The following is a 53,039-nucleotide window of genomic DNA, read 5'->3' as shown; positions in this document are numbered from 1 at the left end:
GGTTTTACACGATGCATTCAGTGGCTCCACACAGACTTTATAAATTATGTTATTTAACCTTTTGAAAGATTGCTAGTGAAACGTTATTGAGGCCTTTGATAACATCTTATCTTACTGCATGTTCATGCCTTTCATCTCATTGGCATCCTCTGCTTCATTTCTCTTTTTTCCTGTGACAACAAAATAAATAAAAATAAATAATTAAAGATTCAGCTTGGTTAAAAATCAGTGGTGCCATGTAATTAAGTGCATTTACTAAAGTTCTGTACTTAACTACAAATCTGAGGTACTTGTACTTTACTTGAATATTAATAATATATAGAGCAATATATATAAAAAGGACTGTTTTTCTGCATAACAAATACTTTTACTTTTGATACTTGAAGTTCATTTTGCTGATAATACTTCTGCCTTGTTGTATTGATATTTTTACTTAAGTAAAATAATTGAAATTAACTCTTTAACCACGTATGATACTTGCATCAGCCTAACTTGCATATATTGGACTTTTTTCAGTGTATTTGTTGGCTGAAACTATATATTTTTAGGTTAAAACTAACATCTACAAGAGCATTATAACACTATATGTTGAGTTAAGTGATCAATATGTAATCTGATTTATTTTGATAAGAGCAGCTTGATGGTGTATATATGTTAAATAATAGCTCCTGTAGCTCTGATAAATGTTTTCACTAATGAGAGGGGGTCTGTGCATCTGTCATCCTATCCAATAAACCACATTTTCTGTTGACAAAATGAAGTGACGGGCACAGAATTAAAAGGTAAATACTCCTCGGAGGGGTACGCCCAGTCCAAAAAACATAACACAAACATGTCACGATCCCAACCGAGTGGAGAAAAACAGATCATTCCTTACCTGTAAGATGAATCCCGAGGCTCAGAAAACTACCAGGCATGTAGAAACAAGAGGGGAAACCAGGGAAAACACATATTTGACATTGTTTGTATCCCTTTTTGAAGCTGCAGGAGAAATGCTGCTGTCTGGGAAAGTGCATAAAGCAAATGTAACTGCAGTTAACGGCCCATTATTTTGAGATCATGAAGTGTCCATTGTGTTTTATGGGAACCTTAAAGCCTTTGTGAATGCAGGCCTTCGGGGTAAAATGATACAGGGTCAGTGAACAACAGAGGACGGCTTTGGGCACTTTTGTATTGATTTCCATCTTCTTTCCTGTCTCTGTTGTCACAGGATACACGCCACATGCCATCCACCTATTGCTCATTATTTTCACTCTCACATTGTAGAAAAAAACTCTGGTTCTTTCATAAATTGTGACTGACAATCTAACACACTCCCTGGAAACACCCAAATGGATCACATATAGTATTATCCAGACATCTAATTTTCCTAATGAGATAACAGAAAAAAAAAACGTCTGATCTCTGAGTAGACAGTAATTTACTTTACTGTTCCCACTTCACTCTGATCCACTTTCCTGCACCTCCAATCCGCCCTGGAGACCAATGTAGGCTGATATGTCGGCCCCTTGGGGTTAAAAAGCTGACTGTGTGTGTCTTTGTGTGCCTAAGTGACCATTTTCATTACTTAAAATATAGCATTCAATGTTTTACCCAGATTGTTCTTCACAGGGTGGAAAAGGTATTTAAAACATAAAGGGATTTTCCACTGAAGTAAAGATTCATTTGTTTTTTTAGGTTGTTTAGCTGCTTAGTAATGCAAGCTGACTCACATCCACTGTTTGAGACTAGATTAAAACTGCCTTTAAATCATTATTAAATCTAACAAGAATCACCACCAAATTACTGGAGAAAATGTACAAAGAAAGTAACATATTATTTCTCTGTATTAAACAAGTAAAATCAAACTTGATCTGCCTGAAATCACAATCATGTTGCCAGGAAGTACATACATGACAGAAACCAGCTGTCTAGGTGTAATAATGTTGGAGAAGCACAAAAAATGTTTAGCAAACACGATTATCTTTGTGTATATTTCAATAGAGTATTTGCCGTGTTAGTAATCAGTCTTTTATTGACTTCAGGATGTGAGAGTTGAGGACCATTTATGTGTCAGAGCAGTAATTAAATTATTACTGTCTGCACACCTTATTATTGTGTAATTAAAGATATACATATTATTATATTATTATCTTACAGAGTAAGAACAAAAGAACAGTGTAAAATTCATAATCCAGCCCGCCCCCTGTAAATGCAGAGTGAGTACATCTACAGTTATAGTACAGATATCACCACATGTCAATGAAATCAATAAATATATATATAAACAAAAACAGGCAGTGCAGTCTTCAATTAAATTAGTTTATTAAATTAATTTACTTTTCAATGTACAGATTGGATAACAAAATATAAATATCAAAATATATTCGCGCACCCTTTTGAGTTGAGATTATTTTGTTTCTGGTAATGGAATTCAGTTCAAATCAATTGTATTTATATAGGGCCGAATTGTAGCAGAAGTTATGTCAGGGCACGTTTCATAGAGAACCCAACAGTTCCCACCATGAGCCCGCTCTTGGTTGGGGCGGAAAAAACTGCCTTTTAACAGGCAGAAACCTTGAACAGAACTGGACTCCAGGTGGGCGGTCATCTGCCTTGACCAGTTGGGGTGGGGGGGGCTGGGGGGTGGGGGGGGGGGGCGCTGTGAAGGGGGGGGGGGTTAGGGGGGGGGGTGTCTCTCTGCTCTCTTTTCCTGTTTGTGTACTCGCAGCCTTCTGGATCCCCTGGAGAGTTTTCATGGACTTGTTGGGGCGACCTGACGAGCCTGATTTCTTGTGTCGGAGATTTGTTGACGTTTGTTAAAGGACGTGTCCTGATCAAAGATGACTCCACACGGTGAAGTTTCCGTACGGTGGCAGTGGACGCCAGGGCAACTATGTCTTAAGCCCCCCCCCACTTAATGTTTTTTTTTTGTATGTTTGTTTTTGTTTTCTTCTTTCTTCTTCTTTCCTCTTGAATGTTGGCCTGGCACGTTCTTCTCCATCTTCTTGAGACAGAATAGGTTTGTTGACGTTTGTTAAAGGACGTGTCCTGATCAAAGATGACTCCACACGGTGAAGTTTCCGTACGGTGGCAGTGGAGGACAGGGCAACTATATCTTAAGATCCCCCCCCCCCCCACCACCACTTAATGTTTGTTTTTGTTTGTTTTTGTTTTCTGTGTTTTTTTTTTTTTTTTTCTCCCCCCTCACTTAATGTTTTTTTATTTTCTTCTTTCCTCTTCTTTCCTCTTGTCACTATATGTTAAGACACCCCCCCCCCCCCGCCACCACTTAATGTTTTTTGTTTTTTTGTTTGTTTTTGTTTTCTTTGGTTTTGGTTTTTTTTCTCCCCCCTCACTTAATGTTTTTTGTTTGTTTGTTTTTGTTTTCTTCTTTCTTCTTCTCTCCTCTCCTCTTGACTTGTTGGGGTGACCTGGCACTATATCTTAAGAACCTCCCCCCCCCCAGAGAGCAAACCAGATTGTTTTCTTTTGTTTTGGTGTTTGTTTGTTCTTTCGTCTTTCTTCTTGACTTGTTGGGGTGACCCGACGACTTCTTCTTGAGAGAGACAGGATAGGTTTCTTGAAGTCTGTCAAAGGACGTGTCCTGATCAAAAGATTTCTTACAGTGGCATCGGAGCCCCCACCCCACTTAATGTTTTTGTTGTTGTTGTTTTTTAAATTGTTTTTTTTTGTTGTTGTTATTTTTTTCTTTGCTCTTGCCTCAGGACTCATCTACTGCTGAATGGCAAACAACACACACATGTATAAACATATATGTATGTATACGTATAAACGATACGACATACTTACTTACACAACCATCATCTTCTTCCCTCGTCTATGGGGAAGAAGATGTGTGGTGTGTCTACCTGCGTTTTTTTGGTCACAGATGGAGCTCCTTCCTGCCTCTCGTAGAACAGCAGGTATGCCGTTCGCTGCCGCAGGTGACAGACGGAAGAGCCGGTTGTCTCGCTCACTTTGTCGTCATTGTACGTGAGCCAGCGTTCTGTCACGTCCCCTGATGTCTGCTCTCTGTAAGCACCGTCACAGATGTAATGGCCTGAGAGGAGAGGACACATTTCTTTAAGGGTACACATCCAAAGGAAGCGGTCGATTCTTAAACCTTGAAAATCATTTTCAAACAGGTGAAGCTACCAAACGCCACCAAACACTTACCAGAGTGAGCTGTGGAGCCCAAATGGCTGACGATGCTGACTAACGAGTAGCGAGTTGATGCCTAGAAAAGAACAATTAAATTTGACAGCAGGTCCTGTATATTTGACAGATTTTCTGTAAATCGTTGTTCTAGGATCAGTTTCTATGCAACAAATAAAGCTGTTAGACAGGAAAAGTCATCTTTACCTCATCAGTGATGATGCCTTCAGGTTTCACCAGAAGCTCCCTTGTTAAAACGACGGGGATGGCAATTTTCTCCAGGTCGAAGGATGGAGTGAATCTGAATCTTTTGAGCTGGAGAATCAGTACACTGTGGACAGAAAAGAGGTACAGGAGTGAGAGATGGAGAGAAGAGGGCCAGATCACAAGTTGACAGAAAGAAGGAAAGTGTTCAGGCTGAACTGCGGATGATATTACATACTTTGGCAATGTCAAGAATGACCACTGCTGTGACGACTCCTTGGAATCACACTCGCATCTATACTCAAGCTGGCTCTCCTGCAAGCAGGGAACAGGAGTAAGAAGCAGGTTTTAGTTTTTCTTTTCATGGATGACGAATGACATTTTCAAACAAACACACAACATGTGGGTGGAGTGTTTGTGTGTGTAGTGTGTAATGAAATCACATTAAACTCAGAGTAAATGAGCAGATGTGCCACTTACTTTTATGTACTCCTGCAGACTCTGGCTCACAGAGCCCACAGGCACCAGGTCCAGGGATAGGTTGAGGAAATCCTCCACCCTCGGGGAATGCATACCACATCTGCAGAATAAAGGGACAACTCGTGTTACAACACGGCTACAGATTTCACAGTAAGTGTAAAAAAGTAAGTGGCTGTGCATTCATACCCTCTGCAGGTCCTGGTGCTCAACATCTGGAAGGCAATGTGAGCATCGATAGGGCAAGTGTATCTGATGCCCATGTCCACTGCTGCCGTCTGCAGGCCGGCGGACGGAGACCTCAGCATGTCCAGCACACAGCTGAGGAACTCATGGGCGTCCTGCACAGAAACATACAGAACAAAGATGTTCAGAAAAAGACGTTCGTAAAGATGTGTGTGGTGCTATGTTGTGTATTGTAAACATAAAGCATACTAACTTTCTGACTATTGTCCTTAAACTCTGAGTTATACTCAGCAACTGTGTTTTTAAAGGCAGCCAGGACACTTTTTTTCTCCTTCTTGTTGACAGAGAAGTGACAGACGCCAACCTCCACAAACCCTCTGGGAAGAGCAAAGATGAAGAGGAAAGGACAGAAGACAGTTTTTTTGTTTTTGTTACTTCTTGTTAATCTGCAAATTTAGCGGAGAAAGAGTGATCTGTGTGTGTGTGTGTGTGAGAGTGTGTGTGTGTGTGTGTGTGTGAGTTTGTGTGTGTGTGTGTGTGTGTGCGTGTGTGTGGAGGTGCTGTACCTGATGAGTCGACATTCGGAGTGAGAACTCCACACCTCCTGCTGGTTGTGGACCTCCTGAACGAAATGAGTCAGTGTCAGGAGGCCTTGCAGAGTGGAGTTCATGTAGCAGGTCTGCGCCAGGTTGGGGAACCTTAAACACAACAAAGACAGGGGACCAAACTCAGACTGGAGCTCGTTTTCTTCACAGTGTGCATGTTTCAGCTGTATTTCAGGGGTGAAGATTGATATATCTAAACCTGGAACAACGTTATATACAAGCAAGTATAAAAACAACACATGAGCGTTCAGTGTGTGTATATGAGTCTGTTTGCAGGTACATACCCGAGGCAGACTAGCTCCTCTCTGGAGAGGTGTTTTCTGGTGGCTGGTGTACGCGACTCTGAGACGTGGGCATATATATTCGCCCGCAGATCGATGTCGATGGATTCGACCTGACTCCCACCATGACCGATTGGGGTCGGCTGCCTTGGCCTTGGTTCATCAGTGGGGATCACACTTGAGCTGCCATCTGATTTGTCTTTGGACGGCTCGACCTCTACTGTCTCAAGTGGATGGCTTCTCTCGGCTCCTTGGTCTGTCACAACTGGAGACGCGACCTTGTGTTTCTGTTGAGTGTCAGTACAAAAAAAACACTTACAGCAAAATCATATTCACATAATATGCAGAATCCGCATGTTAGCATTTTAGCAGTTTAGTCAGCTGGTAACACTAGCAACATTCAGCTCTGTAGAACATACTTTGCGGCGAGAGAGAAGCCACCTACGCCACCACGGTTTCTTTTTCTTTTTAGTCTCAGTTGCAGCAGAGACAGGAGTAGAGACTGGGGTGGAGACTGTGGTGGAGACTGGGGTAGAGACTGGAGTGGAGACTGGGGTAGAGACTGGAGTGGAGACTGGGGTGGGTGAAGCCTCCTGGACACCGGCGTCTTTGTCAGATTCTTTGATGACGTTGACGCTGGAGATAAAGGGAAACACAGATGGTTATTCTACTGTACGGTCCCGAGGGGCGAACAATATAAAAGGAACACCAATATAATGTGTTCAGTCAGCCAAAATAGAAACAGACAGTAAAGAGATGTCATACCTCTTTTCTGTGGCAGAAGGTGGCTGGGTTGTGACTTCTGCCTCATCTTCTTTCACTGGCGTCTTTTTGGTTTTCTGTTGGGTATAAAATCATAAACCCAGAAAATACAGCTGAGACAGGCACGAATTATTGCACCATTTTGGTCAGTGGTTATTATATGTTATTGTAATTGTAATATTCAGCTCTGATAAACATACATTCTTACGGAGCCACCTACGCCACCAGGAAGCCTTCTTAGCTTTATTCCCTGGAGCCTCAGTTGGAGCTGTGAGGACTGTGATGGCTGAGGTAGACGTAGAGTCAGGGACCACAGTTTTTTCTTTTGGGTCTTCCTCTACATTGACACTGGAAATAAAGAGAAAATACAGATGATAATTCAACTGTGTACTCGAGTCAAAATGATTGCTAAAAGTCAATCAGAATTGGATTGACTCTCCTGGTGGTTTCAGGAAAGACATAATCACTGTCCTTTTACAAGTGACATATTTAGAAAAATATTAATACAATTATGACAGAGTGTGAGTGTGTATCTATGTTACCAAACAAATTGAATAAAACACCATACAAGATACCATAAAGAGCAGATTATATAATTATGAGACATCTTACTTCTTCTGTGGGCTGGAGCTTTTCGTGTCTCCAACTTCCACATCAGTTTGACTTTTATTCTGTTTAAAACATATAAAAGCATACGTGATTAAATACGACAGATTCATAATCGGCTGCTTCACACAGAAATATCAACAACAAAAAACATTGAGAAATTCAGAATTCACAATCCCAATTGTAGTTTTAGTTTAGTTTAAACGACAGAAAATCAAGTGTATACCTTAAGTCGTCTGCGAAGGTAGCGAAACATCTTTGTAGTGACTGTAATTTGCTCAGTAAGACGGAAACTTTGCAAAATTTTCAGTATCTGGCTGTGATATCGAAGGTCGGTTTGCAAATCTCAGTGCAAATTATGTTATGACCCTACAGACTTTAGAATGATATTTCATTGACATCATAGTCTTTGGAATTCTTTGGGAACACCGGAATTTGAATAAATTAGAATTGCAATAAATTAGAATCAGACCAGTTTGAATGGTTAATAACAATTAACCATTCAAACTTTGTACACAGACAGATATAGATATGATATTTAGGGCAATCAATGTGAATCAAGTTCATGAATTTGCTACCAACAGCAGATTTTGGTTGTTTTTGATGTTCCAAAAGCAGTTCTTAGATAATATCCAGACAATACAAAAAAAAAAAATAATGTGATGACTTGGCTACTAGATCAGTTAAATATGTTAGATCCACTCTGAACTTGAGAGCAGATTTCAAGGTTAATTTAAGCAGTGTAATACTACATGAACATGTGTGTGTGTGTGTGTGTGTGTGTGTGTGTGTGTGTGTGCGTACGTGTGATAGTTTTAAATGTAGTGCAGAACAAGAAAAATAAATATGGGTAAAGTTAATTGGTGGTTGGCACATGAGCTTGTTTAATCTTTTTAAGTGAAAATATGAGGTTACTCATGGAGAGACCAGAAGAGCCACTGATTTCTGCTGATGTACTTTCAGTTCACAAGCCCCAAAGCTACTGTAAAAGTAGTGCAGTTGTGTACTTCTACCTTCTGAGGGTTAAAATAGTACAAAACAGTAGGACTACTGCCCCATGTAAAAACAAGGGAAAAGTAATTGTCCAAGTTGTATAAAAGGTAAGTATGAACAGCTCAGAGGCCCTGTTTTGCGTGATAATGTGAATGTTCAATTAAAAGACATTTCCATTAATATAAAAATCAACCTGTTTTTAAAGCTTGTGCTCATGACGCAACAGTCCTTGAACAGGGTAAATGATAAAATCATGACTTGCACTTAATGGAACGACTGAGTGCAAAAATCAATCTCTTCCACTTGAACGTTCAACGATCTGATTGTACCTTAGTATTTGTGTACTACGGCAAGCAGCAAGGCAGACAGAGAGTACCACAATCTTCAATCCACATCCAGCCAGATCCAGTCCGGAGGTTTGGTTCATGGCTGTTAGCGTGTGGTTTTAGTCGGCTCCGGGTTCCCTCCAGCCTCCAAACGTCTTTTCCAAGTAGAGAGCCACCTCGAGGGTCAGGCGGTCCTGCAGCTTCCCAGCAACGACCTGCAGACCCAGGGGCAGACCTTCCTCACCCAGACCCAGAGGGCACTGGGTGACCGGCAGCCCGAGGATGTTGATTATACCTGGAGGCAGAGAAGAATGGACGTCACGGTTTCATATGTGGAAATAAAAATAAGACTGGAGCACCTTCTGACAACTTTACTGGAGGTTGGGAGATGTCCTGTAACTGGAAATATTACGTATAAAGTTTGATCATTTTAGTGGCGCATTCTCACAGAAGAAGAAAGAGACAGAACTGTGGACAGTTGAGGAGGACTGACCTGTGTAGGCGAAGTCAAGGGGTCTGAAGAGCGGGTGGTGGTGTTTAGGAGCCACTCTGGTGTGCGAGGGGTAAAGAAAGACACCGTCAGTCCCCAGCAGCTCGTCCACTCCCTTCTGCAGCTTCTCCTTCTGATGGATGATGAAGGGTGAGGGTTTGGACACCTGGGTCATCTCCACCAGGGCCAGACCTGAACACGTCACGCACACTCATACTGTTCACAGCTGCAGCTTTAAGACGCCGTCGACCAGAATAACACAGGAAGACTTTAAGCAGCCACAATTACACAAAATGTATTTAATAACCAAAGTTTATTTTGTGTAACTGTGCATATGTTGTTGTTTGATTTCATGCTGGAGACGTCATAACTGCCAATATGAGTATGTACTCATTTTCTTTTATTTTCATTTTACATATCATAGATGATACCTATTTTACAACAAACAACAAATTGTTTTTCTCCAAATAATAAATGTATCTGTTTTTATGTAGTTTGTGATACTGTGCAGTATTGTATGGAGCCCCCAAAGTGTACAATATTGTTATGAAATAGATATTTATATGAATAAATTATGTCAAGTATTTAAAAGAAACAGTTAGTTGGTTGATTCAGAACTGCTTAGCGTTGTTGTTGCTCTAGCTAACAGGAGCTAACTGGCTACATTTGGTAGCAGTTGTTGGGCTTGTTAGAGGCAGGAGGCGTGTGATATTACAAATGGAATGAAAAAGGCAATTAGGAAATAAAATGCAATGAAGACAGTCTTGAAATAATGATGAGAGTAAACCTTAATAGCTTCATACAAATGAAAATAAATTATAATCAATATTTTTCCCTCTTACCAATAGCAGCCATGGTATGCTCGGATTTCCCCACCATCCATTTCAGCAGCTCCCACAGAGGCCACACGGGTCGTCCTGGTTCCCCAATCAGCTCAGCAAATGTCTGAGGAGGCTAAGGCAAGAAAACAATTATATTTATTATTTATTTCTAAACAATCACAAATTACACAAGAGTGAGTATATTATATTTGTGGTGACACTAACCTGTGTTAGTGCCTTTACTGTGAGTGTGTTACCTCAACGCCAGATTTTCATTTAAAACAAGTCACTAAGTGATTAATTTATGTCATAAAGTACCTCAAAATAGTAGCGCTCAGATAATACACACTGTACACAGCACACAAAATATCAGAGAAGCTTTTCATGATTTTTTTGCAACATTTGATGCCTGAAATATTGTTTTTAAAATCCACTTGAGTCAAAAGATTTGCTCCCGCTGAAGGACCTTTGCGTATTTTTGAGGCGAGATGAGACATGACTTCCAACATCAGAGAGGCCTGATGAAAACATGATGAATTATGATCAATTTAAACCTGCTGCTTTATCAGTCTGAAGGTTTTTTCATCAACATGTTAACAAACATCACCACTGGGTGGCGCCATAGTTGAAACTTTAGAAACTGTTATATAGCTTTTTATCCAGGCAATAGATTTGTTTTTATAATTTTCATAACCTTTGAAAGCGGTTCGCTACTGAACACAGTGTCTGGGTGCTTTACAGTCTAGTTTAAATCCGCGGTGGAAGAAGTACTCACATTGTTTACTGAAGTAAAAGTACCAACACAACAATGTAAAAATACTCTATGACAAGCAAAAGTCTTCATTCAAAATCCTACTTAATCCTTTCCTTATCCTAGTAAAAGTATTATAACAAAATGTACTTAGAAGAATCAAAAGTACAAGTTCTGCAGAGCAACACATTATTTACATTACATTATCATTGCAGTAACATTTTATACCAGGAAACCATGAATGGCATGACAGTAATAATAACTTATTCAACTAACCAAAGGACCCTGCAAACCCCATAGCACTGTGTGTGTGTGTGTGTGTGTGTGTGTGTGTGTGTGTGTGTGTGTGGTATGCTAAAGCTAAACAGATTAGTGAACCGTTTCTGGGCAGCAGACTACAATAGGCGCTGTGACTAAGACTCAACCTGCTTTCTTTCACATTCACGTCTTATTAGACAGATTCACGACTGTTTCCTGTTTCATGTCCAATAACTGTCCTGCACAGACAGGCAGGGACACGCTGCTCTGGATCAAGGTTGTCAGCTACCTTGCCCTTCTCGTCAGGAAGGCCCATGTAGGTGTCCCAGATCTGGAAGCCATAGCGGAGCTCTGGGAAACGAGCTTCTTGGACTTTCACCCCGAGGTCGGCCTCCAGACGCTCCACCACCTGAAGAACATCGCGTGAGGATTTTAATTAACCTTCCTGATACGCCCGGTTCTGCAGAAGTTATTTGACCAATGGATTCAACGCACCTTCCTCTGAATCTCCATGAGCTCTTTGCTGACGGGGTACGTCACAGTAGAGCCGCCATCGTGAGGGATGGTGAAGAACCGCAGCTTCTTTAAGTCAACCTTCGTGTTTAAAGACAACCTGTGTAAACATGTGGAAGCAAATACTGCAAATTAGACAAACATTAGCGGACAAAGGCCATTGTTTGGTTTTGATTTTTACAACAAGCATTGTAAGAAAACCTCCCAGAAAAAAGAACGCTTAGAAAGTATCTGAATGTTTATAAAGTAAGCTGATTTTGGAAAAAACACACTCATTCAGCTCTTACATGTGAGCTTTGGGTCCTGCCATGATACTGAGCATGGGCAGCAGGTCCTCAGCGTAGCGGCACATGGGACCATTGCTGATGTACTCCTCGTGTCTGCCGGAGCAAGGAGGGTACTGGTTCTCAAAGGACACAACACCTGCAGACACACATCACAGTAACTCATTTTTGTGGGCCCTTGCCGGCAGCAGAAACAATAAGAACACTGACATATTATCACCTTTTAAGTTGATGTGGCAAACTTGTTAGCAAACAGTGGCTTGTTTACACATCCAGCACTTAAGGAGAAACATTAGCATTCATTTGTAGTGATTTCCACCTGATATATTTAATCTCTTTTAGCTCTGTTTCTGGTCTCAGCTAGTCGCTAACTGTGTCTGTCTGCTGTTTGGTGCTGAACATATTGTGAACAGTGTGTTTTTAGAGCTTTCTCACTAAAAACAGCTGAAAAAGATGCCATGAGAGTGAACCACGCTAAACAATGACTTGAAACTCACTAAAAAAAAAAAGCTCTGTGAATGAGGGCTGCAGATTCAAGTGATAATTCGGGTTCATCACTACCAGCGACCCCTTTTACATTGTCATTTAATATAACGGATACTGCAGCAGCACACTGAATAAGGACGGGCTGCATTAATACATATTTAACATGTAGTTTCTCTTACCGGGGGTGGTTTTATGGCCGAATATACCGTTGAAGAAACAGGGCATACGGATGCTGCCGCCGATGTCTGAGCCCACGCCGATGACTGCGCCTGCTCCTCCCAGTATACTGCCCTCCCCACCTGAGGCCGGCAGGTAAGCAGAGAGAGAGAGGAGAGATAAGCTGGCAGTCCTGCTTTATCCACAGTCTTGTTTAATAATACTACACTACTACTACAACATTAACATTAACTGCAACAATTATTCAATATTCAATTTTCCAGAACACCTAATAAATAATGTTATATACTATAATATAGCTTTTCTTATCATGGCTCTTAGTAGTGGAGTCCTCGACAACAACAAGTCTTTATATTATGTCTTGTTAATGTTTTGTTTATCACCTCAGAGAACTTATACTTCTAAAATACACCGAGCTCTTGTTTCTTTAGGGTCTGAATGCACTTACAGTAAATCCCTATGGACAATAGCATTTGCCAAATAAAAGTACTGTAAGGTAATGAGAAAGCGAGGCCTATATTTTGAGGTATGATCAGTTGAGAAACACAAAGTTCCATCTATAACTCAAGAGTCTTCAACCATGTTTGCACATAATGAATTAAAAACAAATAACAGCTTTAAAAGAGTACTTTAGCATAGCACCCCTATAACGTTGTCAGACTCATAATGGACAGGATCATTGGTGCACTCATTCTTCTTCCTTCAGTTGGAGATTTGGGTGTGTCATGCTAGTAGCTGCTAATGTAGCCTCGAGCTGCTAGCCTCAAACAGAGGTGAGGAGCGGGCTGCAGAGGTCTGGTAAGCTCACTTCTTTCTAACTCCACACAAACAGATTTTTTTTAATTTTCAAACTTGTAGTCTTCAAGTGACATCATTTGAGGCAGTTTAACAAACTTTGTGCAGCTCTCTCTGGAGCCACAAAAGACTTTATACAACTTGTTTCCACATATGTAGTAGTACTCCCCTTCCCCTTTAAGAGTTTCCCTTCCAGGGACCAGGGCCAGAGCCTCTGTGTTTGTGCGTCTGCAGTGTAATATGATTATCGGGGCTATTCCAGGAGACAAAGAGACTGACTCCAACAATAAGCTGGTCTCAATAAATGCTTCTTGGCTCTGAACCTCAAGTCAACAACAGCGTCTGACTCCCTGCCTGAAAGAGAGGTCGACTCGAGGTTAAACCGAGAGCTGCTGACCTGAACTTCCTCCTGGTATCCTCTCCAGGTCGTACGGGTTGTTGGTGATGCCGTGGAGGTGGTTGTGGGACTCGGACCACATACACATCTCACTGGTGTTGGTGACGCCCAGCGGGATGGCCCCCGCTCTCTTCAACAGGGCCACCGCTGGAGCGTCGACGGTGGCCGTGACTCCTCGCCTGGACATCAAACCTACAGTGTAGGGCATGCCTGCAAGACGCAAATGTGTCAGATGCTCAACTGCAGCATGGAGTAAACCCCAAACAAAAACAATGACTAATTTCAAGAACATTATTTGCTGGAAATGCTTTTTTTTGTGTGTGTTTTCATCACACAACATGATGTATTCAGAAAAAAGTTAGACTAAACTGTGAATGGGTGAGTGGATATCTGTTACCAGTATCAAATGTTGACTCAAATTCTGGTTATTTGATGTATGTAGTCAAAGTAAAGTGCCTGGTTTCAAGTGACCGACAGGATATTCGATGTCTGGAATTTACCCTGGAGGGCATAGCACTCTTTGACAGAGAGCGGGACTCCCAGTAAAGGTAGTCGGTCCTCCAGCACCTCCTCTCCTCCCGTTTCCTCCTCAATCAGCTTGTCGACCTGGGCCGCCTCCTGGAGGGCAGCATCGAACCTGGATGGAGAGAGAGACAAATTGTTTAAATGTAAATATGGCAGAATTCAAGTGTTGCCATGACAGTTATAACACTTTATATAATTAATTTCATTTTTCTGTCATCTTTGATACGAGTACATTTTGTACAAGTTAAAAAGGAAAATGACAGCATTAAAAGAAACAATAACTTTGTTATCGTTAAAACGATTTTTTTGTCTATAAAATGTCAGAAAATTGTGAAAAATGCGTATTATAATTTCCAACAGCCCAATGTAACATCTTTAAATGTCTTGTTTTGTTTTACCAACAGCCCGAAACCCAAAAATATTAGGTTTGCTATCATGTACAACAAAGAAATGCATCAAATCCTCACATTTGAGAAGCCGGAGCCTGAAAATATTTGCTTTAAAATATGAGTAAAACGATTAATTGATTCAACATAAATATAAAAAGACAAAAGTAAAAGTATCAGGTAAGGAGGAATGATTCTTTCTTGCCGGTCTTTTACAACAGCGTTCAGAAGAGGGTTGACTTCCTGGATCCTGTCAATGTAAGCCTGCACCACCTCCACACTTGACACCTGCAGAAACACAACATTTAGACTATAAATATGAGTGTTAGGACTAGTTACACACAACAGAAAAAGTAAAACCGCCAGAAGTGGGAAAAAAAAGTACACTTCATTTCTCCAGGTGACATATTAAACAGGTTTGTCCTAAAGATGGAGGGAGAGGAGAAAAAATGCATTCTTTCATAAATGTGTAAATGTATTGATATCCTTTAACTTTTTATGTTCCACTGCTAACATAACAGTGGGCGTGGACATAAAGTAGAGCAGCAACTATTTAGAGCAGCAGTTATTTTCATTATAGATGAATGTGCTGTTTTCTCAGTTATCCTGTTAACCAATCTGTTTATAATAACATGTAAGAAATAGTAAAAGAAAACCTGAAGATATCCACATTTCGCAAGCTGAAACTTGACTAATAATCTCTTTTCAAAATTGTTCACTAATTGATTAATCGACCAGTTGTTTCAGCTCTACATAAAAGCAACACTTGCACAATATGCTGCAATCCAATAGCCCTACAATGAATACACGACTTGTGAAGCTTATGGTTATGAACTTGCAGTGTTTAATGGTGTTTCTCCCCCTCTCCAATATACTGTGGATTCTTTACAACATAATGCAGTCAAAACCGCACAAAGTCCAACCTGTCTCAATAAGATGAAGATCGCATGCCTCACAAAAAGGCTGCAGGGCTATAGCAGAGCAGCTGCTTCTCTACTTACTTACTTTATGTTGTGTATACTGATAAGAAGCCCGGGTGTGTGCTGTGTTGTTATTCCACAGGTGTTACTGTCTTATTTCTAAAGGTTTATAGACTTAATAAATAAAATAAAACTGCAGGGAAAAGTTCATTAGACAGTGGACCAGATATTGAGATGATATTGAGAAACATGCTACGTGGATGTAAGACTTCACACTTCACTGAAAAGCCAGATTTAAAGCCAAACAGCTTATGTAACTTTTGTGAGTCTAAACAACCATTAACCAACATTAGTTAAGTAGAAGTGACTATTTGTTGGTCTGAAGCCACTAAAACACGCTTGTCTGTCCAGCCGCAGTCCTCACTCGGTTTCCCCGGGTACACACCTCTTTCCGTCGGATCTTCTTGGCGAGCTGCGTCGCTGACACGAGCAGCAGAGGGTTGCGGACGGGCGGGAGCTTCTTCCCGGACATAACGGATCTCCGGGGCGAGAACAGCCGAAACAGCACAAAGAGGACTCCCATGACCGCTTTGAAGAGCCATACCTGGGCCTTTTCCAGACGGCTCAGTGCCATGTTTCCACCGCGGAGGGAGGAAGGACGGTCAACGATTGTTCGGCTGCGGTCACACCGACGCTGTCGCCAACACTACCGGACACCTCCTAGCATGCAGCGGCTGGAGGATATATATATATACCAGCTACTTAAGCTAGCACAGGTTAGTGAGCGTGAGGCTAGAACCGGAAATTTACCTTCAAAATAAAACCATTAAATGGGCTTCATATAGCAACATAGTAGATTAGTTTCAGCTTTATAGTTATTGCCTGTGGTGGAATATAACTGAGTACATTTACTCTTAGTACTGTACTTAAGTAGAAATTGGGGGTACTTGTACCTTACTTGACTTTTTAACCCTTTCCTAATTTCAGAGGTAAATATTGTACATTGTATTCCAATAACTAACATCTATCTATCTATTTATGTATTTAGTTATTGGTCAAACTACTATTCCCAGGGTCAAGAATGAACTTTCAAGGTGAATCTAAAATTGCAAACAATAGCAAGACAATGTATGCAATACGAGTCTTATTTCGAAATGATGACCGGAATACATATGATTTATTCTGGATAACTTGACAGTGACCTATATCGGCCCCAGGGATGAAAGGTAAAGTTTAACCTGGGAATTTAACATAAATGTGGTTGCGTAAATAGCTCTATTGTGCGTGTTAAACTGGTATTTGAATTGTATATTTAGAGATAGCATTAAAACCTTTTATTATCAAACGATGAAACGGCAAATTCAACGTGACTAACTTTTGCCTTCACACAGGCCAGAAATGAGACATTATATTAGAGTTAAATACTTTAATCCATTTATACTTCCTATTTTTAGTTTATTCAGATGAATAGTATTAAGATATAATCAGCAAACAAATTATGATGTATTTTTATAGGTTAAGATCAGATCAGGTGATCAGACTGATCACTGCAGGATAATTAACATTAGCTCTACCTTTACATGCTGCAACATTGAAATTTAACATTAATGCTTCAATAATTATAATCCAATAACATAATATACATTATTCTGAAATGGGCCATTTTGTATTTGACTCTAAAATAATATCCGGATGAAGTAACTGTCTGTCAACGCTAGAGGGCAGCATTGCTAAAGACTTTAATTCCTCATTGAACATACAGAACACGTAAACCGCCTCTGCAATGCAGGTCAGTGGGTTAAAGGAGAATCCATACTGTCTGTTACAGTCAGCTCATACTGCACCACCAACACAACCATCACACTGAGAGGAACAGGTTTTACACGATGCATTCAGTGGCTCCACACAGACTTTATAAATTATGTTATTTAACCTTTTGAAAGATTGCTAGTGAAACGTTATTGAGGCCTTTGATAACATCTTATCTTACTGCATGTTCATGCCTTTCATCTCATTGGCATCTTCTGCTTCATTTCTCTTTTTTCCTGTGACAACAAAATAAATACAAATAAATAATTAAAGATTCAGCTTGGTTAATAATCAGTGGTGCCATGTAATTAAGTGCATTTACTAAAGTTCTGTACTTAACTACAAATCTGAGGTACTTGTACTTTACTTGAATATTAATAATATATAGAGCAATATATATAAAAAGGACTGTTTTTCTGCATAACAAATACTTTTACTTTTGATACTTGAAGTTCATTTTGCTGATAATACTTCTGCCCTGTTGTATTGATATTTTTACTTAAGTAAAATAATTGAAATTAACTCTTTAACCACGTATGATACTTGCATCAGCCTAACTTGCATATATTGGACTTTTTTCAGTGTATTTGTTGGCTGAAACTATATATTTTTAGGTTCAAACTAACATCTACAAGAGCATCATAATACTATATGTTGAGTCAAGTGATCAATATGTAATCTGATTTATTTTGATAAGAGCAGCTTGATGGTGTATTTATGTTAAATAATAGCTCCTGTAGCTCTGATAAATGTTTTCACTAATGAGAGGGGGTCTGTGCATCTGTCATCCTAGTTGAAAACGTCATATTAGAGCGTGACTGTGTGAATAAAAGAAATGGAAAATCAATAAGATCCACAGAATGGCAGCATACCTACTGCTGAGCTATTTATTGATCCTCTTATTTCAGGAGGGACCTCATTTCACAGCCAGTTTTGAGATTCAGAGCTGATGCTCGGAGGCAGGAAATTTTACTCCACTTAGATTCTGACAACGGAAGGACGTGGATGTTTTGCACTCTTAAGGGTTACACACTGAAATGCTGCAACCTTTTGCACACAGACGTTGACCTACAACCTGTTAACCCATTAACACACAGTTGAGAGGCAATACCTTATCTGTAGTCAATAAACCACATTTTCTGTTGACAAAATGAAGTGACGGGCACAGAATTAAAAGGTAAATACTCCTCGGAGGGGTACGCCCAGTCCAAAAAACATAACACAAACATGTCACGATCCCAACCGAGTGGAGAAAAACAGATCATTCCTTACCTGTAAGATGAATCCCGAGGCTCAGAAAACTACCAGGCATGTAGAAACAAGAGGGGAAACCAGGGAAAACACATATTTGACATTGTTTGTATCCCTTTTTGAAGCTGCAGGAGAAATGCTGCTGTCTGGGAAAGTGCATAAAGCAAATGTAACTGCAGTTAACGGCCCATTATTTTGAGATCATGAAGTGTCCATTGTGTTTTATGGGAACCTTAAAGCCTTTGTGAATGCAGGCCTTCGGGGTAAAATGATACAGGGTCAGTGAACAACAGAGGACGGCTTTGGGCACTTTTGTATTCATTTCCATCTTCTTTCCTGTCTCTGTTGTCACAGGATACACGCCACATGCCATCCACCTATTGCTCATTATTTTGACTCTCACATTGTAGAAAAAAACTCTGGTTCTTTCATAAATTGTGACTGACAATCTAACACACTCCCTGGAAACACCCAAATGGATCACATACAGTATTATCCAGACATCTAATTTTCCTAATGAGATAACAGATGATGAAAATAACCGTCTGATCTCTGAGTAGACAGTAATTTACTTTACTGTTCCCACTTCACTCTGATCCACTTTCCTGCACCTCCAATCCGCCCTGGAGACCAATGTAGGCTGATATGTCGGCCCCTTGGGGTTAAAAAGCTGACTGTGTGTGTCTTTGTGTGCCTAAGTGACCATTTTCATTACTTAAAATATAGCATTCAATGTTTTACCCAGATTGTTCTTCACAGGGTGGAAAAGGTATTTAAAACATAAAGAGATTTTCCACTAAAATAACAATTCATTTGTTTTTTTAGGTTGTTTACCTGCTTAGTAATGCAAGCTGACTCACATCCACTGTTTGAGACTAGATTAAAACTGCCTTTAAATCATTATTAAATCTTAAAAGAATCACCACCAAATTACTGGAGAAAATGTGCAAAGAAAGTAACATATTATTTCTCTGTATTAAACAAGTAAAATCAAACTCGATCTGCCTGAAATCACAATCATCCTCAAAATGTTGCCAGGAAGTACATACATGACAGAAACCAGCTGTCTAGGTGTAATAATGTTGGAGAAGCACAAAAAATGTTTAGCAAACACGATTATCTTTGTGTATATTTCAATAGAGTATTTGCCGTGTTAGTAATCAGTCTTTTATTGACTTCAGGATGTGAGAGTTGAGGACCATTTATGTGTCAGAGCAGTAATTCAATTATTACTGTCTGCACACCTTATTATTGTGTAATTAAAGATATACATATTATTATATTATTATCTTACAGAGTAAGAACAAAAGAACAGTGTAACATTCATAATCCAGCCCGCCCCCTGTAAATGCAGAGTGAGTACATCTACAGTTATAGTACAGATATCACCACATGTCAATGAAATCAATAAATATATATATAAACAAAAACAGGCAGTGCAGTCTTCAATTAAATTAGTTTATTAAATTAATTTACTTTTCAATGTACAGATTGGATAACAAAATATAAATATCAAAATATATTCGCGCACCCTTTTGAGTTGAGATTATTTTGTTTCTGGTAATGGAATTCAGTTCAAATCAATTGTATTTATATAGGGCCGAATTGTAGCAGAAGTTATGTCAGGGCACGTTTCATAGAGAACCCAACAGTTCCCACCATGAGCCCGCTCTTGGTTGGGGCGGAAAAAACTGCCTTTTAACAGGCAGAAACCTTGAACAGAACTGGACTCCAGGTGGGCGGTCATCTGCCTTGACCAGTTGGGGTGGGGGGGGCTGGGGGGTGGGGGGGGGGGGGGGGGGGGCGCTGTGAAGGGGGGGGGGGGGGGTTAGGGGGGGGGTGTCTCTCTGCTCTCTTTTCCTGTTTGTGTACTCGCAGCCTTCTGGATCCCCTGGAGAGTTTTCATGGACTTGTTGGGGCGACCTGACGAGCCTGATTTCTTGTGTCGTAGATTTGTTGACGTTTGTTAAAGGACGTGTCCTGATCAAAGATGACTCCACACGGTGAAGTTTCCGTACGGTGGCAGTGGAGGACAGGGCAACTATATCTTAAGATCCCCCCCCCCCCACCACCACTTAATGTTTGTTTTTGTTTGTTTTTGTTTTCTGTGTTTTTTGTTTTTTTTTCTCCCCCCTCACTTAATGTTTTTTTATTTTCTTCTTTCCTCTTCTTTCCTCTTGGCACTATATGTTAAGACACCCCCCCCCCCCCCCCGCCACCACTTAATGTTTTTTGTTTGTTTGTTTGTTTTTGTTTTCTTTGGTTTTTGTTTTTTTTCTCCCCCCTCACTTAATGTTTTTTGTTTGTTTGTTTTTGTTTTCTTCTTTCTTCTTCTTTCCTCTTCTTTCCTCTTGAATGTTGGCCTGGCACGTTCTTCTCCATCTTCTTGAGACAGAATAGGTTTGTTGACGTTTGTTAAAGGACGTGTCCTGATCAAAGATGACTCCACACGGTGAAGTTTCCGTACGGTGGCAGTGGAGGACAGGGCAACTATATCTTAAGACCCCCCCCCCCCCACCACCACTTAATGTTTGTTTTTGTTTTCTGTGTTTTGTTTTGTTTTTTCTCCCCCCTCACTTAATGTTTTTTTATTTTCTTCTTTCCTCTTCTTTCCTCTTGGCACTATATGTTAAGACACCCCCCCCCCCCCCCCCCCCCCCGCCACCACTTAATGTTTTTTGTTTGTTTGTTTGTTTTTGTTTTCTTTGGTTTTGTTTTTTTTTCTCCCCCCTCACTTAATGTTTTTTGTTTGTTTGTTTTTGTTTTCTTCTTTCTTCTTCTCTCCTCTTCTCTTGACTTGTTGGGGTGACCTGGGACTATATCTTAAGAACCCCCCCCCCCCCCGGAGAGCAAACCAGATTGTTTTCTTTTGTTTTGGTGTTTGTTTGTTCTTTCGTCTTTCTTCTTGACTTGTTGGGGCGACCCGACGACTTCTTCTTGAGAGAGACAGGATAGGTTTCTTGAAGTCTGTCAAAGGACGTGTCCTGATCAAAAGATTTCTTACAGTGGCATCGGAGCCCCCACCCCACTTAATGTTTTTGTTGTTGTTGTTTTTTAAATTGTTTTTTTTTGTTGTTATTATTTTTTTCTTTGCTCTTGCCTCAGGACTCATCTACTGCTGAATGGCAAACAACACACACATGTATAAGTGTACATATATGTATGTATGCGTATAAACGATACGACATACTTACTTCCACAACCATCATCTTCTTCCCTCGTCTATGGGGAAGAAGATGTGTGGTGTGTCTACCTGCGTTTTTTTGGCCACAGATGGAGCTCCTTCCTGCCTCTCGTAGAACAGCAGGTATGCCGTTCGCTGCCGCAGGTGACAGACGGAAGAGCCGGTTGTCTCGCTCACTTTGTCGTCATTGTACGTGAGCCAGCGTTCTGTCACGTCCCCTGATGTCTGCTCTCTGTAAGCACCGTCACAGATGTAATGGCCTGAGAGGAGAGGACACATTTTTTTAAGGGTACACATCCAAAGGAAGCCGTCAATTCTTAAAACTTGAAAATCATTTTCAAACAGGTGAAGCTACCAAACGCCACCAAACACTTACCAGAGTGAGCTGTGGAGCCCAAATGGCTGACGATGCTAACTAACGAGTAGCGAGTTGATGCCTAGAAAAGAACAATTCAATTTGACAGCAGGTCCTGTATACATATTTGACAGATTTTCTGTAAATCGTTGTTCTAGGATCAGTTTCTATCCAGCAAATAAAGCTGTTAAGACAGGACAAGTCATCTTTACCTCATCAGTGATGATGCCTTCAGGTTTCACCAGAAGCTCCCTTGTTAAAACGATGGGGATGGCAATTTTCTCCAGGTCGAAGGATGGAGTGAATCTGAATCTTTTGAGCTGGAGAATCAGTACACTGTGGACAGAAAAGAGGTACAGGAGTGAGAGATGAGTGAGAGATGAAGAGGGCCAGATCACAAGTTGACAGAAAGAAGGAAAGTGTTCAGGCTGAACTGCGGATGATATTACATACTTTGGCAATGTCAAGAATGACCACTGCTGTGACGACTCCTTGGAATCACACTCGCATCTATACTCAAGCTGGCTCTCCTGCAAGCAGGGAACAGGAGTAAGAAGCAGGTTTTAGTTTTTCTTTTCATGGATGATGAATGACATTTTCAAACAAACACACAACATGTGGGTGGAGTGTTTGTGTGTGTAGTGTGTAATGAAATCACATTAAACTCAGAGTAAATGAGCAGATGTGCCACTTACTTTTATGTACTCCTGCAGACTCTGGCTCACAGAGCCCCCAGGCACCAGGTCCAGGGATAGGTTGAGGAAATCCTCCACCCTCGGGGAATGCATACCACATCTGCAGAATAAAGGGACAACTCGTGTTACAACACGGCTACAGATTTCACAGTAAGTGTAAAAAAGTAAGTGGCTGTGCATTCATACCCTCTGCAGGTCCTGGTGCTCAACATCTGGAAGGCAATGTGAGCATCGATAGGGCAAGTGTATCTGATGCCCATGTCCACTGCTGCCGTCTGCAGGCCGGCGGACGGAGACCTCAGCATGTCCAGCACACAGCTGAGGAACTCATGGGCGTCCTGCACAGAAACATACAGAACAAAGATGTTCAGAAAAAGACGTTCGTAAAGATGTGTGTGGTGCTATGTTGTGTATTGTAAACATAAAGCATACTAACTTTCTGACTATTGTCCTTAAACTCTGAGTTATACTCAGCAACTGTGTTTTTAAAGGCAGCCAGGACACTTTTTTTCTCCTTCTTGTTGTCAGAGAAGTGACAGACGCCAACCTCCACAAACCCTCTGGGAAGAGCAAAGATGAAGAGGAAAGGACAGAAGACAGTTTTTTTGTTTTTGTTACTTCTTGTTAATCTGCAAATTTAGCGGAGAAAGAGTGATCTGTGTGTGAGTGTGTGTGTGTGTGTGTGTGTGTGCGTGTGTGTGTGCGTGTGTGTGGAGGTGCTGTACCTGATGAGTCGACATTCGGAGTGAGAACTCCACACCTCCTGCTGGTTGTGGACCTCCTGAACGAAATGAGTCAGTGTCAGGAGGCCTTGCAGAGTGGAGTTCATGTAGCAGGTCTGCGCCAGGTTGGGGAACCTTAAACACAACAAAGACAGGGGACCAAACTCAGACTGGAGCTCGTTTTCTTCACAGTGTGCATGTTTCAGCTGTATTTCAGGGGTGAAGATTGATATATCTAAACCTGGAACAACGTTATATACAAGCAAGTATAAAAACAACACATGAGCGTTCAGTGTGTGTATATGAGTCTGTTTGCAGGTACATACCCGAGGCAGACTAGCTCCTCTCTGGAGAGGTGTTTTCTGGTGGCTGGTGTACGCGACTCTGAGACGTGGGCATATATATTCGCCCGCAGATCGATGTCGATGGATTCGACCTGACTCCCACCATGACCGATTGGGGTCGGCTGCCTTGGCCTTGGTTCATCAGTGGGGATCACACTTGAGCTGCCATCTGATTCGTCTTTGGACGGCTCGACCTCTACTGTCTCAAGTGGATGGCTTCTCTCGGCTCCTTGGTCGGTCACAACTGGAGACGCGACCTTGTGTTTCTGTTGAGTGTCAGTACAAAAAAAACACTTACAGCAAAATCATATTCACATAATATGCAGAATCCGCATGTTAACATTTTAGCAGTTTAGTCAGCTGGTAACACTAGCAACATTCAGCTCTGTAGAACATACTTTGCGGCGAGAGAGAAGCCATCGACGCCACCACGGTTTCTTTTTCTTTTTAGTCTCAGTTGCAGCAGAGACAGGAGTAGAGACTGGGGTGGAGACTGTGGTGGAAACTGGGGTAGAGACTGGAGTGGAGACTGGGGTAGAGACTGGAGTGGAGACTGGAGTGGAGACTGGGGTGGGTGAAGCCTCCTGGACACCGGCGTCTTTGTCAGATTCTTTGATGACGTTGACGCTGGAGATAAAGGGAAACACAGATGGTTATTCTACTGTACGGTCCCGAGGGGCAAACAATATAAAAGGAACACCAATATAATGTGTTCAGTCAGCCAAAATAGAAACAGACAGTAAAGAGATGTCATACCTCTTTTCTGTGGCAGAAGGTGGCAGGGTTGTGACTTCTGCCACATCTTCTTTCACTGGCGTCTTTTTGGTTTTCTGTTGGGTATAAAATCATAAACCCAGAAAATACAGCTGAGACAGGCACGAATTATTGCACCATTTTGGTCAGTGGTTATTATATGTTATTGTAATTGTAATATTCAGCTCTGATAAACATACATTCTTACGGAGCCACCTACGCCACCAGGAAGCCTTCTTAGCTTTATTCCCTGGAGCCTCAGTTGGAGCTGTGAGGACTGTGATGGCTGAGGTAGACGTAGAGTCAGGGACCACAGTTTTTTCTTTTGGGTCTTCCTCTACATTGACACTGGAAATAAAGAGAAAATACAGATGATAATTCAACTGTGTACTCGAGTCAAAATGATTGCTAAAAGTCAATCAGAATTGGATTGACTCTCCTGGTGGTTTCAGGAAAGACATAATCACTGTCCTTTTACAAGTGACATATTTAGAAAAACATTAAGACAATTATGACAAAGTGTGAGTGTGTATCTATGTTACCAAACAAATTGAATAAAACACCACACAAGATACCATAAAGAGCAGATTATATAATTATGAGACATCTTACTTCTTCTGTGGGCTGGAGCTTTTCGTGTCTCCAACTTCCACATCAGTTTGACTTTTATTCTGTTTAAAACATATAAAAGCATACGTGATTAAATACGACAGATTCATAATCGGCTGCTTCACACAGAAATATCAACAACAAAAAACATTGAGAAATTCAGAATTCACAATCCCAATTGTAGTTTTAGTTTAGTTTACACGACAGAAAATCAAGTGTATACCTTAAGTCGTCTGCGAAGGTAGCGAAACATCTTTGTAGTGACTGTAATTTGCTCAGTAAGACGGAAACTTTGCAAAATTTTCAGTATCTGGCTGTGATATCGAAGGTCGGTTTGCAAATCTCAGTGCAAATTATGTTATGACCCTACAGACTTTAGAATGATATTACATTGACATCATAGTCTTTGGAATTCTTTGGGAACACCGGAATTTGAATAAATTAGAATTGTAATAAATTAGAATCAGACCAGTTTGAATGGTTAATAACAATTAACCATTCAAACTTTGTACACAGACAGATATAGATATGATATTTAGGGCAATCAATGTGAATCAAGTTCATGAATTTGCTACCAACAGCAGATTTTGGTTGTTTTTGATGTTCCAAAAGCAGTTCTTAGATAATATCCAGACAATACAAAAAAAAAAAATAATGTGATGACTTGGCTACTAGATCAGTTAAATATGTTAGATCCACTCTGAACTTGAGAGCAGATTTCAAGGTTAATTTAAGCAGTGTAATACTACATGAACATGTGTGTGTGTGTGTGTGTGTGTGTGCGCGCGCATGTGTGATAGTTTTAAATGTAGTGCAGAACAAGAAAAATAAATATGGGTAAAGTTAATTGGTGGTTGGCACATGAGCTTGTTTAATCTTTTTAAGTGAAAATATGAGGTTACTCATGGAGAGACCAGAAGAGCCACTGATTTCTGCTGATGTACTTTCAGTTCACAAGCCCCAAACCTACTGTAAAAGTAGTGTAGTTGTGTACTTCTACCTTCTGAGGGTTAAAATAGTACAAAACAGTAGGACTACTGCCCCATGTAAAAACAAGGGAAAAGTAATTGTCCAAGTTGTATAAAAGGTAAGTATGAACAGCTCAGAGGCCCTGTTTTGCGTGATAATGTGAATGTTCAATTAAAAGACATTTCCATTAATATAAAAATCAACCTGTTTTTAAAGCTTGTGCTCATGACGCAACAGTCCTTGAACAGGGTAAATGATAAAATCATGACTTGCACTTAATGGAACGACTGAGTGCAAAAATCAATCTCTTCCACTTGAACGTTCAACGATCTGATTGTACCTCTTAGTATTTGTGTACTACGGCAAGCAGCAAGGCAGACAGAGAGTACCACAATCTTCAATCCACATCCAGCCAGATCCAGTCCGGAGGTTTGGTTCATGGCTGTTAGCGTGTGGTTTTAGTCGGCTCCGGGTTCCCTCCAGCCTCCAAACGTCTTTTCCAAGTAGAGAGCCACCTCGAGGGTCAGGCGGTCCTGCAGCTTCCCAGCAACGACCTGCAGACCCAGGGGCAGACCTTCCTCACCCAGACCCAGAGGGCACTGGGTGACCGGCAGCCCGAGGATGTTGATTATACCTGGAGGCAGAGAAGAATGGACGTCACGGTTTCATATGTGGAAATAAAAATAAGACTGGAGCACCTTCTGACAACTTTACTGGAGGTTGGGAGATGTCCTGTAACTGGAAATATTACGTATAAAGTTTGATCATTTTAGTGGCGCATTCTCACAGAAGAAGAAAGAGACAGAACTGTGGACAGTTGAGGAGGACTGACCTGTGTAGGCGAAGTCAAGGGGTCTGAAGAGCGGGTGGTGGTGTTTAGGAGCCACTCTGGTGTGCGAGGGGTAAAGAAAGACACCGTCAGTCCCCAGCAGCTCGTCCACTTCCTTCTGCAGCTTCTCCTTCTGATGGATGATGAAGGGTGAGGGTTTGGACACCTGGGTCATCTCCACCAGGGCCAGACCTGAACACGTCACGCACACTCATACTGTTCACAGCTGCAGCTTTAAGACGCCGTCGACCAGAATAACACAGGAAGACTTTAAGCAGCCACAATTACACAAAATGTATTTAATAACCAAAGTTTATTTTGTGTAACTGTGCATATGTTGTTTGATTTCATGCTGGAGACGTCATAACTGCCAATATGAGTATGTACTCATTTTCTTTTATTTTCATTTTACATATCATAGATGATACCTATTTTACAACAAACAACAAATTGTTTTTCTCCAAATATTAAATGTATCTGTTTTTATGTAGTTTGTGATACTGTGCAGTATTGTATGGAGCCCCCAAAGTGTACAATATTGTTATGAAATAGATATTTATATGAATAAATTATGTCAAGTATTTAAAAGAAACAGTTAGTTGGTTGATTCAGAACTGCTTAGCGTTGTTGTTGCTCTAGCTAACAGGAGCTAACTGTCTACATTTGGTAGCAGTTGTTGGGCTTGTTAGAGGCAGGAGGCGTGTGATATTACAAATGAAATGTGTAATTATGAAAACTAGGCAATTAGGAAATAAAATGCAATGAAGACAGTCTTGAAATAATGATGAGAGAGTAAACCTTAATAGCTTCATACAAATGAAAATAAATTATAATCAATATTTTTCCCTCTTACCAATAGCAGCCATGGTATGCTCGGATTTTCCCACCATCCATTTCAGCAGCTCCCACAGAGGCCACACGGGTCGTCCTGGTTCCCCAATCAGCTCAGCAAATGTCTGAGGAGGCTAAGGCAAGAAAACAATTATATTTATTATTTATTTCTAAACAATCACAAATTACACAAGAGTGTGTATATTATATTTGTGGTGACACTAACCTGTGTTAGTGCCTTTACTGTGAGTGTGTTACCTCAACACCAGGTTTTCATTTAAAACAAGTCACTAAGTGATTTATTTATGTCATAAAGTACCTCAAAATAGTAGCGCTCACATAATACACACTGTACACAGCACACAAAATATTAGAGAAGCTTTTCATGATTTTTTTGCAACATTTGATGCCTGAAATAGTTTTTAAAATCCACTTGAGTCAAAAGATTTGCTCCCGCTGAAGGACCTTTGCGTATTTTTGAGGCGAGATGAGACATGACTTCCAACATCAGAGAGGCCTGATGAAAACATGATGAATTATGATCAATTTAAACCTGCTGCTTTATCAGTCTGAAGGTTTTTTCATCAACATGTTAACAAACATCACCACTGGGTGGCGCCATAGTTGAAACTTTAGAAACTGTTATATAGCTTTTTATCCAGGCAATAGATTTGTTTTTATAATTTTCAGAACCTTTGAAAGCGGTTCGCTACTGAACACAGTGTCTGGGTGCTTTACAGTCTAGTTTAAATCCGCGGTGGAAGAAGTACTCACATTGTTTACTGAAGTAAAAGTACCAACACAACAATGTAAAAATACTCTATGACAAGCAAAAGTCTTCATTCAAAATCCTACTTAATCCTTTCCTTATCCTAGTAAAAGTATTATAACAAAATGTACTTAGAAGAATCAAAAGTACAAGTTCTGCAGAGCGACACATTATTTACATTACATTATCATTGCAGTAACATTTTATACCAGGAAACCATGAATGGCATGACAGTAATAATAACTTATTCAACTAACCAAAGGACCCTGCAAACCCCATAGCACTGTGTGTGTGTGTGTGTGTGTGTGTGTGTGTGTGTGTGTGTGTGTGTGTGTGTGGTATGCTAAAGCTAAACAGATTAGTGAACCGTTTCTGGGCAGCAGACTACAATAGGCGCTGTGACTAAGACTCAACCTGCTTTCTTTCACATTCACGTCTTATTAGACAGATTCACGACTGTTTCCTGTTTCATGTCCAATAACTGTCCTGCACAGACAGGCAGGGACACGCTGCTCTGGATCAAGGTTGTCAGCTACCTTGCCCTTCTCGTCAGGAAGGCCCATGTAGGTGTCCCAGATCTGGAAGCCATAGCGGAGCTCTGGGAAACGAGCTTCTTGGACTTTCACCCCGAGGTCGGCCTCCAGACGCTCCACCACCTGAAGAACATCGCGTGAGGATTTTAATTAACCTTCCTGATACGCCCGGTTCTGCAGAAGTGATTTGACCAATGGATTCAACGCACCTTCCTCTGAATCTCCATGAGTTCTTTGCTGACGGGGTACGTCACAGTAGAGCCGCCATCGTGAGGGATGGTGAAGAACCGCAGCTTCTTTAAGTCAACCTTCGTGTTTAAAGACAACCTGTGTAAACATGTGGAAGCAAATACTGCAAATTAGACAAACATTAGCGGACAAAGGCCATTGTTTGGTTTTGATTTTTACACCAAGCGCTGCAAGAAAACCTCCAAGAACAAAGAACGCTTAGAAAGTATCTGAATGTTTATAAAGTAAGCTGGTTTTGGAAAAAACACACTCATTCAGCTCTTACATGTGAGCTTTGGGTCCTGCCATGATACTGAGCATGGGCAGCAGGTCCTCAGCGTAGCGGCACATGGGACCATTGCTGATGTACTCCTTGTGTCTGCCGGAGCAAGGAGGGTACTGGTTCTCAAAGGAAATGACACCTGCAGACACACATCACAGTAACTCATTTTTGTGGGCCCTTGCCGGCAGCAGAAACAATAAGAACACTGACATATTATCGCCTTTTAAGTTGATGTGGCAAACTTGTTAGCAAACAGTGGCTTGTTTACACATCCAGCACTTAAGGAGAAACATTAGCATTCATTTGTAGTGATTTCCACCTGATATATTTAATCTCTTTTAGCTCTGTTTCTGGTCTCAGCTAGTCGCTAACTGTGTCTGTCTGCTGTTTGGTGCTGAACATATAGTGAACAGTGTGTTTTTAGAGCTTTCTCACTAAAAACAGCTGAAAAAGATGCCATGAGAGTGAACCAAGCTAAACAATGACTTGAAACTCACTAAAAAAAAAAAAAGCTCTGTGAATGAGGGCTGCAGATTCAAGTGATAATTCGGGTTCATCACTACCAGCGACCCCTTTTACATTGTCATTTAATATAACGGATACTGCAGCAGCACACTGAATAAGGACGGGCTGCATTAATACATATTTAACATGTAGTTTCTCTTACCGGGGGTGGTTTTATGGCCGAATATACCGTTGAAGAAACAGGGCATACGGATGCTGCCGCCGATGTCTGAGCCCACGCCGATGACTGCGCCTGCTCCTCCCAGTATACTGCCCTCCCCACCTGAGGCCGGCAGGTAAGCAGAGAGAGAGAGGAGAGATAAGCTGGCAGTCCTGCTTTATCCACAGTCTTGTTTAATAATACTACACTACTACTACAACATTAACATTAACTACAACAATTATTCAATATTCAATTTTCCAGAACACCTAATAAATAATGTTATATACTATAATATAGCTTTTCTTATCATGGCTCTTAGTAGTGGAGTCCTCGACAACAACAAGTCTTTATATTATGTCTTAGTTAATGTTTTGTTTATCACCTCAGAGAACTTATACTTCCAAAATACACCGAGCTCTTGTTTCTTTAGGGTCTGAATGCACTTACAGTAAATCCCTATGGACAATAGCATTTGCCAAATAAAAGTACTGTAAGGTAATGAGAAAGCGAGGCCTATATTTTGAGGTATGATCAGTTGAGAAACACAAAGTTCCATCTATAACTCAAGAGTCTTCAACCATGTTTGCACATAATGAATTAAATTAAATTATTGTGCACTCATTCTTCTTCCTTCAGTTGGAGATTTGGGTGTGTCATGCTAGTAGCTGCTAATGTAGCCTCGAGCTGCTAGCCTCAAACAGAGGTGAGGAGCGGGCTGCAGAGGTCTGGTGAGCTCACTTCTTTCTAACTCCACACAAACAGATTCTTTTTAATTTTCAAACTTGTAGTCTTCAAGTGACATCATTTGAGGCAGTTTAACAAACTTTGAGCCACAAAAGACTTTATACAACTTGTTTCCACATATGTAGTAGTACTCCCCTTCCCCTTTAAGAGTTTCCCTTCCAGGGACCAGGGCCAGAGCCTCTGTGTTTGTGCGTCTGCAGTGTAATATGATTATCGGGGCTATTCCAGGAGACAAAGAGACTGACTCCAACAATAAGCTGGTCTCAATAAATGCTTCTTGGCTCTGAACCTCAAGTCAACAACAGCGTCTGACTCCCTGCCTGAAAGAGAGGTCGACTCGAGGTTAAACCGAGAGCTGCTGACCTGAACTTCCTCCTGGTATCCTCTCCAGGTCGTACGGGTTGTTGGTGATGCCGTGGAGGTGGTTGTGGGACTCGGACCACATACACATCTCACTGGTGTTGGTGACGCCCAGCGGGATGGCCCCCGCTCTCTTCAACAGGGCCACCGCTGGAGCGTCGACGGTGGCCGTGACCCCTCGCCTGGACATCAAACCTACAGTGTAGGGCATGCCTGCAAGACGCAAATGTGTCAGATGCTCAACTGCAGCGTGGAGTAAACCCCAAACAAAAACACTGACTAATTTCAAGAACATTATTTGCTGGAAATGCTTTTTTTTGAGTGTGTTTTCATCACACAACATGATGTATTCAGAAAAAAGTTACACTAAACTGTGAATGGGTGAGTGGATATCTGTTACCAGTATCAAATGTTGACTCAAATTCTGGTTATTTGATGTATGTAGTCAAAGTAAAGTGCCTGGTTTCAAGTGACCGACAGGATATTCGATGTCTGGAATTTACCCTGGAGGGCATAGCACTCTTTGACAGAGAGCGGGACTCCCAGTAAAGGTAGTCGGTCCTCCAGCACCTCCTCTCCTCCCGTTTCCTCCTCAATCAGCTTGTCGACCTGGGCCGCCTCCTGGAGGGCAGCATCGAACCTGGACGGAGAGAGAGACAAATTGTTTAAATGTAAATATGGCAGAATTCAAGTGTTGCCATGACAGTTATAACTCTTTATATAATTAATTTCATTTTTCTGTCATCTTTGACACGAGTACACTTTGTACAAGTTAAAAAGGAAAATGACAGCATTAAAAGAAACAATAACTTTGCTCCAAACACCCACAAGGAGGAATAATTATTAATAAAAAGACATGGGAGCACAATAGGGCTGCAGTTAACGATTATTTTCTTTATAAATTAATCTGCCAATTCTTTTCTTGTTAAAACAATTTTTTTGTCTATAAAATGTCAGAAAATTGTGAAAAATGCGTATTATAATTTCCAACAGCCCAATGTAACATCTTTAAATGTCTTGTTTTGTTTGACCAACAGCCCGAAACCCAAAAACATTAGGTTTGCTATCATGTACAACAAAGAAATGCATCAAATCCTCACATTTGAGAAGCCAGAGCCAGAAAATATTTGCTTTAAAATATGAGTAAAACGATTAATTGATTCAACATGAACATAAAAAGACAAAAGTAAAAGTATCAGGTAAGGAGGAATGATTCTTTCTTGCCGGTCTTTTACAACAGCGTTCAGAAGAGGGTTGACTTCCTGGATCCTGTCAATGTAAGCCTGCACCACCTCCACACTTGACACCTGCAGAAACACAACATTTAGACTATAAATATGAGTGTTAGGACTAGTTACACACAACAGAAAAAGTAAAACCGCCAGAAGTGGGAAAAAAAAGTACACTTCATTCCTCCAGGTGACATATTAAACAGGTTTGTCCTAAAGATGGAGGGAGAGGAGAAAAAATGCATTCTTTCGTAAATGTGTAAATGTATTGATATCCTTTAACTTTTTATGTTCCACTGCTAACATAACAGTGGGCGTGGACATAAAGTAGAGCAGCAACTATTTAGAGCAGCAGTTATTTTCATGATAGATGAATGTGCTGTTTTCTCAGTTATCCTGTTAACCAATCTGTTTATAATAACATGTAAGAAATAGTAAAAGAAAACCTGAAGATATCCACATTTCACAAGCTGAAACTTGACTAATAATCTCTTTTCAAAATTGTTCACTAATTGATTAATCGACCAGTTGTTTCAGCTCTACATAAAAGCAACACTTGCACAATATGCTGCAATCCAATAGCCCTACAATGAATACACGACTTGTGAAGCTTATGGTTATGAACTTGCAGTGTTTAATGGTGTTTCTCCCCCTCTCCAATATACTGTGGATTCTTTACAACATAATGCAGTCAAAACCGCACAAAGTCCAACCTGTCTCAATAAGATGAAGATCGCATGCCTCACAAAAAGGCTGCAGGGCTATAGCAGAGCAGCTGCTTCTCTACTGTCCACTTTATGTTGTGTATACTGATAAGAAGCCCGGGTGTGTGCTGTGTTGTTATTCCACAGGTGTTACTGTCTTATTTCTAAAGGTTTATAGACTTAATAAATAAAATAAAACTGCAGGGAAAAGTTCATTAGACAGTGGACCAGATATTGAGATGATATTGAGAAACATGCTACGTGGATGTAAGACTTCACACTTCACTGAAAAGCCAGATTTAAAGCCAAACAGCTTATGTAACTTTTGTGAGTCTAAACAACCATTAACCAACATTAGTTAAGTAGAAGTGACTATTTGTTGGTCTGAAGCCACTAAAACACGCTTGTCTGTCCAGCCGCAGTCCTCACTCGGTTTCCCCGGGTACACACCTCTTTCCGTCGGATCTTCTTGGCGAGCTGCGTCGCTGACACGAGCAGCAGAGGGTTGCGGACGGGCGGGAGCTTCTTCCCGGACATAACGGATCTCCGGGGCGAGAAGAGCCGAAACAGCACAAAGAGGACTCCCATGACCGCTTTGAAGAGCCATACCTGGGCCTTTTCCAGACGGCTCAGTGCCATGTTTCCACCGCGGAGGGAGGAAGGACGGTCAACGATTGTTCGGCTGCGGTCACGCCGACTCTGTCGCCAACACTACCGGACACCTCCTAGCATGCAGCGGCTGGAGGATATATATATATATATATATATATACCAGCTAGTTAAGCTAGCACAGGTTAGTGAGCGTGAGGCTAGAACCGGAAATATACCTTCAAAATAAAACCATGAAATGGGCTTCATATAGCAACATTGTAGATTAGTTTCAGCTTTATAGTTATTGCCTGTGGTGGAATATAACTGAGTACATTTACTCTTAGTACTGTACTTAAGTAGAAATTGGGGGTACTTGTACCTTACTTGACTTTTTAACCCTTTCCTAATTTCAGAGGTAAATATTGTACATTGTATTCCAATAACTAACATATATCTATCTATTATGTATTTAGTTATTGGTCAAACTACTATTCCCAGGGTCAAGAATGAACTTTCAAGGTGAATCTAAAATTGCAAACAATAGCAAGACAATGTATGCAATACGAGTCTTATTTCGAAATGATGACCGGAATACATATGATTTATTCTGGATAACTTGACAGTGACCTATATCGGCCCCAGGGATGAAAGGTAAAGTTTAACCTGGGAATTTAACATAAATGTGGTTGGGTAAATAGCTATATTGTGCGTGTTAAACTGGTATTTGAATTGTAAATTTAGAGATAGCATTAAAACCTTTTATTATCAAACGATGAAACGGCAAATTCAACGTGACTAACTTTTGCCTTCACACAGGCCAGAAATGAGACATTATATTAGAGTTAAATACTTTAATCCATTTATACTTCCTATTTTTAGTTTATTCAGATGAATAGTATTAAGATATAATCAGCAAACAAATTATGATGTATTTTTATAGGTTAAGATCAGATCAGGTGATCAGACTGATCACTGCAGGATAATTAACATTAGCTCTACCTTTACATGCTGCAACATTGAAATTTAACATTAATGCTTCAATAATTATAATCCAATAACATAATATACATTATTCTGAAATGGGCCATTTTGTATTTGACTCTAAAATAATATCCGGATGAAGTAACTGTCTGTCAACGCTAGAGGGCAGCATTGCTAAAGACTTTAATTCCTCATTGAACATACAGCACACGTAAACCGCCTCTGCAATGCAGGTCAGTGGGTTAAAGGAGAATCCATACTGTCTGTTACAGTCAGCTCATACTGCACCACCAACACAACCATCACACTGAGCGGAACAGGTTTTACACGATGCATTCAGTGGCTCCACACAGACTTTATAAATTATGTTATTTAACCTTTTGAAAGATGGCTAGTGAAACGTTATTGAAGCCTTTGATAACATCTTATCTTACTGAATGTTCATGCCTTTCATCTCATTGGCATCTGCTGCTTCATTTCTCTTTTTTCCTGTGACAACAAAATAAATAAAAATAAATAATTAAAGATTCAGCTTGGTTAAAAATCAGTGGTGCCATGTAATTAAGTGCATTTACTAAAGTTCTGTACTTAACTACAAATCTGAGGTACTTGTACTTTACTTGAATATTAATAATATATAGAGCAATATATATAAAAAGGACTGTTTTTCTGCATAACAAATACTTTTACTTTTGATACTTGAAGTTCATTTTGCTGATAATACTTCTGCCTTGTTGTATTGATATTTTTACTTAAGTAAAATAATTGAAATTAACTCTTTAACCACGTATGATACTTGCATCAGCCTAACTTGCATATATTGGACTTTTTTCAGTGTATTTGTTGGCTGAAACTATATATTTTTAGGTTAAAACTAACATCTACAAGAGCATTATAACACTATATGTTGAGTTAAGTGATCAATATGTAATCTGATTTATTTTGATAAGAGCAGCTTGATGGTGTATATATGTTAAATAATAGCTCCTGTAGCTCTGATAAATGTTTTCACTAATGAGAGGGGGTCTGTGCATCTGTCATCCTATCCAATAAACCACATTTTCTGTTGACAAAATGAAGTGACGGGCACAGAATTAAAAGGTAAATACTCCTCGGAGGGGTACGCCCAGTCCAAAAAACATAACACAAACATGTCACGATCCCAACCGAGTGGAGAAAAACAGATCATTCCTTACCTGTAAGATGAATCCCGAGGCTCAGAAAACTACCAGGCATGTAGAAACAAGAGGGGAAACCAGGGAAAACACATATTTGACATTGTTTGTATCCCTTTTTGAAGCTGCAGGAGAAATGCTGCTGTCTGGGAAAGTGCATAAAGCAAATGTAACTGCAGTTAACGGCCCATTATTTTGAGATCATGAAGTGTCCATTGTGTTTTATGGGAACCTTAAAGCCTTTGTGAATGCAGGCCTTCGGGGTAAAATGATACAGGGTCAGTGAACAACAGAGGACGGCTTTGGGCACTTTTGTATTGATTTCCATCTTCTTTCCTGTCTCTGTTGTCACAGGATACACGCCACATGCCATCCACCTATTGCTCATTATTTTGACTCTCACATTGTAGAAAAAAACTCTGGTTCTTTCATAAATTGTGACTGACAATCTAACACACTCCCTGGAAACACCCAAATGGATCACATATAGTATTATCCAGACATCTAATTTTCCTAATGAGATAACAGAAAAAAACCCCGTCTGATCTCTGAGTAGACAGTAATTTACTTTACTGTTCCCACTTCACTCTGATCCACTTTCCTGCACCTCCAATCCGCCCTGGAGACCAATGTAGGCTGATATGTCGGCCCCTTGGGGTTAAAAAGCTGACTGTGTGTGTCTTTGTGTGCCTAAGTGACCATTTTCATTACTTAAAATATAGCATTCAATGTTTTACCCAGATTGTTCTTCACAGGGTGGAAAAAGTATTTAAAACATAAAGAGATTTTCCACTAAAATAACAATTCATTTGTTTTTTTAGGTTGTTTAGCTGCTTAGTAATGCAAGCTGACTCACATCCACTGTTTGAGACTAGATTAAAACTGCCTTTAAATCATTACTAAATCTAACAAGAATCACCACCAAATTATTGGAGAAAATGTGCAAAGAAAGTAACATATTATTTCTCTGTATTAAACAAGTAAAATCAAACTTGATCTGCCTGAAATCACAATCATGTTGCCAGGAAGTACATACATGACAGGAACCAGCTGTCTAGGTGTAATAATGTTGGAGAAGCACAAAAAATGTTTAGCAAACACGATTATCTTTGGGTATATTTCAATAGAGTATTTGCCGTGTTAGTAATCAGTCTTTTATTGACTTCAGGATGTGAGAGTTGAGGACCATTTATGTCAGAGCAGTAATTAAATTATTACTGTCTGCACACCTTATTATTGTGTAATTAAAGATATACATATTATCATATTATTATCTTACAGAGTAAGAACAAAAGAACAGTGTAAAATTCATAATCCAGCCCGCCCCCTGTAAATGCAGAGTGAGTACATCTACAGTTATAGTACAGATATCACCACATGTCAATGAAATCAATAAATATATATATAAACAAAAACAGGCAGTGCAGTCTTCAATTAAATTAGTTTATTAAATTAATTTACTTTTCAATGTACAGATTGGATAACAAAATATAAATATCAAAATATATTCGCGCACCCTTTTGAGTTGAGATTATTTTGTTTCTGGTAATGGAATTCAGTTCAAATCAATTGTATTTATATAGGGCCGAATTGTAGCAGAAGTTATGTCAGGGCACGTTTCATAGAGAACCCAACAGTTCCCACCATGAGCCCGCTCTTGGTTGGGGCGGAAAAAACTGCCTTTTAACAGGCAGAAACCTTGAACAGAACTGGACTCCAGGTGGGCGGTCATCTGCCTTGACCGGTTGGGGTGAGATGGGGCTGTGAGGGGGGGTGGGGGGGGCTGTGAAGGGGGGGGGTTAGGGGGGGGGTGTCTCTCTGCTCTCTTTTCCTGTTTGTGTACTCGCAGCCTTCTGGATCCCCTGGAGAGTTTTCAGGGACTTGTTGGGGCGACCTGACGAGCCTGATTTCTTGTGTCGTAGATTTGTTGACGTTTGTTAAAGGACGTGTCCTGATCAAAGATGACTCCACACGGTGAAGTTTCCGTACGGTGGCAGTGGAGGACAGGGCAACTATATCTTAAGATCCCCCCCCCCCCACCACCACTTAATGTTTGTTTTTGTTTGTTTTTGTTTTCTGTGTTTTTTGTTTTTTTTTCTCCCCCCTCACTTAATGTTTTTTTATTTTCTTCTTTCCTCTTCTTTCCTCTTGGCACTATATGTTAAGACCCCCCCCACCCCCCCCCCGCCACCACTTAATGTTTTTTGTTTGTTTGTTTGTTTTTGTTTTCTTTGGTTTTGGTTTTTTTTCTCCCCCCTCACTTAATGTTTTTTGTTTGTTTGTTTTTGTTTTCTTCTTTCTTCTTCTTTCCTCTTCTTTCCTCTTCTTTCCTCTTGAATGTTGGCCTGGCACGTTCTTCTCCATCTTCTTGAGACAGAATAGGTTTGTTGACGTTTGTTAAAGGACGTGTCCTGATCAAAGATGACTCCACACGGTGAAGTTTCCGTACGGTGGCAGTGGAGGACAAGGCAACTATATCTTAAGATCCCCCCCCCCCCACCACCACTTAATGTTTGTTTTTGTTTGTTTTTGTTTTCTGTGTTTTTTTTTCTCCCCCCTCACTTAATGTTTTTTTATTTTCTTCTTTCCTCTTCTTTCCTCTTGGCACTATATGTTAAGACACACCCCCCCCCCCCGCCACCACTTAATGTTTTTTGTTTGTTTGTTTGTTTTTGTTTTCTTTGGTTTTGGTTTTTTTTCTCCCCCCTCACTTAATGTTTTTTGTTTGTTTGTTTTCTTCTTTCTTCTTCTCTCCTCTTGACTTGTTGGGGTGACCTGGCACTATATCTTAAGAACCCCCCCCCCGGAGAGCAAACCAGATTGTTTTCTTTTGTTTTGGTGTTTGTTTGTTCTTTCGTCTTTCTTCTTGACTTGTTGGGGTGACCCGACGACTTCTTCTTGAGAGAGACAGGATAGGTTTCTTGAAGTCTGTCAAAGGACGTGTCCTGATCAAAAGATTTCTTACAGTGGCATCGGAGCCCCCACCCCACTTAATGTTTTTGTTGTTGTTGTTTTTTAAATTGTTTTTTTTTGTTGTTATTATTTTTTTCTTTGCTCTTGCCTCAGGACTCATCTACTGCTGAATGGCAAACAACACACACATGTATAAGTGTACATATATGTATGTATGCGTATAAACGATACGACATACTTACTTCCACAACCATCATCTTCTTCCCTCGTCTATGGGGAAGAAGATGTGTGGTGTGTCTACCTGCGTTTTTTGGCCACAGATGGAGCTCCTTCCTGCCTCTCGTAGAACAGCAGGTATGCCGTTCGCTGCCGCAGGTGACAGACGGAAGAGCCGGTTGTCTCGCTCACTTTGTCGTCATTGTACGTGAGCCAGCGTTCTGTCACGTCCCCTGATGTCTGCTCTCTGTAAGCACCGTCACAGATGTAATGGCCTGAGAGGGGAGGACACATTTTTTTAAGGGTACACATCCAAAGGAAGCGGTCGATTCTTAAACCTTGAAAATCATTTTCAAACAGGTGAAGCTACCAAACGCCACCAAACACTTACCAGAGTGAGCTGTGGAGCCCAAATGGCTGACGATGCTAACTAACGAGTAGCGAGTTGATGCCTAGAAAAGAACAATTCAAATTGACAGCAGGTCCTGTATACATATTTGACAGATTTTCTGTAAATCTTTGTTCTAGGTTCAGTTTCTATCCAGCAAATAAAGCTGTTAGACAGGACAAGTCATCTTTACCTCATCAGTGATGATGCCTTCAGGTTTCACCAGAAGCTCCCTTGTTAAAACGATGGGGATGGCAATTTTCTCCAGGTCGAAGGATGGAGTGAATCTGAATCTTTTGAGCTGGAGAATCAGTACACTGTGGACAGAAAAGAGGTACAGGAGTGAGAGATGAGTGAGAGATGAAGAGGGCCAGATCACAAGTTGACAGAAAGAAGGAAAGTGTTCAGGCTGAACTGCGGATGATATTACATACTTTGGCAATGTCAAGAATGACCACTGCTGTGACGACTCCTTGGAATCACACTCGCATCTATACTCAAGCTGGCTCTCCTGCAAGCAGGGAACAGGAGTAAGAAGCAGGTTTTAGTTTTTCTTTTCATGGATGATGAATGACATTTTCAAACAAACACACAACATGTGGGTGGAGTGTTTGTGTGTGTAGTGTGTAATGAAATCACATTAAACTCAGAGTAAATGAGCAGATGTGCCACTTACTTTTATGTACTCCTGCAGACTCTGGCTCACAGAGCCCCCAGGCACCAGGTCCAGGGATAGGTTGAGGAAATCCTCCACCCTCGGGGAATGCATACCACATCTGCAGAATAAAGGGACAACTCGTGTTACAACACGGCTACAGATTTCACAGTAAGTGTAAAAAAGTAAGTGGCTGTGCATTCATACCCTCTGCAGGTCCTGGTGCTCAACATCTGGAAGGCAATGTGAGCATCGATAGGGCAAGTGTATCTGATGCCCATGTCCACTGCTGCCGTCTGCAGGCCGGCGGACGGAGACCTCAGCATGTCCAGCACACAGCTGAGGAACTCATGGGCGTCCTGCACAGAAACATACAGAACAAAGATGTTCAGAAAAAGACGTTCGTAAAGATGTGTGTGGTGCTATGTTGTGTATTGTAAACATAAAGCATACTAACTTTCTGACTATTGTCCTTAAACTCTGAGTTATACTCAGCAACTGTGTTTTTAAAGGCAGCCAGGACACTTTTTTTCTCCTTCTTGTTGTCAGAGAAGTGACAGACGCCAACCTCCACAAACCCTCTGGGAAGAGCAAAGATGAAGAGGAAAGGACAGAAGACAGTTTTTTTGTTTTTGTTACTTCTTGTTAATCTGCAAATTTAGCGGAGAAAGAGTGATCTGTGTGTGAGTGTGTGTGTGTGTGTGTGTGTGTGTGCGTGTGTGCGTGTGTGTGGAGGTGCTGTACCTGATGAGTCGACATTCGGAGTGAGAACTCCACACCTCCTGCTGGTTGTGGACCTCCTGAACGAAATGAGTCAGTGTCAGGAGGCCTTGCAGAGTGGAGTTCATGTAGCAGGTCTGCGCCAGGTTGGGGAACCTTAAACACAACAAAGACAGGGGACCAAACTCAGACTGGAGCTCGTTTTCTTCACAGTGTGCATGTTTCAGCTGTATTTCAGGGGTGAAGATTGATATATCTAAACCTGGAACAACGTTATATACAAGCAAGTATAAAAACAACACATGAGCGTTCAGTGTGTGTATATGAGTCTGTTTGCAGGTACATACCCGAGGCAGACTAGCTCCTCTCTGGAGAGGTGTTTTCTGGTGGCTGGTGTACGCGACTCTGAGACGTGGGCATATATATTCGCCCGCAGATCGATGTCGATGGATTCGACCTGACTCCCACCATGACCGATTGGGGTCGGCTGCCTTGGCCTTGGTTCATCAGTGGGGATCACACTTGAGCTGCCATCTGATTCGTCTTTGGACGGCTCGACCTCTACTGTCTCAAGTGGATGGCTTCTCTCGGCTCCTTGGTCGGTCACAACTGGAGACGCGACCTTGTGTTTCTGTTGAGTGTCAGTACAAAAAAAACACTTACAGCAAAATCATATTCACATAATATGCAGAATCCGCATGTTAACATTTTAGCAGTTTAGTCAGCTGGTAACACTAGCAACATTCAGCTCTGTAGAACATACTTTGCGGCGAGAGAGAAGCCACCGACGCCACCACGGTTTCTTTTTCTTTTTAGTCTCAGTTGCAGCAGAGACAGGAGTAGAGACTGGGGTGGAGACTGTGGTGGAAACTGGGGTAGAGACTGGAGTGGAGACTGGGGTAGAGACTGGAGTGGAGACTGGAGTGGAGACTGGGGTGGGTGAAGCCTCCTGGACACCGGCGTCTTTGTCAGATTCTTTGATGACGTTGACGCTGGAGATAAAGGGAAACACAGATGGTTATTCTACTGTACGGTCCCGAGGGGCAAACAATATAAAAGGAACACCAATATAATGTGTTCAGTCAGCCAAAATAGAAACAGACAGTAAAGAGATGTCATACCTCTTTTCTGTGGCAGAAGGTGGCAGGGTTGTGACTTCTGCCACATCTTCTTTCACTGGCGTCTTTTTGGTTTTCTGTTGGGTATAAAATCATAAACCCAGAAAATACAGCTGAGACAGGCACGAATTATTGCACCATTTTGGTCAGTGGTTATTATATGTTATTGTAATTGTAATATTCAGCTCTGATAAACATACATTCTTACGGAGCCACCTACGCCACCAGGAAGCCTTCTTAGCTTTATTCCCTGGAGCCTCAGTTGGAGCTGTGAGGACTGTGATGGCTGAGGTAGACGTAGAGTCAGGGACCACAGTTTTTTCTTTTGGGTCTTCCTCTACATTGACACTGGAAATAAAGAGAAAATACAGATGATAATTCAACTGTGTACTCGAGTCAAAATGATTGCTAAAAGTCAATCAGAATTGGATTGACTCTCCTGGTGGTTTCAGGAAAGACATAATCACTGTCCTTTTACAAGTGACATATTTAGAAAAACATTAAGACAATTATGACAAAGTGTGAGTGTGTATCTATGTTACCAAACAAATTGAATAAAACACCACACAAGATACCATAAAGAGCAGATTATATAATTATGAGACATCTTACTTCTTCTGTGGGCTGGAGCTTTTCGTGTCTCCAACTTCCACATCAGTTTGACTTTTATTCTGTTTAAAACATATAAAAGCATACGTGATTAAATACGACAGATTCATAATCGGCTGCTTCACACAGAAATATCAACAACAAAAAACATTGAGAAATTCAGAATTCACAATCCCAATTGTAGTTTTAGTTTAGTTTACACGACAGAAAATCAAGTGTATACCTTAAGTCGTCTGCGAAGGTAGCGAAACATCTTTGTAGTGACTGTAATTTGCTCAGTAAGACGGAAACTTTGCAAAATTTTCAGTATCTGGCTGTGATATCGAAGGTCGGTTTGCAAATCTCAGTGCAAATTATGTTATGACCCTACAGACTTTAGAATGATATTACATTGACATCATAGTCTTTGGAATTCTTTGGGAACACCGGAATTTGAATAAATTAGAATTGTAATAAATTAGAATCAGAGCAGTTTGAATGGTTAATAACAATTAACCATTCAAACTTTGTACACAGACAGATATAGATATGATATTTAGGGCAATCAATGTGAATCAAGTTCATGAATTTGCTACCAACAGCAGATTTTGGTTGTTTTTGATGTTCCAAAAGCAGTTCTTAGATAATATCCAGACAATACAAAAAAAATAAATAATGTGATGACTTGGCTACTAGATCAGTTAAATATGTTAGATCCACTCTGAACTTGAGAGCAGATTTCAAGGTTAATGTAAGCAGTGTAATACTACATGAACATGTGTGTGTGTGTGTGTGTGTGTGTGTGTGTGTGTGTGCGCGTACGTGTGATAGTTTTAAATGTAGTGCAGACCAAGAAAAATAAATATGGGTAAAGTTAATTGGTGGTTGGCACATGAGCTTGTTTAATCTTTTTAAGTGAAAATATGAGGTTACTCATGGAGAGACCAGAAGAGCCACTGATTTCTGCTGATGTACTTTCAGTTCACAAGCCCCAAACCTACTGTAAAAGTAGTGTAGTTGTGTACTTCTACCTTCTGAGGGTTAAAATAGTACAAAACAGTAGGACTACTGCCCCATGTAAAAACAAGGGAAAGGTAATTGTCCAAGTTGTATAAAAGGTAAGTATGAACAGCTCAGAGGCCCTGTTTTGCGTGATAATGTGAATGTTCAATTAAAAGATATTTCCATTAACATAAAAATCAACCTGTTTTTAAAGCTTGTGCTCATGACGCAACAGTCCTTGAACAGGGTAAATGATAAAATCATGACTTGCACTTAATGGAACGACTGAGTGCAAAAATCAATCTCTTCCACTTGAACGTTCAACGATCTGATTGTACCTCTTAGTATTTGTGTACTACGGCAAGCAGCAAGGCAGACAGAGAGTACCACAATCTTCAATCCACATCCAGCCAGATCCAGTCCGGAGGTTTGGTTCATGGCTGTTAGCGTGTGGTTTTAGTCGGCTCCGGGTTCCCTCCAGCCTCCAAACGTCTTTTCCAAGTAGAGAGCCACCTCGAGGGTCAGGCGGTCCTGCAGCTTCCCAGCAACGACCTGCAGACCCAGGGGCAGACCTTCCTCACCCAGACCCAGAGGGCACTGGGTGACCGGCAGCCCGAGGATGTTGATTATACCTGGAGGCAGAGAAGAATGGACGTCACGGTTTCATATGTGGAAATAAAAATAAGACTGGAGCACCTTCTGACAACTTTACTGGAGGTTGGGAGATGTCCTGTAACTGGAAATATTACGTATAAAGTTTGATCATTTTAGTGGCGCATTCTCACAGAAGAAGAAAGAGACAGAACTGTGGACAGTTGAGGAGGACTGACCTGTGTAGGCAAAGTCAAGGGGTCTGAAGAGCGGGTGGTGGTGTTTAGGAGCCACTCTGGTGTGCGAGGGGTAAAGAAAGACACCGTCAGTCCCCAGCAGCTCGTCCACTCCCTTCTGCAGCTTCTCCTTCTGATGGATGATGAAGGGTGAGGGTTTGGACACCTGGGTCATCTCCACCAGGGCCAGACCTGAACACGTCACGCACACTCATACTGTTCACAGCTGCAGCTTTAAGACGCCGTCGACCAGAATAACACAGGAAGACTTTAAGCAGCCACAATTACACAAAATGTATTTAATAACCAAAGTTTATTTTGTGTAACTGTGCATATGTTGTTTGATTTCATGCTGGAGACGTCATAACTGCCAATATGAGTATGTACTCATTTTCTTTTATTTTCATTTTACATATCATAGATGATACCTATTTTACAACAAACAACAAATTGTTTTTCATGTTGTTTTTATGTAGTTTGTGATACTGTGCAGTATTGTATGGAGCCCCCAAAGTGAACAATATTGTTATGAAATAGATATTTATATGAATAAATTATGTCAAGTATTTTAAAGAAACAGTTAGTTGGCTGATTCAGAACTGCTTAGCGTTGTTGTTGCTCTAGCTAACAGGAGCTAACTGGCTACATTTGGTAGCAGTTGTTGGGCTTGTTAGAGGCAGGAGGCGTGTGATATTACAAATGAAATGAAAAAGGCAATTAGGAAATAAAATGCAATGAAGACAGTCTTGAAATAATGATGAGAGAGTAAACCTTAATAGCTTCATACAAATGAAAATAAATTATAATCAATATTTTTCCCTCTTACCAATAGCAGCCATGGTATGCTCGGATTTTCCCACCATCCATTTCAGCAGCTCCCACAGAGGCCACACGGGTCGTCCTGGTTCCCCAATCAGCTCAGCAAATGCCTGAGGAGGCTAAGGCAAGAAAACAATTATATTTATTATTTATTTCTAAACAATCACAAATTACACAAGAGTGTGTATATTATATTTGTGGTGACACTAACCTGTGTTAGTGCCTTTACTGTGAGTGTGTTACCTCAACACCAGATTTTCATTTAAAACAAGTCACTAAGTGATTTATTTATGTCATAAAGTACCTCAAAATAGTAGCGCTCAGATAATACACACTGTACACAGCACACAAAATATTAGAGAAGCTTTTCGTGATTTGTTTTTGCAACATTTGATGCCTGAAATATTGTTTTTAAAATCCACTTCAGTCAAAAGATTTGCTCCCGCTGAAGGACCTTTGCGTATTTTTGAAGCGAGATGAGACATGACTTCCAACATCAGAGAGGCCTGATGAAAACATGATGAATTATGATCAATTTAAACCTGCTGCTTTATCAGTCTGAAGGTTTTTTCATCAACATGTTAACAAACATCACCACTGGGTGGCGCCATAGTTGAAACTTTAGAAACTGTTATATAGCTTTTTATCCAGGCAATAGATTTGTTTTTATAATTTTCAGAACCTTTGAAAGCGGTTCGCTACTGAACACAGTGTCTGGGTGCTTTACAGTCTAGTTTAAATCCGCGGTGGAAGAAGTACTCACATTGTTTACTGAAGTAAAAGTACCAACACAACAATGTAAAAATACTCTATGACAAGCAAAAGTCTTCATTCAAAATCCTACTTAATCCTTTCCTTATCCTAGTAAAAGTATTATAACAAAATGTACTTAGAAGAATCAAAAGTACAAGTTCTGCAGAGCGACACATTATTTACATTACATTATCATTGCAGTAACATTTTATACCAGGAAACCATGAATGGCATGACAGTAATAATAACTTATTCAACTAACCAAAGGACCCTGCAAACCCCATAGCACTGTGTGTGTGTGTGTGTGTGTGTGTGGTATGCTAAAGCTAAACAGATTAGTGAACCGTTTCTGGGCAGCAGACTACAATAGGCGCTGTGACTAAGACTCAACCTGCTTTCTTTCACATTCACGTCTTATTAGACAGATTCACGACTGTTTCCTGTTTCATGTCCAATAACTGTCCTGCACAGACAGGCAGGGACACGCTGCTCTGGATCAAGGTTGTCAGCTACCTTGCCCTTCTCGTCAGGAAGGCCCATGTAGGTGTCCCAGATCTGGAAGCCATAGCGGAGCTCTGGGAAACGAGCTTCTTGGACTTTCACCCCGAGGTCGGCCTCCAGACGCTCCACCACCTGAAGAACATCGCGTGAGGATTTTAATTAACCTTCCTGATACGCCCGGTTCTGCAGAAGTGATTTGACCAATGGATTCAACGCACCTTCCTCTGAATCTCCATGAGCTCTTTGCTGACGGGGTACGTCACAGTAGAGCCGCCATCGTGAGGGATGGTGAAGAACCGCAGCTTCTTTAAGTCAACCTTCGTGTTTAAAGACAACCTGTGTAAACATGTGGAAGCAAATACTGCAAATTAGACAAACATTAGCGGACAAAGGCCATTGTTTGGTTTTGATTTTTACCAAGCGCTGCAAGAAAACCTCCAAGAAAAAAGAACGCTTAGAAAGTATCTGAATGTTTATAAAGTAAGCTGGTTTTGGAAAAAACACACTCATTCAGCTCTTACATGTGAGCTTTGGGTCCTGCCATGATACTGAGCATGGGCAGCAGGTCCTCAGCGTAGCGGCACATGGGACCATTGCTGATGTACTCCTCGTGTCTGCCGGAGCAAGGAGGGTACTGGTTCTCAAAGGACACAACACCTGCAGACACACATCACAGTAACTCATTTTTGTGGGCCCTTGCCGGCAGCAGAAACAATAAGAACACTGACATATTATCACCTTTTAAGTTGATGTGGTAAACTTGTTAGCAAACAGTGGCTTGTTTACACATCCAGCACTTAAGGAGAAACATTAGCATTCATCTGTAGTGATTTCCACCTGATATATTTAATCTCTTTTAGCTCTGTTTCTGGTCTCAGCTAGTCGCTAACTGTGTCTGTCTGCTGTTTGGTGCTGAACATATTGTGAACAGTGTGTTTTTAGAGCTTTCTCACTAAAAACAGCTGAAAAAGATGCCATGAGAGTGAACCAAGCTAAACAATGACTTGAAACTCACTAAAAAAAGCTCTGTGAATGAGGGCTGCAGATTCAAGTGATAATTTGGGTTCATCACTACGAGCGACCCCTTTTACATTGTCATTTAATATAACGGATACTGCAGCAGCACACTGAATAAGGACGGGCTGCATTAATACATATTTAACATGTAGTTTCTCTTACCGGGGGTGGTTTTATGGCCGAATATACCGTTGAAGAAACAGGGCATACGGATGCTGCCGCCGATGTCTGAGCCCACGCCGATGACTGCGCCTGCTCCTCCCAGTATACTGCCCTCCCCACCTGAGGCCGGCAGGTAAGCAGAGAGAGAGAGGAGAGATAAGCTGGCAGTCCTGCTTTATCCACAGTCTTGTTTAATAATACTACACTACTACTACAACATTAACATTAACTGCAACAATTATTCAATATTCAATTTTCCAGAACACCTAATAAATTAAGTTATATACTATAAAATAGCTTTTCTTATCATGGCTCTTAGTAGTGGAGTCCTCGACAACAACAAGTCTTTATATTATGTCTTAGTTAATGTTTTGTTTATCACCTCAGAGAACTTATACTTCCAAAATACACCGAGCTCTTGTTTCTTTAGGGTCTGAATGCACTTACAGTAAATCCCTATGGACAATAGCATTTGCCAAATAAAAGTACTGTAAGGTAATGAGAAAGCGAGGCCTATATTTTGAGGTATGATCAGTTGAGAAACACAAAGTTCCATCTATAACTCAAGAGTCTTCAACCATGTTTGCACATAATGAATTAAAAACAAATAACAGCTTTAAAAGAGTACTTCAGCATAGCACCCCTATAACGTTGTCAGACTCATAATGGACAGGATCATTGGTGCACTCATTCTTCCTCCTTCAGTTGGAGATTTGGGTGTGTCATGCTAGTAGCTGCTAATGTAGCCTCGAGCTGCTAGCCTCAAACAGAGGTGAGGAGCGGGCTGCAGAGGTCTGGTGAGCTCACTTCTTTCTAACTCCACACAAACAGATTCTTTTTAATTTTCAAACTTGTAGTCTTCAAGTGACATCATTTGAGGCAGTTTAACAAACTTTGTGCAGCTCTCTCTGGAGCCACAAAAGACTTTATACAACTTGTTTCCACATATGTAGTAGTACTCCCCTTCCCCTTTAAGAGTTTCCCTTCCAGGGACCAGGGCCAGAGCCTCTGTGTTTGTGCGTCTGCAGTGTAATATGATTATCGGGGCTATTCCAGGAGACAAAGAGACTGACTCCAACAATAAGCTGGTCTCAATAAATGCTTCTTGGCTCTGAACCTCAAGTCAACAACAGCGTCTGACTCCCTGCCTGAAAGAGAGGTCGACTCGAGGTTAAACCGAGAGCTGCTGACCTGAACTTCCTCCTGGTATCCTCTCCAGGTCGTACGGGTTGTTGGTGATGCCGTGGAGGTGGTTGTGGGACTCGGACCACATACACATCTCACTGGTGTTGGTGACGCCCAGCGGGATGGCCCCCGCTCTCTTCAACAGGGCCACCGCTGGAGCGTCGACGGTGGCCGTGACTCCTCGCCTGGACATCAAACCTACAGTGTAGGGCATGCCTGCAAGACGCAAATGTGTCAGATGCTCAACTGCAGCGTGGAGTAAACCCAAAACAAAAACACTGACTAATTTCAAGAACATTATTTGCTGGAAATGCTTTTTTTGTGTGTGTTTTCATCACACAACATGATGTATTCAGAAAAAAGTTACACTAAACTGTGAATGGGTGAGTGGATATCTGTTACCAGTATCAAATGTTGACTCAAATTCTGGTTATTTGATGTATGTAGTCAAAGTAAAGTGCCTGGTTTCAAGTGACCGACAGGATATTCGATGTCTGGAATTTACCCTGGAGGGCATAGCACTCTTTGACAGAGAGCGGGACTCCCAGTAAAGGTAGTCGGTCCTCCAGCACCTCCTCTCCTCCCGTTTCCTCCTCAATCAGCTTGTCGACCTGGGCCGCCTCCTGGAGAGCAGCATCGAACCTGGACGGAGAGAGAGACAAATTGTTTAAATGTAAATATGGCAGAATTCAAGTGTTGCCATGACAGTTATAACTCTTCACATAATTAAATTCATATTTTCTGTTTCATTTTTCTGTCATCTTTGATACGAGTACATTTTGTACAAGTTAAAAAGGAAAATGACAGCATTAAAAGAAACAATAACTTTGCTCCAAACACCCACAAGGAGGAATAATTATTAATAAAAAGACATGGGAGCACAATAGGGCTGCAATTAACGATTATTTTCTTTATAAATTAATCTGCCAATTATTTTCTTGTTAAAACGATTTTTTTGTCTATAAAATGTCAGAAAATTGTGAAAAATGCGTATTATAATTTCCAACAGCCCAATGTAACATCTTTAAATGTCTTGTTTTGTTTGACCAACAGCCCGAAACCCAAAAACATTAGGTTTGCTATCATGTACAACAAAGAAATGCATCAAATCCTCACATTTGAGAAGCCGGAGCCAGAAAATATTTGCTTTAAAATATGAGTAAAACGATTAATTGATTCAACATGAACATAAAAAGACAAAAGTAAAAGTATCAGGTAAGGAGGAATGATTCTTTCTTGCCGGTCTTTTACAACAGCGTTCAGAAGAGGGTTGACTTCCTGGATCCTGTCAATGTAAGCCTGCACCACCTCCACACTTGACACCTGCAGAAACACAACATTTAGACTATAAATATGAGTGTTCGGACTAGTTACACACAACAGAAAAAGTAAAACCGCCAGAAGTGGGAAAAAAAGAAGTACACTTCATTTCTCCAGGTGACATATTAAACAGGTTTGTCCTAAAGATGGAGGGAGAGGAGAAAAAATGCATTCTTTCGTAAATGTATTGATATCCTTTAACTTTTTATGTTCCACTGCTAACATAACAGTGGGCGTGGACATAAAGTAGAGCAGCAACTATTTAGAGCAGCAGTTATTTTCATGATAGATGAATGTGCTGTTTTCTCAGTTATCCTGTTAACCAATCTGTTTATAGTAACATGTAAGAAATAGTAAAAGAAAACCTGAAGATATCCACATTTCGCAAGCTGAAACTTGACTAATAATCTCTTTTCAAAATTGTTCACTAATTGATTAATCGACCAGTTGTTTCAGCTCTACATAAAAGCAACACTTGCACAATATGCTGCAATCCAATAGCCCCACAATGAATACACGACTTGTGAAGCTTATGGTTATGAACTTGCAGTGTTTAATGGTGTTTCTCCCCCTCTCCAATATACTGTGGATTCTTTACAACATAATGCAGTCAAAACCGCACAAAGTCCAACCTGTCTCAATAAGATGAAGATCGCATGCCTCACAAAAAGGCTGCAGGGCTATAGCAGAGCAGCTGCTTCTCTACTGTCCACTTTATGTTGTGTATACTGATAAGAAGCCCGGGTGTGTGCTGTGTTGTTATTCCACAGGTGTTACTGTCTTATTTCTAAAGGTTTATAGACTTAATAAATAAAATAAAACTGCAGGGAAAAGTTCATTAGAGAGTGGACCAGATATTGAGATGATATTGAGAAACATGCTACGTGGATGTAAGACTTCACACTTCACTGAAAAGCCAGATTTAAAGCCAAACAGCTTATGTAACTTTTGTGAGTCTAAACAACCATTAACCAACATTAGTTAAGTAGAAGTGACTATTTGTTGGTCTGAAGCCACTAAAACACGCTTGTCTGTCCAGCCGCAGTCCTCACTCGGTTTCCCCGGGTACACACCTCTTTCCGTCGGATCTTCTTGGCGAGCTGCGTCGCTGACACGAGCAGCAGAGGGTTGCGGACGGGCGGGAGCTTCTTCCCGGACATAACGGATCTCCGGGGCGAGAACAGCCGAAACAGCACAAAGAGGACTCCCATGACCGCTTTGAAGAGCCATACCTGGGCCTTTTCCAGACGGCTCAGTGCCATGTTTCCACCGCGGAGGGAGGAAGGACGGTCAACGATTGTTCGGCTGCGGTCACACCGACGCTGTCGCCAACACTACCGGACACCTCCTAGCATGCAGCGGCTGGAGGATATATACATATACCAGCTAGTTAAGCTAGCACAGGTTAGTGAGCGTGAGGCTAGAACCGGAAATTTACCTTCAAAATAAAACCATTAAATGGGCTTCATATAGCAACATTGTAGATTAGTTTCAGCTTTATAGTTATTGCCTGTGGTGGAATATAACTGAGTACATTTACTCTTAGTACTGTACTTAAGTAGAAATTGGGGGTACTTGTACCTTACTTGACTTTTTAACCCTTTCCTAATTTCAGAGGTAAATATTGTACATTGTATTCCAATAACTAACATATATCTATCTATTTATGTATTTAGTTATTGGTCAAACTACTATTCCCAGGGTCAAGAATGAACTTTCAAGGTGAATCTAAAATTGCAAACAATAGCAAGACAATGTATGCAATACGAGTCTTATTTCGAAATGATGACCGGAATACATATGATTTATTCTGGATAACTTGACAGTGACCTATATCGGCCCCAGGGATGAAAGGTAAAGTTTAACCTGGGAATTTAACATAAATGTGGTTGCGTAAATAGCTCTATTGTGCGTGTTAAACTGGTATTTGAATTGTATATTTAGAGATAGCATTAAAACCTTTTATTATCAAACGATGAAACGGCAAATTCAACGTGACTAACTTTTGCCTTCACACAGGCCAGAAATGAGACATTATATTAGAGTTAAATACTTTAATCCATTTATACTTCCTATTTTTAGTTTATTCAGATGAATAGTATTAAGATATAATCAGCAAACAAATTATGATGTATTTTTATAGGTTAAGATCAGATCAGGTGATCAGACTGATCACTGCAGGATAATTAACATTAGCTCTACCTTTACATGCTGCAACATTGAAATTTAACATTAATGCTTCAATAATTATAATCCAATAACATAATATACATTATTCTGAAATGGGCCATTTTGTATTTGACTCTAAAATAATATCCGGATGAAGTAACTGTCTGTCAACGCTAGAGGGCAGCATTGCTAAAGACTTTAATTCCTCATTGAACATACAGAACACGTAAACCGCCTCTGCAATGCAGGTCAGTGGGTTAAAGGAGAATCCATACTGTCTGTTACAGTCAGCTCATACTGCACCACCAACACAACCATCACACTGAGAGGAACAGGTTTTACACCATGCATTCAGTGGCTCCACACAGACTTTATAAATTATGTTATTTAACCTTTTGAAAGATTGCTAGTGAAACGTTATTGAGGCCTTTGATAACATCTTATCTTACTGCATGTTCATGCCTTTCATCTCATTGGCATCTTCTGCTTCATTTCTCTTTTTTCCTGTGACAACAAAATAAATACAAATAAATAATTAAAGATTCAGCTTGGTTAATAATCAGTGGTGCCATGTAATTAAGTGCATTTACTAAAGTTCTGTACTTAACTACAAATCTGAGGTACTTGTACTTTACTTGAATATTAATAATATATAGAGCAATATATATAAAAAGGACTGTTTTTCTGCATA

The 53,039-nt window shown here is 40.7% G+C and overlaps 6 protein-coding genes across 7 annotated transcripts; all 6 read right to left on the bottom strand.

Moving 5' to 3' along the window:
* Positions 1-3,301: 3,301 nt before the first annotated feature.
* On the bottom strand, positions 3,302-6,701 carry LOC139306259 (ubiquitin carboxyl-terminal hydrolase 37-like). Its single transcript, XM_070930208.1, has 11 exons — positions 6,656-6,701; positions 6,336-6,526; positions 5,894-6,177; positions 5,571-5,702; positions 5,258-5,381; positions 5,008-5,159; positions 4,822-4,921; positions 4,580-4,656; positions 4,345-4,468; positions 4,159-4,219; positions 3,302-4,042 (listed from the first exon to the last, which is right to left on the bottom strand). The coding sequence occupies exons 1-11, from the start codon at positions 6,699-6,701 to the stop codon at positions 3,804-3,806; spliced, it is 1,530 nt and encodes a 509-aa protein (XP_070786309.1). The 3' UTR covers positions 3,302-3,803.
* A 601-nt stretch (positions 6,702-7,302) lies between these two features.
* Positions 7,303-16,070, bottom strand: LOC139305903 (fatty-acid amide hydrolase 2-A-like). Its single transcript, XM_070929852.1, has 12 exons — positions 15,826-16,070; positions 14,666-14,748; positions 14,050-14,186; positions 13,550-13,759; positions 12,360-12,479; positions 11,698-11,833; positions 11,393-11,510; positions 11,187-11,306; positions 9,910-10,021; positions 9,071-9,259; positions 8,581-8,872; positions 7,303-7,323 (listed from the first exon to the last, which is right to left on the bottom strand). The coding sequence occupies exons 1-11, from the start codon at positions 16,012-16,014 to the stop codon at positions 8,697-8,699; spliced, it is 1,590 nt and encodes a 529-aa protein (XP_070785953.1). The 5' UTR covers positions 16,015-16,070; the 3' UTR covers positions 7,303-7,323; positions 8,581-8,696.
* Positions 16,071-21,109: 5,039 nt separating this feature from the next.
* Positions 21,110-25,355, bottom strand: LOC139306258 (uncharacterized). Its single transcript, XM_070930207.1, has 14 exons — positions 25,326-25,355; positions 25,106-25,164; positions 24,694-24,841; positions 24,497-24,570; positions 24,139-24,367; positions 23,723-24,006; positions 23,400-23,531; positions 23,111-23,234; positions 22,861-23,012; positions 22,675-22,774; positions 22,433-22,509; positions 22,192-22,315; positions 22,001-22,061; positions 21,110-21,884 (listed from the first exon to the last, which is right to left on the bottom strand). The coding sequence occupies exons 1-14, from the start codon at positions 25,353-25,355 to the stop codon at positions 21,646-21,648; spliced, it is 1,833 nt and encodes a 610-aa protein (XP_070786308.1). The 3' UTR covers positions 21,110-21,645.
* Positions 25,356-26,400: 1,045 nt separating this feature from the next.
* On the bottom strand, positions 26,401-33,916 carry LOC139305925 (fatty-acid amide hydrolase 2-A-like). The gene is made up of 11 exons (XM_070929874.1): positions 33,699-33,916; positions 32,540-32,622; positions 31,819-31,955; positions 31,319-31,528; positions 30,212-30,331; positions 29,548-29,683; positions 29,243-29,360; positions 29,037-29,156; positions 27,754-27,865; positions 26,904-27,092; positions 26,401-26,705 (listed from the first exon to the last, which is right to left on the bottom strand). Exons 1-11 carry the CDS (start codon positions 33,885-33,887, stop codon positions 26,530-26,532), a joined length of 1,590 nt encoding a protein of 529 aa, XP_070785975.1. The 5' UTR covers positions 33,888-33,916; the 3' UTR covers positions 26,401-26,529.
* A 5,289-nt stretch (positions 33,917-39,205) lies between these two features.
* On the bottom strand, positions 39,206-42,867 carry LOC139306257 (ubiquitin carboxyl-terminal hydrolase 12-like). The gene is made up of 14 exons (XM_070930206.1): positions 42,838-42,867; positions 42,618-42,676; positions 42,206-42,353; positions 42,009-42,082; positions 41,651-41,879; positions 41,235-41,518; positions 40,912-41,043; positions 40,625-40,748; positions 40,375-40,526; positions 40,189-40,288; positions 39,947-40,023; positions 39,706-39,829; positions 39,516-39,576; positions 39,206-39,399 (listed from the first exon to the last, which is right to left on the bottom strand). Exons 1-14 carry the CDS (start codon positions 42,865-42,867, stop codon positions 39,206-39,208), a joined length of 1,788 nt encoding a protein of 595 aa, XP_070786307.1.
* On the bottom strand, positions 41,820-51,497 carry LOC139305901 (fatty-acid amide hydrolase 2-A-like). 2 transcript variants are annotated; one of them, XR_011599358.1, is made up of 15 exons: positions 51,253-51,497; positions 50,100-50,182; positions 49,365-49,501; positions 48,866-49,075; positions 47,675-47,794; positions 47,017-47,152; positions 46,714-46,831; positions 46,508-46,627; positions 45,249-45,360; positions 44,426-44,614; positions 43,934-44,227; positions 42,618-42,676; positions 42,206-42,353; positions 42,009-42,082; positions 41,820-41,879 (listed from the first exon to the last, which is right to left on the bottom strand). XR_011599358.1 is itself a non-coding variant. In XM_070929850.1 (11 exons), exons 1-11 carry the CDS (start codon positions 51,439-51,441, stop codon positions 44,052-44,054), a joined length of 1,590 nt encoding a protein of 529 aa, XP_070785951.1. In that variant the 5' UTR covers positions 51,442-51,497; the 3' UTR covers positions 43,907-44,051. The 2 variants fall into 2 exon arrangements, 1 of the variants encoding a protein (XP_070785951.1); XM_070929850.1 differs by lacking the exons at positions 41,820-41,879; positions 42,009-42,082; positions 42,206-42,353; positions 42,618-42,676 and having other exon boundaries at positions 43,907-44,227.
* Positions 51,498-53,039: the final 1,542 nt, after the last annotated feature.

The sequence above is a fragment of the Enoplosus armatus genome, chromosome 23 (genome assembly GCF_043641665.1).
Source record: "Enoplosus armatus isolate fEnoArm2 chromosome 23, fEnoArm2.hap1, whole genome shotgun sequence".
NCBI lineage: Eukaryota > Metazoa > Chordata > Actinopteri > Centrarchiformes > Enoplosidae > Enoplosus > Enoplosus armatus.
This window is presented reverse-complemented; position numbering and strand designations above follow the sequence as displayed.

Coding starts and splice junctions, on each gene's coding strand:
- LOC139306259 (XM_070930208.1), bottom strand. CDS start 6,701: ATGAGGCAGAAGTCACAACCCAGCCACCTTCTGCCACAGAAAAGAG. Junction 5,382..5,570: donor TCCGAATGTCGACTCATCAG/GTACAGCACCTC, acceptor TGCTCTTCCCAG/AGGGTTTGTGGAGGTTGGCG. Junction 4,043..4,158: donor GGGCTCCACAGCTCACTCTG/GTAAGTGTTTGG, acceptor CTCTCCTCTCAG/GCCATTACATCTGTGACGGT.
- LOC139305903 (XM_070929852.1), bottom strand. CDS start 16,014: ATGGCACTGAGCCGTCTGGAAAAGGCCCAGGTATGGCTCTTCAAAGCG. Junction 14,187..14,665: donor AACGCTGTTGTAAAAGACCG/GCAAGAAAGAAT, acceptor CTCTCCATCCAG/GTTCGATGCTGCCCTCCAGG. Junction 9,260..9,909: donor GCATACCATGGCTGCTATTG/GTAAGAGGGAAA, acceptor TGACGTGTTCAG/GTCTGGCCCTGGTGGAGATG.
- LOC139306258 (XM_070930207.1), bottom strand. CDS start 25,355: ATGTTTCGCTACCTTCGCAGACGACTTAAG. Junction 24,842..25,105: donor AGCTCCAGCCCACAGAAGAA/GTAAGATGTCTC, acceptor CTTTATTTCCAG/TGTCAATGTAGAGGAAGACC. Junction 24,368..24,496: donor CCTTCTGCCACAGAAAAGAG/GTATGACATCTC, acceptor CTTTATCTCCAG/CGTCAACGTCATCAAAGAAT.
- LOC139305925 (XM_070929874.1), bottom strand. CDS start 33,887: ATGGCACTGAGCCGTCTGGAAAAGGCCCAGGTATGGCTCTTCAAAGCG. Junction 29,361..29,547: donor GCAGGACCCAAAGCTCACAT/GTAAGAGCTGAA, acceptor ATGTTTACACAG/GTTGTCTTTAAACACGAAGG. Junction 29,157..29,242: donor TCATGGAGATTCAGAGGAAG/GTGCGTTGAATC, acceptor GATGTTCTTCAG/GTGGTGGAGCGTCTGGAGGC.
- LOC139306257 (XM_070930206.1), bottom strand. CDS start 42,867: ATGTTTCGCTACCTTCGCAGACGACTTAAG. Junction 41,044..41,234: donor GAGGAGCTAGTCTGCCTCGG/GTATGTACCTGC, acceptor GTTGTGTTTAAG/GTTCCCCAACCTGGCGCAGA. Junction 39,830..39,946: donor TCATTCTTGACATTGCCAAA/GTATGTAATATC, acceptor TTCTGTCCACAG/TGTACTGATTCTCCAGCTCA.
- LOC139305901 (XM_070929850.1), bottom strand. CDS start 51,441: ATGGCACTGAGCCGTCTGGAAAAGGCCCAGGTATGGCTCTTCAAAGCG. Junction 47,795..48,865: donor GATACCAGGAGGAAGTTCAG/GTCAGCAGCTCT, acceptor TGCCGGCCTCAG/GTGGGGAGGGCAGTATACTG. Junction 44,228..44,425: donor CCTTGACTTTGCCTACACAG/GTCAGTCCTCCT, acceptor CTCTGCCTCCAG/GTATAATCAACATCCTCGGG.